Genomic DNA, 70,798 nt, shown 5'->3' on the forward strand with positions numbered 1-70,798 from the left:
AGCTGTCAAGTTGCATCAAAAATCCCCTTGGTCTGCTGGAAGCAGAGATTGGTTGCTAGACCTGAATTCTCAGGAGTTGTGGACTCAGGATGGAGTGAGGAAAAGTCAGTCCTCACCTCTGCCCATGCTTTCCCTGGAAGTTCGCCTACTCATGTTAAAATTAATTTTAGGAGGAAATGAAATAGTGAAGTAACAGTTCGCTCGAAAGAAATCTTTTTGTTTTGTTTTGGGGTCACACCTGGCTGGCTCAGAACTTACTCCTGGCTCTACATTCATAGATAACTCATAGTGGGTTTAGGGGACCAAATGGGGTGCTGGGGATGGGACCTGGTTCGGCCAATGTGCAAGATAAGTGCCCTACGGGTTGTACTATCTCTCTGGCCCATAATTTAAAGAAATTTACCTAGAGAAATGTGAGGGTATAAATATGTGCTCAAGAGAAAATACAACTTCTTCAGAGGGAAAAGCAGAGAGCAAAGATCTCAGGCTGAGATGAGGGTCAATCTTCAGAAGGGAGGATGAGCACTTAGTCATTTGGGGATGGGGTTACATCTGGATATTGTCCCTTAATTATCCCAGTCTGGGATTCCTTACACAAGTAGGAGTTAACTGAGCCTCTCATGCAGAAAAGTGGTGAACTTCTGATGGTTCATTCTCAAGTTCTTTTATTGCTGCCTTTGTCCATGCAGTCTTGGGCCTCTCCTCGCAGTGATCCAGCGTCCTCTGGACCTGCAATTTTGCATCACAAAGATTTTCTAGGCTCCTCAGATGGCTCCTGTATTTCAAAGTTTTTTGTGTCACCGGGCTGATTTGATTTCCAACAGTACATTCATACATACATACATACATACATACATTATATATATATATATATAACCAGAGCCCCCCTATCTCTCTGCCTACAACAATTTCTTTCTCTCTTTGCCTGGGGACTCCCAGGCTGACACTTTGACTAACCTCAACAATAGACTGATGTTGGAGGGGTCAGCTCTGGAGTTTATACCTGTCTTGGAGTGAGAAGAATGTAAGACTTGAAATCTGATGATCTGGCTTCCCAGGCCAAGTTTACTTGCTTTCCAGCTGTGTGATTGTGTCTCACTCTCTGAGACTTGTTCATTTTTTTTAAAAAGGGGGATATGGGGCTGGAGTGATAGCACAGCAGGTAGGGCATTTGCCTTGCACGTGGCGAACCCAGGTTCGATTCCCAGCATCGCATATGTCCCCTGAGCACCGCCAGGAGTAATTCCTGACTGCAGAGCCAGGAGTGACCCCTGTGCATTGCCAGGTGTGACCCAAAAAAGCAAAAAAAAAAAGGGGGGGATAATAATAGCATCTTAAAGGGCTATTGAGAGAAATGAACGAAGTAAATGAAAGTACTCAGTGCCAGGTTTCACGATGTTGGGTGTAGATGGGTGTAAGCATACTTTCTATTTTCCCTGGAAGAGACCAGTTGACATTTGTTGAACCAAAGTAATTAATAATAGTGTTCCCATTTATTCCTAAAAGTGTCCTGGGTTTGGCAAGTAAATTATACATGGCCATCTTAGTACAACGTGTGATACTAGAATTATCTCCTTAGTGCCTTGGGGTTACATAAGAGGTAAGAAGTGGGTCAGACTGTAGGAAGGGTATTGTTGACTATGGAAAAGAGTCTGAAAGTGTGTTTGGGATTACACCAAGTGAAGGGCCATAGGAAGAGATTAATAGGCTGAGGAGTCATCATTTCCAAGGAAGTGATGCTTAATAATTCTGAGAATGTTTAAACAATATCAGGAAGGCCTAAAGGCTCAATTCCAAGATGAATGAACGAACATGAGACCAACAGTGGAATTGAAGCAAGTTTATAGGGTCAGTGTGATAGTATTAGTGGGTATAGGGATAGTATAGTGCTTTTCTAGCATACAGCTGGCCCAGGTTAAGTCCCTGGAACCCCTTATGGTCCCTTGAGCCCCGTGCTGAGAGTGATCCCTGAGATTAGAACCAGGAGTAAGCCCTGAGCAATGCTGTATGTGGCCAAAAACAAGAAAAAACAAGTTTTGAGTAGGGTTTGACCTGAACCCATGGACTCACAAGAGACTAACTGAGGCCCTGGTACCAAATTTCAGGCCAGAAAGACAGAACTGAACCAGAACAAGGTTCTATTGCACTTTGGAGGTAGACAGGACTAAGATTAGAAGAAGGGGGGTTTCCAGGGATAGTGAGGTCATTCACTGAAGAAAATCCAGGAGACCTAAGAGATAGAAGGCAGCCAGTTGGGACTGACATGGCCCGGTTGGATTCACAATCTTGATCCAGAGGGAAAAGGTAAAGGTCACACTGTGGGGAGAGGACAGTGTCACTTCTAAGACCAGAGAAGGGAGCTGGGACACAGTCAATGGTCATTATAGTCATATGGCATCTGTTAAAAATAGCATTCAGAGCAAGAGAAAGGCAAAAGAAAAAACTGGAAATAGAGTCTCAAGAAAAGAAAGAGCAGATTTTGCAAGTCAACTTCCTTATGTATATGGCTTTCCTAGATAAAAAGTTCCCATAATGTCTCACTAACAAATAGAATATAAACTAAGCTCTTCAGCCTGACATTCAAGGTTGCTAGTGGCCTGACCCCCTCTATCTCTGGTGAACATTTCCTGCGTCACCTGCTCATGTTTCAGCCCTCTCTTCTTCAGAAAATAGTGCTCCCCCCCCTGACTCCACCGTAGTAGAGATTGGATCATGGCTCATTCCCTAAAGAACAAGCCAGTGAGTGAACATGTGACCAAACTGGCCAATCAAAATCCTTCTTCAGGATTTTGGAAATTTGCAACGAAGAAGGAGATTTAATCATCTCTCTGGTGAGGGATCTAGGAGATATGAGCTGGTGGCTTATATTAGATACATAGCCTTGTAAAGAAAAATAGTCTGAAAAAATGAAGTGGGAGTAAATGTGGTGGGGCTTGGTATTTTGTGGCTTGGAAATTCAATCTGGGAAGATAAAAAAAATTCTGGAGAAACATAAAGATAGTACAGGGATTAAGGTACTTACCTTGCATGTGAGTGACTCTGTTCTGATCCTCTGCACTCAAGCACTTTTCAGGAGTAGCCACAGAGCACTACCAAGTGAGACCTCAAGACTCAAAATAACAAACATCTAGAGATTGATGGTGGTAATGGTAACATAGCAATGTGAATGTCACTAAATTATGTACTTCAAAATGGTTAAGATGATTTTTTTTTTGTTTTTGGGTCACACCTAGTGATGTACAGGAGTTACTCCTGGCTCATGCACTCAGGAATTACTCCTGGTCCTGCTCAGGGGACCATATGGGATGCTGGGAATTGAACCCAGGTCGGCAAGGCAAACGCCCTACCTGCTGTGCTATCACTCCAGTCCCCAGGATGATTTCTGGTTTTTTGGGTTTTTTTTTTTTGCCAATTACTCCTCGCTCTGCACTCAGGGATCAAAACTAGCAGGGCTCTGGGGATTGTATTTGGTGCCAGAAATTGAACTCAAATTGCTGTGTGCAGGGCAAGCTCTGTATTGGTTATACCATCACTCCAGCCCCGGGTGCTCTCTTTTTTTAAATTTTTTTTCTTTTTGAGTCATACCTGGATTTGCACTTAGGAATTACTCCTGGCGGTGCTCAGGGGACCATATGGGATGCTGGGAATCGAACCAGGGTTGGCTGCTTGCAAGGCAAACACCCTACTCACTGTGCTATCACTCCAGCCCCAGGGTGCTCTCTTTTATTTATTTATTTATTTATTTATTTATTTATTTATTGCTTTTGGGGTCACACACAGCATGCACAGGGGTTACTCTGGCTCTGCACTCAGTAATTACTCCTGGAAGTACTCGGGGGACCATATGGGATGCTGGTAATTGAATCCAGGTCAGCGGCATGCAAAGCAAACTCCCTACCCGCTGTGCTATCGCTCCAGCCCCCACAGGGTGCTCTCTTTTAGTAAACTTACTTTGCTCTCACCTCAACCATCTCCCTTCCCTGACAAATTATTTTATCATCCCACTGCTTGGACGTGGTGAGGCTGGGTTTGAGCTTCTCCATCTTCAGTATATGTTACCACAATTAACTGAAAGGAAGCGGCCATGTCTGGATACTGTTGGTGGTTGGGTCCAGTGACTGTAGCAATTTTCTCAAAGGGTTACCTGAGCCCCCAATCATTCTTGCACCCTAGCCTCATTTGTGTTGGATAACTACTCATACCAATAGTGCCCTAACCAGGAACATTTCCATTTTCTCCTCTGGAGCATCCTTTCCAAATGCTCTATTCCTGTCGCGCCTTGCTGCCCACACTTCCTCACAACCAGGCTGTGTTTGTTCTCCTGCACCTTCTTCTATCTCTCTGTTGGGAATACCCTTTTCTTCTAATAACTTGCCAACTCTTCCCCATCCTGGGAGACCAGCTCCTCAGGCTATCTCTGACCTGCTTGCCGGGGCTGCCACTGACCACGAACCTGGCTTCTGACATGTCTTTAGCTCCTGTGAGCCCCGGTGACCTGCTCTCTGTCCAAAACCATCATTAGTCTATTTTCCATTTTCAAGACTCAAGAACCTGGCAAAGGGCCTAGAACAAAGTATAATAAATATTTACCGTAACTAAGAGCAAATCAATAAAGTGTGTTTAAAATAAACAAATTAATAAAATAAAAATGTTTATTGCATATGTGAGTAGACAAGACCCCTTTTCTCCCTGAGTCTACAAGGAGAGACACAAAGGAAAAAGGTGGGGGTGGGAGAATTACTTTAGTTTCTCGATTCCAAGATGATCGAATTTCTTCAGGAGAGAAGAAGAATGTGGCAGAAATGAGATCACTGCAAAGTCCAAGGGCATTTGTGATAGAGCTAGTTTTGCTTTATTTTGGTTTTGTGTTCGAGCCATAGGTGGCAGTGTTCGGAGCTTACTCATGGCTTTGTGCTCACTCCTGGCAGGACTCAGGGAACCATATGTGGTTGACCCAGGAAACCAGGTCAGCTGCAGGCAAGGCAAGCGCCCTACCTGCTATACTATCTCTCCAGCCCCTTAACTGTCATTTTAGGCAGCCAGCATCCAACCTCTTTCTGACTTGAGGAGAAACATATCTTCTGGGCAACCTAAGTATCGCCCAGGTCACCTCACTGTTCTTATTTCTCAACAGCATTTGTCACAATTGGCCACTCCCCCACCTTCACCCAGAAACATTCTATCTTGATATCTGTGACATCACCACTTCTGCTTGGTTTCTCTTCTGTCTCACACAGATTCTGCTTCTGTTTCCTTTGCTGATTCCTCTTCCACTATTTGACCTGAAAAGTTTCTCAGGGCTGATTCCTGAGGACCTTTCTTGTGGCTTTATTTTCTTCCCTCCTCCTGTCACATAAATTAACCCATTTAACCTATTGTAGGCCAACAATGTTTCCACTGGTAGGCCCTCTAACAGGTCATTTGGTTTCTTCCATCTTCCACTGGCGGGGCTTGGCATCATATGGGGTGCAGGTTTGCAGTGTGCAAGGCAGACAAGTGCCTCACCTGCTGTACTGTCTTTCTGGCCATTCTTTGTAAGAGTTTCTGTTTTCAGCTGGGCACATGGTGCCTAACCATTGAAGACTTTATTTCCCACTTTGTGATATGTGTGGCCAATGAGACAAGCAAACGTGATGGGCCTCCAGGACAAGGGGGTAGTGATGGGGACGATGGGATGCCAGGGACAGAATGAGGACTGGAGCCCTTTGCATCTCCTGCATCTCCAAGGCAATCTTCCTAGAAAGAAAGGAATACCTTGAGGTGGTCTTTTTATTTTTTGGTTTTGAGGCCACACCCAAAGCGATGGTCAGGGGTTACTTCTAGCTTTGCACAAAGGAATCACTCCTGGCAGTGCTCGGGGAACCATATGGGATGCCAGCCATTGAAGCCGGGTCGACCGCGTGCAAGGCAAACGCCCTACCCCCGCTGTGCTATCGCTCGGGCCCCGAAAGACCATATTCTTTAACCAACGCTGTTTGCTCAAGGAAGAAGAAATGCTGGAGGGTGCTGCAGTGGGAATTCCCTTCTGATGAGCCCTGGTCTGCTTTTCCCCTTGAAGCAAGTGATGCATCATTTGCTGTCAGTGGCAGTCGGCCAACTCTCTTACAAAGACAAGCCGAAAACGCTCCCTGGGAAAGGCTGGGGCGGGAGGTGATGGCACTGGGGGGTGCAGGCTCAGCCAAGCAGCAGCAGGCTGGGGGTCTGCCCAAGATGGCTGCGCTGGAGCCAGTGGCCCGGGAAGAGGCGTGGCCTCGTGCCGCTGGCCCGGCCCCTCCCCGCTGGCCCCGCCCCGCCCCCCCGCGGGGCCGCCGGGTTATGAGGTATCGGCGAGGCGCCTGCGCAGTGGGAGCGGCGCGCGGGGCGGAGGCTTTATAATCACTTTGTCGCTGGCGCTCGGCTTCTAGCTCGGGAGGGCGGCTGAGGCGGCGCGGCCGGGGCGCCGGCTGTGGGGGCGCGGAGGCGAGAGCTGTGGCGGCGCTGGGCGCCCCTCGGCCCTCGGCCTCGGCGGGCCATGGGCTCCGAAAAGGACTCCGAGTCGCCGCGCTCCACGTCCATCCACGCGGCCGCGCCCGAGCCCAAGTGCCGCAGCGGCGGCCGGCGCCGGCGCCTCACCTTCCACAGCGTCTTCTCCGCGTCGGCTCGCGGCCGCCGCGCCCGGGCCAAGCATCAGGCCGAGCCGCCGCCCCCGGCCGCGCCGCCGCCCCCCGCCCCGGCCGCGGCCGCGGCCCCGGCCCCGCCGCCCGACGCGCTGCCCGCCGAGGCGGGGGTCGAGGCCGAGGCCGAGGCCGCGGCGACGGCGGCGGCGGCGGCGGCGGGGCCGGCGGCGGCGGGGCCGGACGATGAGGCGGCGGCCGAGGGCGGCGGCGCGGGCTCGGACGAGGTGGAGTGCCCGCTGTGCCTGGTGCGGCTGCCGCCCGAGCGGGCCCCGCGCCTGCTCAGCTGCCCGCACCGCTCGTGCCGCGACTGCCTCCGCCACTACCTGCGCCTGGAGATCAGCGAGAGCCGCGTCCCCATCAGCTGCCCCGAGTGCAGCGAGCGCCTCAACCCGCACGACATCCGCCTGCTGCTGGCCGACCCGCCGCTCATGCACAAGTACGAGGAGTTCATGCTGCGCCGCTACCTGGCCTCGGACCCCGACTGCCGCTGGTGCCCGGCGCCCGACTGCGGGTGAGCGCGGGGGCGTGGCCGCGGGGACCCCGGATCCGCGGGGCCCGGGGCTTGTCGAGGGGGCGCCCACCCGCCCGCTCTCGCTCGCCGGTGCCCCGGGGGAGTGGCGGCGAGGCGAGCCGGGACGCGGAGAGGGGAAGGTCCCCTGTCCCGGGGGAGGGCGGGGGGAGGGAGCTGTCCATCAGGTCAGCAAGGCGCGAGCGAGGCTGTCTCCCGGCCGGGCGGTGCGCTCGGGCGCTGGACGCCCGGGGACGCGCCCTCCGGCAGGGCCACGCTTCCGAGGGGTGTGTCCACCGGCCGTGCTCGCAGCACTGCGGGAGAAGCAGGGGGCTGGAGGGGGGGCTTCCGCGGATGGGGATGGCGGAGAAGGGAGGGGCCCCCGGGAAAGGGACAGCACCCTGGCCTAGCTCTGGGGACCCTCTGCGCCTCGTGCCTTTGGGAGTCACCCGGAGGGTCCGGCATTGCCGCCCGGAGCGGGGCGCTTTCTTTGTCCAGGGAAGCGGTGGGGCCCGGAAGGGGGCAGCCCAGAGGGTGGTCGGGTGGAAAGAAAATGTATTTCCCAGGTCCTTTGATGTGGCGCTCCCGGAGTCTGTATATTCATTAAGGTCGCGGAGAAAATGGTCACAGGCGTGATCCCGGGATTGCCCAGACCCGAGCATCCTGTGCGCACAGCAACCCTGCGCGCTTTTAACAAAGCTGCCCGTATGTGACTTAGGACGTCCCGTGCAGGGGCGCGTATTGCAAGGGCTCCTCTCTGTGCTTGGGAATCGGACGTGTCATTACCTGCCCAGTGACCTTGGACAGATCATTTTTGTCTCGTGTGTCATGTTTTGGGGACAAAGACTCCCAGGAGTCCTTGCTGGAGACTTCTTGCAGTATGTTAATGTAATGCTAGTAAAAAGGTTAGTGATCCTTTGCTTCAAAGGAGTTAAGAAGGGTTTTTAATTGCAGCTTGTCCTGCAAGGCTCTTTCAACCTTTCCATGGCAGTGCCCTGGTCCCTATTCAAAGAGGCTGACTTGGACTGTCTGGGAGAGTAAGAGTTGGCTTAATGATTTTCTGTTCTTCCAGGCTTGTTAGAGATGGGTATGTTATGCAGCCTCACTGAGATGGGGTTCCTAAATTACTCTGAAGCATTACAGTCAGAGGTTCCTTAAGGTGGATCACTTTCACTTTCTTTCAATAGCAGAAAGACCCTTGTAGACTCTTGGCAGAGTTTCCTTCTGTCTAGTGACCTTACTGATCATAAAATATTGATTAACATGGTATTCAGAGTTTGCTTTATTAGGATGTTTTGTTCTGTTTTGTTTTGGGGTCACACCTGGCAGTCCTCAGGGCTTAACCCCGTCTCTGCCCTCAGGGACCACTCCTGGTGGTGTTGGGTGGGTGGGACCATATGGGATGTTGAGAATTGAACCCAGCTTGGCCATGTGCAAGGCAAGCACCCTACCTGCTGTACTATCTCTCTAGTCCTCAGAGTTTATTTTCAGAGCCAAAGGGATGTTTGCTTAAAAGAACACTGTGTGATTGGTTTGGGAATAGTATATGACCTCTTTTTTGAAATGTTTCCTTGAATTTTAATTAAGAAATGAGGCATCACTCATTATCTTTCTAGAAAAGTGCCCGTTTGATTCTTTTTATCTCTTTGAAATAAATTCAGTCTTTACTCAAATCAGTAAAAATGAACAAGAATTAGTTTGTGGTCTTAATGATAAGTAAATCATTACTGTTTTGGAAGTTATTAAACAATTAGGAACATTTAGTTAAGTCTTCAATTAGAATCATCCATAGCTTTTAAAATTACAAACCAGAGTGTTTTTCATTTTAATTAGCCAAAAGAATTATAGCTATTATATATATGTGCATATATATAATATTTTAATATATTATCCATGGGTTTGAAAAGTGGAAAGTCAGGAAAGAAAGCACATTGGCCTCTGAGTATCCGGTGTGTGCCAGATACTTTGATTCTTTGTTACTTTGATCCCTAAAACATTGTAACATTTTGATCTAGTTTTACTGAGGAGGAAAATGAAAAAAATAAAAAGGAGTTAAATTGAGTGCGGCTTGTTCAGGGTCATATTAGTAGTAGTAAGTGGTAGAATTAGGCTGTGTAGAATTGGTTTTAACTTCAACTAAGGTCAATATTCTTTCCACTCAATCTTTTTTTAAAAAGCTTAGACTTTGTCAGCATTATTAGGGACAATACAGTTTCATTCGTTTGATGATACTGTTTAGATCAGTTGTGGATGAAGGACTGAAATGAGAGTCAAGGATGCTAGAATCTCATTTGTTTTCTGATTCTTATTGTTAACAGGCTCTTACCAGGCCCTCTGTGGTGATTTCCTGATGACACAGTCTTTTCTGAAACAGGGCTAAGCCTTTCCTGACTTGAGAGTGTTTTTTTTTTTTTTTTCTATCTTAAACTGACCATGGTGGGTAAATGAAATAACTTAAAGATTTTGTCACTTCCAAAGCAGGTATTTGAGATACCCTGCAATGTGGTTGGGGGTTTTGTCACATGTTTTTAGTACCAGGAGAAATTAGCTTGTATTGTTTAAATCAGACTCTTGGTTTTGTCTGGATTTGATAAAAAGTTATATGTGAGAAGGATAAAAGAAGCCCAATACCCATGTACCTCTTCTTTTACCTGACCATCATTCCTGCCCATTGATCAAGTTCTTGTTAGCCAAATTTATTCAGTATTTCCTTTGTGGTCTCTGTATATGTATGTGTATTTGGAAGGATGAGGGGCACATGTTATCAATTTTACAATGTTCTTGATTATTGGTTTGATTCTTGTGTCCCTCTTGGAGAGCCTGGCAAGCTACTTAGAGTATCTCGCCCACACTGCAGAACCTGGCAAGCTACCCGTGGTGTATTCAATATGCCAAAAACAGTAACCACAAGTCTCACAATGGAGACGTTACTGGTGCCCACTCGAGCAAATCGATGAGCAATGGGATAATAGTGACAGTGACAGTTGATTATTAGTGTCATTGAAATTCTACTTAATTATAAGAAAATGTGTCAGGGGGTGGAGCAATAGTACAGCGGGTAGGGCATTTGCCTTGTACGCAGCTGGCCCGGGTTTGATTCCCAGCCTCCCATATGGTCCCCTGAGCACCACCAGGAGTAATCCTGAGTGCATGAGCCAGGAGTAACCCCTGCGCATCGCCGGGTGTGACCCCAAAAAGCAAAAAAAAAAAAAGTGTCAGAAGATTCTTTGTTTATAAAATATTTCTAGAACAACATTAAAGAATCTTAAATTTTTTTCTTACATCTAAATAGTTTTTTTTTTCTGGGATTGAACCCAGGTTGGGCGTGTGCAAGGCAAACGCCCTACCTGCTGTGCTCTCACTCTGGTTCCCTAAGTAGTATTTTAACTTATTTTATAAATAAGAAAACCATTTCCAATGGAGAGACATTTAATATTAATAAGTAAAAAATTGTGAAATATAATATTAAAAACATCTTTCAAATGAGATGAACTCAGAATAAATTAGCTGATATTTTTATAGGTCTTTTTTATTTTAAGACTACTATCTCATTTAAAAATGTTATTTTGGGGGCTGGAGCGATAGCACAACAGATAGGGTGTTTGCCTTGCATGTGGCTGACCCGGGTTTGATTACCAGCTTTCCATATGGTCCCCTGAGCACCACCAGGAGTAATTTCTGAGTGCAGAGCCAGGAGTGACCCCTGTGGGTCACACCCATGACCCCAAAAGTAAAAAGAAGTTATTTTGGTTGGAGGGGCACCCTTTGGTGCTCAGGGCTTACTCCTGGCTCTGTGCTGAGGGATCAGTCCTGGTAAGTACTCTGGGATTGTATGCGGTGTTGGTGATTTGATGTGAGCCGGCAGTTTAGATAGCACTAGAGCACAGTCATCCCGTTGTTCACTGATTTGCTCGAGCGGGCACCAGTAACGGCTCCATTGTGAGACTTGTTACTGTTTTTGACATATCAAATACGCCAAGGGTAGCTTGCCAGGCTCTGCCGTGCGGGCGGGATACTCCCAGTAGCTTGCCAGGCTGTCCAAGAGGGACGGAGGGGCAGTTTAGATAGGTGTTGATAAACTCAATTTATAAAAAACTAACCACAAACCAGTCCAGAGAAGTTTAGGCGTGAGACCAACATCTCATAGCTAATAATTGTACAATGATCTTAGAGTTTAATACTTAAGCACCAGGGTTTTTTTAGGAACTCCCAAATCACATAAATATGTCGCAATTCCACTCCAGTGCCTTCTTGCCAATTTTTAATTCTTTCAGAATCTAGCAGATGGAGGGAAATTCCTTGTATAAATCCACCATTTCTGTCTCTATTGCCTACATCTCCTGCAATCTTCTTCCAATTCACCGCTGCCCCCCACCTGACTCTAGCAAAATATCAACTGTTGGTCTTCCTGAACAACTGGACTAGACCATCTGGCAAACAGGAAGCTTCTGTTCCTCTCTAGCACATTTATTAAGGAATATCAAGCTCCCTGAGTAAGACAAATTTCTCAGTGAATGAGAATTTTTTCTCTTTGAAGCCTCTCTGGACCACTTCTTTTTTTTTTTTTGGACCACTTCTTAATTTAGCTTCCAACCCTTTTTTCCCACTGTTTTCCGTCTGTTTCCCTGCCGTTATTGCTATAATACTTCACCCTACTACATCACACTCATATTTGCCAGAATATTCATTCTAAAGTGGAATATATTTTATAATTCCCCTTTTTAAAATTTTTCTTACCTCAGGACCAGAGAGAGTACAGTTGACAGGGCACTTGCCTTGTATGTGGTCAACCAGGATTCGAACCCCAGCACCCAATATAGTCTCTTAGCACTGCCAGGAGTGATCCCTGAGTGCAGAGCCAGAAGTAATAAGCACTGAACACGACTGGTAATCGCCTAAAACCCAAAAACACATAAATCCAAAACCAAAACAAATCAAAAAACTGTTCAGTATGGTGACTTACAAGAATGTCAAGAACTGAGGCTGGAGAGATAGTACAGTGGGTAGGGCACTTGCCTTACATGTGGTCAACCTAGGTTCAATCCCCAGCATACCATATGGTCCTCTGAGCCTGCCAGGAGTGATTTCTGAGTGCAGAGCAAAGTAACCCCAAGCACTGCCAGGTATAGCCCAAAAACAAACTAAATAAATATTTTTTTTTTTTTTGCTTTTTGGGTCACACCCAGTGATGCTCAGGGGTTACTCCTGGTTCTGCATTCAGGAATTACTCCTGGCAGTGCTTGGGGGACCATATGGGATGCCGGGGATCGAACCCGGGTCGGCCGCGTGCAAGGCAAACGCCCTACCCGCTGTGCTATCGCTCCGGCCCCTAAATAATTATATTTTAAAAATAAAAAGAACTTTATGATCTAGGGGCTGGAGTGATAGCACAGCGGGTAGGGCATTTGCCTTGCACGCGGCCCGCCTGAGTTTGATTCCCAGCATCTCATATGGTCCCCCAAGCACCACCAGGAGTAACCCCTGAACTTCGCCGGGTGTGACCCAAAAAGCAAAAAAAAACCAAAAAAACAACAACAAAAAAAACCCTTTTATGATCTTTTTTTTTTTGCTTTTTTTTTGCTTTTTTTTGGGGGGTCACACACCTGGTGATGCACAGGGGTTACTCCTGGCTTTGCACTCAGGAATTACTCCAGGCGGTGCTCAGGGGACCATATAGGTTGCTGGGAATCGAACCCGGGTCGGCCACGTGCAAGGCAAATGCCCTACCCGCTGTGCTATTGCTCCAGCCCCTATGATCTATTTTTTATCAAGTGAGTCCCTTACAGTACCCAGTCATCTTTGGATCTTATTTTCTGTTTTTCATTTTTATTGGTATTTTCCAGATATCTTTCCCCAAATACATAAATAAATAAGCTTGGGAAATGTTGGGTTAGACAAAGTAAAGCAAGTTTACTTCTAAGCTTCTTAAACCCTTTAAAAATGTTAATATGGCCAAAGAGATAGTAGACACTTGCCTTGTACACAGCTGACTCTGGTTTGATCCCTGGCACCACATATGGTCCCATGAGCCCTACCAATAGTGATCCCTGAGCACGGTTAGGTTTGGCACAAAAACAAATAAGAATCCTGGATCCCATTTGTGGCATTGCATGGTCCCCCCAGCAATGCTGGGTGTGTTATCATCCCCCGTGTGATCCAAAGACTTGAAAAAAAATCAAACAAACCCCTCCTCCCCCCCAAAAAAATAACTTGTGGTCTGAGTGGATTGAGAACACTTCTGGACTAGGATATCTATGATCAAAGTTCCTACAACTCTTTAGTTTTCTCTTTTATTTTTGTTTTGGGTCACACCTGGTGATGCTCAAGGCTTATTCCTGTCTCTAGGGCCAGGGATCACTACTGGTGGGGCTTGAAGGATCTTATGGGGTACCAGAGATTGAATCTGGGTTGACTTTGTGCAAGGCAAGAACCCAACCCGCTATACTGTCTCTCCAGCCCCACTTTCTACAATATTTAGGAACAAAATCAGCTTAGTCCCACAAGAATGGAAAGAATATTGATAAATAGATAACACAAACAGCAATTTTGGAAGAGACACAGATAGGGTGGTCAAGTAGAGAAGAGAAAGATATTTTGAGAATTGTTCAGTGTTGAACCTTGGGTAAGTTCTGGGTATTATAAAAAGGACTTAGAACTTGGCCTGGAATAGGAGACATATGATTGATTGTCTACCATTATAGATGGTAGATTATTATAAATAAAAATGCAGTATAGTAAATACTACATGAATATTGCTTGTGATAGTAGTAAAGAATATGCAAGTGCTCCTCAGGGATTGATAGGTTTTACAGGATGGTATCAAGACATCATGAGGTGATATTTGATTTGAGCCTTGAAAATATAAGTGGGAATTTATACCAGGCAAATAAAGATGAGGATGAAGGAAAAAGGCATCTGAAACCAGAGTGTTATGAGCAAATGCATAAAAACAATCCTAAGTCTCTAGTCTGGTTTCTAATGTAGTACCCTCTGGGTGCACATTATGGGGAGTAGACTTGGGGAGTGACTAGAAAAGTTGAAAAGGGAGACTAGATTCAAGTTACTAGACCTCCTTTGGCATGCATACAAGTTTCACTTTGAAGGACATTTTTTCTTTTTCTTTTTTTGTTGAGGTGTTTTAGGCCAAATGTAACACGAAAGATAGTCTTCTTGAACGGAATATGTATTGGAATGGAATATAAGGAAACCAGATAGGAGTCTCTTGTAGTTGTCTGGCCAAGAAATGACTGCAAGAAACTGGATTTGACCTAGGAAGGAAAAGGGAGATAGTAGGGAATAGCTCATTATAGCAACTTGATTGATGTCTCCCACCCTTACACATGTTCAGTGCCTGTTTATAAGTGAAATTCCATGCATAAAGATAGGGGTTATACATGTTCCAAGAGTACTGCACCACATTTGATGGGATTCAAAATAGTAGGCAACCAACCTTAGAGGAAAATATTACATTATTTCGGTTCTGCTTTGGTGCAGGGATTGGGGTTTGGGACGGAAACGCCTGAAATGTGGTGGGAAGGTGTAATGGTCATGGGATTAGTGTTTGAATATTAAATGTAATCAAATATTGTGAACTATTTATAAAATAAAAATTTTTTTAAAAGACTTGATATCCAAAAGAAAGTAAAAAAAGTTAGGGTTCACAGATAAAGTATAGGAACACACTTCTAAACACTGTGTTCTGTTGCAGCATAAATTCATACTAATGAGATTTCCCTTACGGCCAAAGTTCTGGTCTAGCCTATTACACGTGGTATTTCTTTCTTTTTTTTTTTTTTTGAGTCACACCCGATGTTGCACAGGGGTCACTCCTGGCTCTGCACTCAGGAATTACTCCTGGTGGTGCTCGGGGGACCATATGGGATGCTGGGAATTGAACCCGGGTTGGCCACGTGCAAGGCAAACGCCCTACCCTCTGTGCTATTGCTCCAGTCCTACACATGGTATTTTTAAGGACAGGAAATTAACAAAATAAGTAAAAGTTGTATGAACTTTAGGAGAGATAAGGGTGCATATTTTTAACAACACTTAATTTCTTACATTTTCCATTTAATTTTCTAATTAGTAAACCTAAATGTCAGGTTATGCTAAGAACTCCTCCATTGTAGTACATGAGATATTCATAGGAGATTTGGTTCCAAGGATGAGGATTTTTCTCCGTTTGCTGAAAAACAATATTGCCTTACTCAGAATTTAGGAGTCCCTAAAATTTTGGGGGGTGGTGCCTCACCCAAATCCTGACTCTGCACCCAGAGACCATTCCTGATGGGGCTTGGGGGACCATCTGTTGTATTGGAAATCAAGTCCAGGTCGGCCACATATAAAGCAAGTATACTTCTGTATTCTCTCCAGCCCCACCTAAAATGTTTTATTGTTTATGGGTCATACCTTGAGGTGATGTGGGTTTACTACTGGCTCTGGGATTTACCCCTGGAGTGCCAAGGATCAAATCAGGGTAATGCATGCAATGCAAACCCCCTACCAGCTGTAGTATCTCTGTAGTCCCCTAAAATGGGTTCTACATAAAATTTCAAGGTTAGGTTACAGTACCTGCCTTGTATATTAATGGGTACGTAGTTTAAAAGATTGCTTTTAGGGCAGAGTAATTGCCCAGGAGAGCTAGAATCCCCCAAGAAAAGTAAAGACCCAAATAGAAGTGGATCTCTATCATTAATTTAATCATAGGTATTTTAAGCATGAGCTAGTATTCTAGAGCTTGGAGATTTAAAAAAAAAAATAGATGGGTCTGGGAGATGGCTCAAAGGGCTAGAGTGCATGCTTTTTATGCAGGGAGTCCCAGCTTGGATCCCTGGCACTGCAGGGTTCCCTGAACTGGAAGTAAGCCCTGAGCACTGCTGGGGTATGCCATGTCATCTCCTCTTCCCTCATCCCCCCTCACCCCAAGATACTTTTCTGAGCCCAGCCTGGTTGGGGAAAGCACATGTTCATAGATAATTACAGTATAATATATTAAGTTCATTAGGCTCATTTACTAAAGTAGGCAACTAGCTGCACGAGGAGGTTAATTGAACTTTATAGAGAAGATAACATTGGAACTTGTTTGCCAGACCCCCCCCCCCAAAAAAAAAAAAAACAACAAAAAACAGAAATAATGGTTTGGAGAGAGAATACAGGGGTTCAGATGTTCAGGTGCTTGCCTTGTGTGCTGTCAAACCAGTTTGATCCTTGGCAGCCCCAAGTGCATCCAGGAATGACCCCTAAGTGGAGCACTGTCCTCCTGTTGTTCATCGATTTGCTTGAGCAGGCACCGGTAACGTCTCCATTGTGAGACTTGTTGTTACTGTTTTTGGCATATTGAATACACCACGGGTAGCTTGCCAGGCTCTGCCGTGACCCCTCAGTGTAGAGCCAGGAATAAGTCTTGACACTGGGATGGTCCAACCCTTCCCCCGCAAATCAGAAAGGACATTTCAAGAGAGAAAGGAATAGAGTAATGCAGAGGCAAAGAAGTTGGACAAAATGCGCTTTTTTTTTTCTTTTTGGGTCACACCCGGCGATGCACAGGGGTTAATCCTGGCTCTGCACTCAGGAATTACTCCTGGCAATGCTCAGGAGACCATGTGGGATGCTGGGAATCGAACCTGGGTCAGCCATGTGCAAGGCAAACGCCCCCTACCTGCTGTGCTATTACTCCAGCCCCAAAATGTTCTATTTTTATACTATACCTTTTAGGGCATGATCTCAAGCATTTTAGATCATATTTAGTTAACATTTAAAGGTGGCAAATACCTATTATATCCATTTTGAGTGTTGAAACTGAGGCCTGGAGATATTAATTAGTTCAGTGTCATGCAGTATGAGTCAGGAGCAGGGACCCCAGACCAAGTGCCCCAGAACAGGAATGCCTACTCTAGTGCCCTGAGTAATTCTTTGTCATGATGGTAGATTGTTGTGGGATTATTTACAATTATTTGAGATTATTTCACTTCCTTAGAACCAAATTCCACACCCAAATGTGAGTCCTGTCAAATTTTCTATTTTTGTGGTGGGCTGGGGTGGTGATGGTGTAAGGGCACACCCAACAGTGCCCAGGTCTTACTCCTGGCAGGAAGGGGTGACCATATGGGGTACTGGATGTCAAACCCAGGTTATTGGCATGCAAGGCAAGTGCCTTGCCTTGCAGTACTGTCTTTCTGACGCCCTGAATGTTCTTTAATAATAATAGTGATAATAGTAAAGAACGGTTAATAAGTATGTACTCCTACTGTGTGAGATGGGATAGGTCATGAAATGTTTTGGGCTTCTGTACAGGCAGTCTATCTAATTTGTATCACTAGAAGTTGATTTAATACTTTCCTGAGATCATCTTGTACCTTTCCCATTTAACACAAAATAGCAAACAACTCATTTTCTACAGGAGAAATATTGTTTCTCTTTTGAAGTTATTTTGCAGCTAGGTGGGGTAATTTGCCCAGAACTCCTACAGGATATGAATCATTTGTATTCATACATTGACCTGTTCTCACTGCTCTTTCTGAGAAGGGTCTGAACACAGCCTGTATTTAATAAACTTGTTTTTGATCCATGTTTTCAGTGTCATTCTCAAGTTGTCTTGGAGAATGTATGATAAACCAGGGAACTGAGTTGCTATCAATTTGCTATTATGTGTACAGGTAAAGAAACAAACCATAGACTAAATTCAAGAAAATATTATTAGCTTTTTGCATAAATTGCTTCTTGTGTAAACTTTTTGCCAGTTAATATTGGTGAAAGTCTTAGAGAGCACATGCCTTACATATGTTCAATCCCTGCACCACATGGCCCCTGAGCATGCCAGGTTGGCCCTGCTAGCCCCTGAACACTTCCAGGTGTCCCCTCCGAAAAAGAGGAAAGAGGCCAGAGAGCAAGTACAGCAAGCAGGGTATTTGCCTTGTACGTGACCCACCCAGTTCTATCACCAGCATCACATATGGACCTCTGAACACTGCCAGGAGTAATCCCTGAGCATAGAGCTGGGAGTAAGCCCTAAGCACCTCTAGGAGTAAGCCATAAGCACTGCTTATAGGGAAAAAAAGAGATACTTGCTTTCATTTTTAGCTGTAGCTCTTAATTTGGTTTTGATTTTTGGACCACATCCTGGGTGTTGAGTGTTTACTCCTGATGTTATTCCTGGTGGTGCTTGAGGGACTGTAAGGGATGCCATGGATTTAACCCAGGGCAGCCACATGCAAGGCAAGTGGCTAACCTGCTGTACTCTCTCCCTAACCAGCTATAGTTCTTTTTAATTTATTTTTGTCTTTTTGGGTCACATTCAGTGAAGCTCAGGGGTTATTCCACACTCTACACTCAGAATTACTCCTGGTGGTGCTCAGGGGACATATGGGATGCAGGATCAAATCCAGGTTGGCCGCATGCTAGGCAAACAGCCTATCTGTACTATTGCTCCGGCGCCTGTAGTTCTTTATTTTATCTGTCTCTGATGTATGTAAATGTTAATGTTTCTCTCTAATATAGTCAACTATCAAAAGAAAATAGGTTTTTTTTTCTTTTTTTGGTCATACCTGGCGATACACAGGGGTCACTCTTGGCTCTGCACTCAGGAATTACCCCTGGTGGTGCTCAGGGGACCATATGGGATGCTGGGAATTGAACCTGGGTCGGCCACGTGCAAGGCAAATGCCCTACCCGCTGTGCTATCTCTCCAGTCCTCAAAAGAAAATAGTTTTACTATCTTTATATTGGGCTGGAGTGATAGCACAGCGGTAGAGTGTTCGCCTTTCACGCAGCTGATCCAGGTTCGATTCCTCCGCCCCTCTCGGAGAGCCTGGCAAGCTACCCGTGGCATATTGGATATGCCAAAAACAGTAATAATAAACCTCACATTGAGAGACGTTACTGGTGCCCGCTCGTACAAATAGATGAACAACAGGATGACAGTGACAGTGACAGTGATCTTTATATTAACTTGTTTTAGCAAAATGCTGCTAAGCAACCCCCCTTTTTTCCCTAAGGAAATTATTTATGATTTTAGAAGAACAGGAAGAAATTTAACTTTCTCACATAGAATGTACTGCAGTTTCAGCACACATATCCATGTATGCTCTGTGTGTGTTCTTTTTCTGCGTTTTATATAGTGGTGGGTATATAGAACTGTATTGCCCTCCTGGAATTGATAAATATGTCTGTTGGATCACTCTTACCTTTTTCATATCTCTTCATATTTCTTTATCCAGCTATGCCGTTATAGCGTATGGCTGTGCCAGCTGCCCAAAGCTGACCTGTGAGAGGGAAGGCTGCCAGACTGAGTTCTGCTACCACTGCAAGCAAATATGGCATCCAAACCAGACCTGCGATATGGCCCGTCAGCAGAGGGCACAGGCTTTGCGAGTGCGGACCAAGCACACGTCAGGTCTTAGTTACGGTCAAGAATCTGGACCAGGTATAAGTTGGCATTATCTTACCTGTCTTTTTATTTGATGTTTTCTAATGTGAACCCCAAACTGGGAGAGTTATTGTTCTTATACCAAATATTCCTTGAGGTCAAATAGTAGAAAATGCTTAGTGATTTTTGTTAATTCTTGGGCCACATCTGTTGGTGCTCAGGGCTTACTCATGGCTCTGCACTCAGGAATTACTCCTGGTGATGCTCAAGGAACCATATTAGTTATATTTATTAATATCATTGGTGATATCTGGCCCCAGCTTAGTAATATCTTTATAGCTTATTTGATATGTGGATTCTTTATAATAATTATGGATTATTCAACCCAGGTAAACTTAGAACATAACAATTGAATTCCTGAGGCCGGATCAATAGTACAGCAGAAAGTCATTTGCCTTATATGCAGCCAAGCAGGGTTTGATCCCTGGCATCCCATATAGTCCCCAAGCACTTAGGAATAACCCCTGAGCACTGCTGGGTATGGCCTCAAAACAAAATTAAAAAAAAAAAATGGAACTCTCTTGTTTATACCTTTTTTTGGTAGGGAGTGGGGAAGGGGGTGTATATTCCTAGAGTGTTCAGGGCTTAGTCCTGGCTCTGTTTTCTGGGATCACTTCTGGTGGAGCTTGGGGGACCATATGTGATGCTGGGGATTGGATCTGGATCAGCCATGTACAAGGTAAACTCCCTGCTTGCTGTTTTATCCCTTCAGTCCCAGTTTACATTGTTTTAGTAATTTATCTCAGATTGGAAGGAATTAGCTAGGCATTTTTTTCAAAACCTGCATTGTAGGTCTAGAGAGATAGTAAAGCAGGTGAGGCACTTGCTTTGCATGCAAACAACTCAGGTTTGATTCCCAGCATCCCAGATGGTCCCCTGAGCACTGCCAAGAGTGACTCCTGAGGGGCTGAAGGAATATAAGTCACTTGACTTGCACGCAGCCGACCTGGGTTAGTCCCCAGTGGGAATCCCCCGTATGGTCCCCTGAGCACCACCAGGAGTGATTCCTGACTGTAGAAGTCAGTAGTAACCCCTAGCACCAAAAAAAATGAATAAACAAAAAAACAGTGTTGCCTTTTATAAGTATACTTTATTTTATTGATGTTATTTGAAAAAGGCTATTAGGAAAGACTTTACTATTCAGTTTTTCCTGGTATAGTAAAATCTCTTATACTATTATTTATGTATTTTCTTTTGGGACTACACATGACTATGCTCAGGAATTACATTTGGCTCTGTACTCAGCAGTTACTTCTGGCTGTGCTTGGGGGACTTTTTGGGATGCCAGGGATCATGCCCAGGTTGGCCCTATGCAAGGCAAGTGCCTACCCATTGTATTCTCGCTCCAGCTCCTCTAATTGTTATTTTAATAGCATAGTTTTGAGCTTGCTGTGAATATTATCAGATGTATGCTTATAGCATACTCGATTGCTTTTAGATCTTGAGTGTGAAAGTATAGAAAGAGAGATAATACAGGGTAAAGTCACTTGTCTTATGTGTGGCCAACCTTGCCTTGCTCCCTGGTACCTCATAGGGCCCCTTGAGCACCACCAGGAATGAGCCCTGAGAATAGCCAGGTGTAGCCCAAGTCTCTCTTCCCCCTCAATCTGGTGGAAAAAAATAAGAAAGTATTATAGAAAGTGATTGTAGATTATATTAACAAATTGTAACAATACTATTTAGCCTGAAAAATTAGTGTTTTGAGCTAAAGTATTTCAAAACAAAGCCATTCTTGAGACTTCTAACTTTAGGACTTCTGCTGGCTGTTTGCTTATAAGGACTCGGGTTTTCTTACAGCTACTTTTCTCTCTAGGGAAATTTCCCTGCTCAGAGTGTGGTTTTTTGTTCTGTATATGATGCCAGTTTGGAGATTAGGCAGCTTAATATAAGACAGGATTCACGATCTGAAAAGGTCTAGAGAGCCAGCCTTCCAGAAAAATGGGTTGTCCTCAGTTGTTTTTCTCTGCCTCATTTCTTTTTTCTAGGAATAATAAAAATGAAACTTGGTTTAATTTGGGTTATTTTTCTATCCAACCTTTCTTTCCTTCTTAACAGATGACATCAAGCCATGCCCACGATGCAGTGCTTACATTATTAAGATGAATGATGGAAGCTGCAACCATATGACCTGTGCAGTGTGTGGCTGTGAATTCTGTTGGCTTTGTATGAAAGAGATCTCAGACTTGCATTACCTCAGGTGAGTTGAGAAATGGGTCCATTGCTTTTTATATTTATTTTTCTCTTACTGATTTAGGGGAAAGGATGTAAAATAAGACACAATTATCTTCTCATTTCTATATAAGGAAACATTTAATAGTTCCTCTGAAGCTCTTTCTGCTCATGTCTTTTTCCAGTTCAGCAGTCTCCAAGGACTGTTTCCATTACCTTCCAGAGAGAGTTGTTTTCCCAGCATGATTTTAAAGCTTTCTGCAGCCTGGCCCCAAATGTCCCTTTCTCCTTTTGCCATTTTGTTTCATGTGAATAGTTAGGTGATTTGAGCTTGCTGTTCCTGTGCCTCTTTCGGATTTTTTCCTCCACATTTGCTCATCATCTCTCCTTGCCTGCAAGGATCTTAGTAACTTCATCCCCACTAATTTGTAGCAGTCTCAGTTCTTCTCTACTCTTCAAGGGTCACCTTAATGTCATCCGTCAGAGACAGTAGAAAGGATAAGAGTGCACGTTCTCAGATTTCACCCCAACACACCCTGAAGGCTGCAGTGTTTCTGTGTGTGACCACCTTCCCTGGCTTTTCCTGCTTCATACTTTATTGACATTTCTTTTATGTTAAGATACACATCTCTAATTTTATTAAACTTGAATTTTTTTTTTTTTTGCCAGGGAAGGAGTTGTGGGGCACACCCAAGCTGTGTTCAGGGCTTACTCTTTTTTTTTGTTTGGGGGGCCATAATTGATAGTCCTTGGGGCTTACTCCTGACTCTGCACTCAGGGATCCCTCCTGGTGGTGCTCTAGAATACTGGGGATCACACTCCGGTTGGTCATGTGCAAGGCAAGCACCCTGTTACTGTACTATCACTCCAGCCCCCCAGGGTTCACTCTTTGCTGGCTTGGGGACATATGGGGTGCAAGGTTGGCTACTTATAAGACAAGCACCGTACCTGCTGTACCAATGCTGAAGCCAAAACTTGAATTTTCTTAAGGCTGGCATTACCATTTTATTATCCTGGCTTGTAAGAATTTCCAGAGAAGTCATTGAGTAATATTTAAATATTATCCTAAAAGAGTTAATAATATTTACAAATTTAGCAATTTGGGAAATATTAATATGGATGAAATGCTTTCTAATTAAGCATTGTTTTAATACACTGTACTGGTTATTGGGAAAATTATGAATAGGCATGAATCCCTCCTTCTAATTGCATATTTTATTTGGTAGAGAAGATGAAACAAAGGAACGAAGCAGAAATGGTTGGATAGACACAGAAGAACTGGCTATTAAAATAGTCAAAGCTGGGGCCAGAGAGATAGTACAGGGGTTAAAGCCCTTACCTGACCTTCATACCCAGTACCACATACAATCCCCTGAACACTGCTCAAAGTAAGCCCTTAGCACCCATGGGTGTGATTCAAACACAAAAATAAGCTGGTAACCTCTGAGTCCAAACTTGACGTAACTGTGACAAAAGAGGGGCCAGAGAGAAAGTACACCTGATAAAGCCCATGTCTTGCATGTGGCAGAATTTGGTTTGATCCTAGACATCCCATGTTTCTCTGTGTCTCCAGGAGTGATGATCCCTAAACACAGAGCAGTGTGTGGCCAAAAACCAAGAAAAGGAAAAAGAGAAGGAGGGAAGGACAGTAATGGAGAGCTATAGAGAAAAAAGAGTGTGACAATGTTTTTAAAATTCTTTCCCTGGAAGATAATTTGCTGAACCAGACTGTGGTTCTCTTCAGTGCACTTGCCTCCTCAAGTGTGCAGGGGAGTAGTATCAGTCAGGAGTCAGAGAAGCTGAACCAGAGTCAGGGTTATCCCAAAGAAGACAGGAAGGGAGGGGAAGAGGCTCCAAGTTTGTTTTGTTTTGTTTTTTTTGCTTTTTGGGTCACACCCGGCAATGCACAGGGGTCATTCCTGGCTTATGCACTCAGGAATTACCCCTGGTGGTGCTCAGGGGACCATATGGGATGCTGGGATTCGAACCCAGGTCGGCCGCGTGCAAGGCAAACGCCCTACCCTCTGTGCTATCACTCCAGCCCCTCTGAGTTCGTTTTAATCCAAAAAGCAGGTGGAGAACGTAGAGCTCTAAATAGCCTGGCTTTGTCCTTTGCCTCCCCATTGCATAATATAGTAATTTCCTATAACTTCTAGTAACTTAATCATTCCTATTGAAAAGAAGATTTTGTGTGTGTGTTTGTGTGTGTCTTGATTCTTCTTTTTTTTTTTGTTGAATCACCATGAGCTACAGTTACAAAGCTTTCATGTTTGAGTTTCAATGATGTTTGAAATTTACAGATACAAAGCTTTCATGTTTGAGTTTTAGTCATACAATGATCGAACACCCATCCCTCCATCAGCGCACATTTTCCACCACCAATGTCCCCAGTATCCCGTGCCCCATCCCAACCCTCCCCCTGCCTCTATGGCAGACAATTTTCCTCATACTCTTTCTTTACTTTTGAGCATTATGATTTGCAATATAGATACTGAGAGGCTATCACGTTTGGTCCTTTATCTACTTTCAGCATACATCTCCCATCCTAGACAACTCCTCCAACCATCATTGACCTAGTGATCCCTTCTCTATTCCACCTGCCTTCTCCCCCAGCCCATGAGGCAGGCTTCCAACTATGGGGCAATATTCCTGACCCTTGTGTCTATTGTCCTTGGGTGTCAGTCTCATATTATGTTATTTTATATTCCACAAATGAGTGCAGTCCTTCTATGTCTGTCCCTCTCTTTCTGACTCATTTCATTTAGCATGATACTCTCCATTACCATTCACTTATAAGCATTTCATGACTTCATGTTTTCTAACAGCTGCATAGTATTCTATTGTGTGGATGTACCAAAGTTTCTTTAACCGTCGTCTGTTCTCGGGCACTTGGGTTGTTTCCAGATTCTGGCTGTTGTGAACAGTGCTGCAGTGAACATACAGATGCAGATGTCATTTCTACTGTGCTTTTTTGCACCCTCGAGATATATTCCCAGAAGTGGTATTGCTGGGTCATATGGGAGCTCAATTTCTAGTTTTTTTTTTCTTTTTCGCTTTTTGGGTCACACCTGGCGATGCACAGGGGTTACTCCTGGCTCTGCACTCAGGAATCACCCCTGGCGGTGCTCAGGGGACCATATGGGATGCTGGGAATCGAACGTGGATCAGCCGCGTGCAAGGCAAACACCCTACCCGCTGTGCTATCGCTCCAGCCCCCAATTTCTAGTTTTTTAAGGAATGCCTTTATTGTTTTCCAAAGAGGCTGGACCAGTCGGCATTCCCACCAACAATGAAAGAGACTCCCTTTCTCCCCACAAGCACTGGTTGGTCTTGTTCTTTTTGATGTGTTCCAGTCTCTGTGGTGTGAGATGATATCTCATTGTTTTTTTTATTTGCATCTCCTTGATTAGTGATGTAGAACATTTTTTCATGTGCCTTTTGGCCAATTTCTTTTTTGAGGAAGCTTCTGTTCATTTCTTCTTCCCATTTTTTGATGGTATTGGAGGTTTTTTCCTTGTACTATTCTACTAATGTCTTGTATATCCTGAATGTTAACCCTTTCTCTGATGGGTATGGGATAAATATTTTATCCCATTACTTGGGCTCTCTCTGTATTTTGGTTACTGTTTCTTTTGAGGTGCAGAAGCTTCTTAGTTTAATATAGTTCCATTTGTTTATGTTTGTTTCCACTTGCTTGGTCAGTGGTGTTTCAGGGAAGAAGACTCTGATTGAGAAGTAGGCAGTGAAGGAGATAGACAAGAAAGAGAGGGAGAGAGACGTGATCCTGGCTCAGTTACCAACACTAACTGCAGTAATAACTGGGGATGCAATGACTGACAAGGTTACTCCTCCTGTGATGGCCAAATTCCTCTTATGTTTGGAGGTTTTCTTTACCTCATATCTGCTGTGATTCTAAGAATTAAAAAAGTTCAGATTAGCAGGTTTAGACATCAATCTCATTTCACTATGCTTCTCAAAACACGTGGTGACAAAAGAACATTTGTAGTATTAACATTAACTTCATTGTGTTTCCTCTGTAGCCCCTCTGGCTGCACATTCTGGGGCAAGAAGCCATGGAGCCGCAAGAAGAAAATTCTTTGGCAGTTGGGCACATTAATTGGTGCTCCAGTGGGGATTTCTCTCATTGCTGGCATCGCCATCCCTGCCATGGTCATTGGCATTCCTGTTTATGTTGGCAGAAAGGTAAGACATGCTAATTTCTGTGCATGTTCCATCCTTTGGTTTTTTGATAACAGTTTGAAGGAAATGGGGAGGAGATTTTATTTCAGAACTGACGACTGAAAAGCTGCTGACTTGGATAAAAATAGCCTTAATTTCTTAAATGGACCATCGTAAACCCCTAAGAGATCTGAAAGTTCTTATTAACATTCTGCACCTGGGTTTGTCTCCATGATTTAAAGGTGAAAGGCTTACTTCACTCCCCAGAGTTATTTTGTGTGTTCTTTCGTCTCATAGATTACATTTTCCAGGTCAGAGTTAGGTTAAAATTTGAAAATGATGCTTTGGAGTAAGATATGTTTTAACATAGATAACTTATAAAGAATAAGTCTCAATCCTTTTTTTCTTAGCAAAATGAGATTAATGTCTGAACCTGTTAATCTGAACATTTTTAATTCTTAGATTCATAGCAGATATGAGGGAAGGAAAACCTCCAAACATAAGAGGAATTTGGCCATCACAGGAGGAGTAACCTTGTCAGTCATTGCATCCCCAGTTATTGCTGCAGTTAGTGTTGGTAAGTGAGCCAGGATCGATCCTCTCTCCTTCTTTCCTGTCTATCTCCCTCACTGCTCACTAGTCTCCAAACTCTCTGGCTGTAGCAGTTGAGCCAGCTGGCCAGATGTTTTACCCTGCAGGCTCCTACAATTTAAGCCATATCCACCTTGGTAGTTAACTCTGTTAAGCATTATTATAATTATCAGCCATACTAAATTATCAAAATTAGGATCTTTCATTCTTAAATTAGTAACTAGAGTTTAGTCTGGTACAGAATAGAAGTCAGAATTTAAAACTTTAAGGTCTAGTTGGTTTTTTTTTTTTTTTTTTTTTTGCTTTTTGGGTCACACCCAGTGATGCTCAGGGGTTACTCCTGGCTCTGCACTCAGGAATTACTCATGGCGGTGCCTAGGGGACCATATGGGAAGCTGGGAATCGAACCCGGGTCAGCTGCGTGCAAGGCAAACGTCCTACCCACTGTGCTATCACTCCAGCCCCAAGGTCTAGTTTTTCACTTTCATCTTTTGTCTTCATTTGTCATGGAATCTACAAAATTAATTTTAATGCCTGAGCATTTTAGGAAGCTTGAGGTTTTGTTTCATAATAATAATAATAATAATAATAATAATAATAATAATAATAATACAACTGTTATTAAGGCACTCCCTGTGCCAGGAGCAGTTCTAGTGTTTTACAGATATATTAATTTATTTAATCCTCCCAGCAGCTTGATTTTTTTGTATGTGTGTGGGGGTGGAGGGGAGTTGGGAGAGTTTTGGACCATATCAGGTGGTGTTTGGGGTACCATGAAGTTCCAGGAATCAAACTGGGGTTAGCTACATGCAAGGCAAGTGCCTTAACCTCCTTACTATCTCCAGCCAGTCTACAATTTTAACAGAAAGGTACTCTCGTGGCCAAGGTGACTTTGCTGTAACAAGAATGAAGGCAGCCTTGCTTCAGAACCTGTGTTAACAACCGAGCCCTTCTGTCTCTCACAGCAGAAACAATTCATAATTAACACTCCAAAATGAATATTCTTCAGGTTTTGGATCTCAAACCCTAGATTTTACTTATTTAATGTTTGCTTTTTGATCCTTTTTGGATTTGGCACCTCAGCAGTGAATAGGAGGAAGAAAATGAAAGGTGTGCTGGGTAGTACAGGTATATTCCCTTTGATTACTGACAGCCTTGGGAAGATAAGTCCAAGGTTATATGGCTGTAAATTGGAACCAGGATCCTAATCAGGGACTTTGTGGTTATAAGTGCAGCCAGCATTCATTCTCTTACACCAGTCCTCTTTGGGATAACTAGCTGTCTTCTGTCATGCCTTTGCCCTTTATAAAGTGGTTTGTGCTCACACTATGAAGAATTAAGGGCACTTGTGGCTGGTGACCTGCTGACATGTTTTCTTCCCTTCCCACAGGTATTGGTGTCCCCATTATGCTGGCATATGTCTATGGGGTTGTGCCCATTTCTCTCTGTCGTGGTGGCGGTTGTGGAGTTAGCACAGCCAATGGGAAGGGAGTGAAAATTGAGTTTGATGAAGATGATGGTCCAATCACAGGTAAAAAAGGACTTTTCTTTCCCTTTGGATATATGGGACACAGAGATCAGTAAAATCCAGCACATTTTATAGAGATTGTCATTAGATTTCTCTGGATAATGAATTTTGTAAGGGGTGAAGTATTTTTAGTATTTCATTTTTTTGTTCTAGAGTTATTAGGTTAATTCCCCTGGTACTTGCCACTGTGTGGCAGGTACAAACTAGTAAGACTTCAAATAACTCCAAGTATGCTGGTAATAGTAGTGATTATAATAGTCTTATATCCGCACAGTGCTTTATAATTTTCAGAGGACTTTACACAGTTATTATCTCACTTGCTTTTTACAACAGTTCTCTGAAGAGGGAGGGCAGAAGTTATTATTAGTCCCAGCTAATGAGAGCTTCTCTAAGCTTTGGTCTCAATATCTGTTCAATGGCTTTAAGAGTTTCCATAGAGCTAGGTGACTAGAGCAGGTCTTTGACATCTACTTTGATGTCTTTTTCATTTCACCATATTAATGAACACAGAGACCTTCAATGATTTTCCAAACATTCTACATTACATAAGCTAAGCATAATGCTGTTTTGCCTTTTTTTTTTTTTTTTATGGTGCTGGGAGTCAAACTCAGTACCTCATACATGCCAGGCATGTACTGTACCACTCCAGCCACATCTCCAGCCCCCAAACTTATTTTATTTTTATTTATTTATTTATTTTTTGCTTTTTGGGTCACACCTGGCGATGCACAGGGGTTACTCCTGGCTCTGCACTCAGGAATTACCCCTGGCCGTGCTCAGGGGACCATATGGGATGCTGGGATTTGAACCCGGGTCGGCCTCGTGCAAGGCAAACGCCCTACCCACTGTGCTATCTCTCCAGCCCCCCCAAACTTATTTTAAAATCTTCCTTTTGATTAGATGGTATCTACAGTGTAATGGAAAGAATAATGTGCTCAGGCCCAGAGAGATAACTTAAAAGGCGACTGCATGCATTGCATGAGGGAAGTCTGGATCGCATCTCTGGCACTGTATGCTCTCTCAAGGACTGCCCAGAGAGACCCCTGAATACAGCTACAGAACTGGGAGTAGCCCTGAGTATTACCAAGTGTAATAAAAACAAAAGAACAGTGGATTCAAGGGTAGGAGCAATAATATAGCAGGTAGAGTGCTTGCCTTGCACCTTCTGACCCAGGTTTAATCCCCGGCACCCCATATGGCCCCCCCAAGCACGCCAGGAGTGATCCTTGAGTGCAGAGCCAGGAATTAGCCCTGAGCACTACCAGGTGTGGCCCCAAAACAAAAAACAGTAGTGAGTTCAGAGCTGTAGTTTATAATACCTTTGGAGACTAGCCAGGGGTTTGGTTGATAAATGATGACTCTAGACAAGTAATTTAGTTCTAAGCTTTTGTAGCCTCCTTTAAAAATGAGCATGCGGGGCTGGAGGGATAGAACAGTGGATATGGTGTTTGCCTTGCATGTGGCCAACCTGAGTTTGAATTCTGGCCCTTCATATGGTCCTCTGAGCCCACCAGGAATGATCCTTGAATGCAGAGCCAGTAAGCCCTGAGCACTGCCAGGTGTGGTCTAAAAACCAAATAATAATAATAATAATAAAATCATTGAATAAAATTAATTTGGAGATTTAGTTTGCGATTTAGGGTGTTTGACTTGCATGCATCCAATCCTGGTTCAATCTCTAACACCTCTTCTTTTTTTTTTTTTTTTTTTTTACTTTTTTTGTGGGTCACACCCGGCGATGCACAGGGGTTACTCCTGGCTCTGCACGCAGGAATTACCCCTGGCGGTGCTCAGGGGACCATATGGGGTGCTGGGAATCGAACCCGGGTCGGCCGCGTGCAAGGCAAATGCCCTCCCCACTGTGCTATCGCTCCAGCCCCTCTAACACCTCTTCTGACCCACCAGAAGTTAACCCTGAGCACAGTCAGGTGTGGCCTCAAAGCCAAATAAATAAAATTGGAGTTATTAATGCCTAGTTATTGGGAAGATCAAATGTAAGCACATTAAAACACTTGATGTTAGTAGCTGTACATAATAGCTGTTCATTATGTGAATAAGTATTTTTTTCTACATAATATCCTCCACTTTGAAGAGTCACTACAGGAAAATGCCAGACTGTTTTGATGCTGTGCTATCTTGAATTGAGATACTTGGTTCCATCCCCAGTGGCAGATGCCTGGCGAGCCCTCAAGAATCCCAGCATTGGGGAAAGCAGCATTGAAGGCCTGACAAGTGTGCTGAGCACCAGTGGAAGCCCTACAGATGGACTCAGTGTTATGCAGGGCCCATACAGTGAAACAGCCAGTTTTGCAGCCCTCTCAGGGGGCACACTGAGTGGTGGCATTCTTTCCAGTGGCAAGGGAAAATACAGCAGGTAAGCAAGTAGATAATTTCTGACAGATCCAGTTTAAATTGTATCACTGTATCACTGTCATCCTGTTGCTCATCGATTTGCTTGAGTGGGCACCAGTAATATCTCCAAGTGAGACTTGTTGTTACTGTTTCTGGCATATCAAATACGACACAGGTAGCTTGCCAGGCTCTGCCATGCGGGCAAGATACTTTCAGTAGTTTGCCGGGCTCTCTGAGAGAGACGGAAGAATCGAACCTGGGTCGGCTGCATGCAAGGCAAACGCCCTGCCTGCTGTGCTATCCATAGACTGCTGTTTAAATGATATGAAGCATACCTATAAAGTCATTATTTTGTGCTATGCATGTGTCAAACATAAATTATCTTATTTTTATTTAATTATTAATGCTCTTTCCCACCATTTATAGTTAGAGAACAGAATCAGAAAGGCTAAGTGACTTACCCAAAGTTTTGTGTTCTTCCTATTGTGCCATAGTAACCCCATATAAAATATGACCTTGGGGGCTAGAGAGATAGTACAGAGGATAAGGCAATTGCCTTGCATTGCACATGACTGACTGGGTTTGATGTGGTCCCCCGAGTCTACCAGCAGTGATCCCTGAGCTCAGAGCAAAGAGTAAGTCCTAGGCATGACTGGGTGTGACCTAAAAATACACAAAAAATAGCCTTGGCTTTAAATCCCACTCACACATAACAGCTTACTGCTTTCAGGAAAGGACACATACAAAGCCACATACATATTTCTTTGGCATGTCACTGGCTTTCTTATTTATTATTGCTCTGATTCTTAAATATTTTCCTGTTCTTATTCCACTTTACTGTCACTGTCACTGTCATCCCGTTGCTCATTGATGTGCTCAATCGAGCACCAGTAACGTCTCCATTGTGAGACTTCTTGTTACTGTTTTTGGCATATTGAATACACCACGGGGAGCTTGCCAGGCTTGGCCGTGCAGAGGGGATACTCTCAGTAGTTTGCTGGGCTCTCCGAGAGGGGCGAAGGAATTGAACCTGGTCAGCCGCATGCAAGGCAAATGCCCTACCCACTTGGCTATCGCTCCAGCCCATTCCACTTTACAGATAAGGAAAATCAGTTCTTTGAACTTGAGGATATGTAAAGATGTAAAGATTTTTTTTTTTATGTCCCTCCATTAACAGTACAGATCAAGCATCACTTCGTATACTGAGGTGTATATGCAGTGGATTTACTGGGCTGGCCTGTCTGCCTGCCTCCCTTCCTACCTTCCTTTATACATTCGGTCCTTTCTTCCTTCCCCTCCCCACCTCAGTGGTGCTCAAGGGTTACACCTGACTCTGCATTCAGGAATCACTCCTTGCAGGTTTGGGGGACCATATGGGATGTTGGGGACTGAACCAGTGTTGACCTCATGCAAGGCAAGCACCCTGCCTGCTGTCTCTTTGATCCCTGAGCTGTCTCTTTCTATTGTCAGTGTAAAGAATACCTCCTAATAAGCACCAGGAGACCAGGATATATGAAGTTTTTTTACTAAAAAAAAAAAAAAAAAAGTGCATGTTGTATCAGAAACAGTGGAATGCAGGAGAAAAACTGAGGTGGATAAAGGTGGAGCGAATCAAGATAGGTTGTAGGGGGAGATGTAAGATGGTTGCCTTTGGATAGCTGAAGGGCCTTGAACGGATTAGAAAAAAATCCAGAAAGGATTAGATTTCTGACTTCACCCAAGAGGTAGATTAAAATGAACTGACAGAAGCAACAAAGGAAAGATGACATTGGGTTGAATATAGGGGAAGATCTGTATAAAAATACAAAGAAGAGGGGCTAGAGCAATAGCACAGCGGGTGGGGTGTTTGCCTTGTACGTGGCCAACCCAGGTTCGATTCCGAGCATCCCATATGGTCCCCCAGCACCTCGAGGAGTAATTCCTGAGTGTATGAGCCAGGAGTAACCCCTGTGTATTACCGGGTGTCACAAAAAGAAAAAATAATACAAAGAAGAAATGGTTTACTTTATTGTTGTTGTGTGGTTTTTAGGGTACACTTGGCGGGGCTCAGGGCCTACTCCTGGCTGGACATTGTGGACCATATGGGGTGTCAGGGGTTGAATCCAGGTCAGCCACGTGCAAGGCAAGTGCCTTACCCGCTATATATCTCTCTAGCCCCAGCAATGGTGTACTTTAGTGTAAATACTAAACTTCCTTTCTCTGAAAGCATTTAAAGTGAGACCAGACTGTTTGAGGGATTTTTTTAAAAATAAAATTCCAGCGAATTCTAGCACAGTCATTGCACAGACTAGCATTTGGGAACTACCTAAGTCGACAGCCTTTATGAAAGACCTCTTCATGTCTGAGAGTGGTTCCGTGGAAAAGACAAAACTAGAACCCAGCTCGCTGACGTGATGCATTTTCTATTGCACTACCTCATTTTCCTGGGCTGCAGCATTCTTGAAGTCCTACGAGGCTGGAAAAGCAAAGCAACAGCACAGGTGGCAGGCTGGAGGGTGCGTGCCGGTGCAGCTGCAGGCTGCTGCTGACCTGCTGTGTCTCATGACGGGCTGTCTCTTGTTAGGGGATCCCGCCCCCACATACGGGAGAATTCACTGCTGTGCTTTCTTAAAACCAACACCCCTGGAAATAAGCAGACAGACGTAATTGGAGACTGACTTGCTGAAACTGCAGCTTAGCCAGTCCAGCTGTTCCAGTTCTGTGAAAGCCTTTTATAGGAAGTAAATGAGTCAGATGGGTTTGACTGTGAAACCCATTATGAGGAAATGCTTAAGAGTGCAACAAAATGGTCTTGGAGCCAAGAAAGGAAATAGTTAGACCGCCTCAGCCCTGAGACACCACTGGGAAAGTTTGCTGCTCTTTTAAGAAGTGATCTATATGTCCTGTAATCTCATAGCTTGGAGCAATCTAATCCCTAATATTTGAGTTCCTCCATGTGTAAGACATGGAGCATAAAGCTTGAATGGTGATATATGGTCTTTTTTTTTTCTTTAACTCACAGATGAGTAAGAGATGGGTAAATTGACATAATAAGTAGGTAATTGCTGTAGGAGCACTTAGCATGAAGTGACAGGTTTGCTGGGAGAGTTGGGGGAGATATTCCCATTGTTAAAAACAGAGTATGAGTTTGTCATATAGAGAAAGAAAACTTCTAAAGGGAGGAAATAGCATGTGCAAAAGCCATGGAGTAATAAAATATATATTGGTGTGTAAGGAAAAAAATTCTGGTGACTACAATTTAGTGAGTGATGCAGCTGGACAGAGAACTAGGAGACAGTTCAGAAGACCTGTTGGCAGGAGAGAGGCATGAGAGGGTGATTAGAGTGACCAGGTCTTTGTTCACATTGGCACTGATCTGGAAGTTCTTTAATTGCATCTAGGGCTGCTGGAGAGCCCAGTTGCGGTTATCCAGACAGGAGATGTTGGTGGCCTGAAGTTAAGCAGTAGTAGTGGGGGCAGAGAGGAGGGGACGATTTCAGTAGATATTTAAAAGACAAAATGTGTGGCCATTTTCCAAACAATTTGACAACTCAAGAGCACATAAACTTTTTTTTTTTCTTTTTGGGTCACACCCAGCGATGCTCAGGGGTACTCCTGGCTTTACACTCAGGAATTACTCCTGGCGGTGCTTGGGGGACCATATGAGATGCCGGGGATCAAACCCGGGTTGGCCCGCGTGTAAGGCAAACACCCTACCTGCTGTGCTATCGCTCCGGCCCCAAGCACAAAAACTTTTAAATCACAAGAGAAAAATAGAAGAGAGATGTGTGCCAAGGAAGCAGACTGTCTTAGAATACCCGGGTCTCATATTAACTTAAACGTCCCCTCTTTACACAGGTTAGAAGTCCAAGCCGATGTCCAAAAGGAAATTTTCCCCAAAGACACAGCCAGTCTTGGCGCAATTAGTGACAACGCAAGTACTCGTGCTATGGCCGGTTCCATTATCAGTTCCTACAACCCACAGGACAGGTATGTGAACAGTCAGATGTTCAGGGAAAGTTGCATTCTTTTGGCTGGGCAGACAGCCGTAAGAAACTTGCCTCATGGGAAGGCCTTATGTACCACCCAGTGGGTCTGTAGTGTGTCTTATCTGTGAATCATTGAGCAGGTTCTTTGTATAGGAGTAGCATCTCTTGAACACTCGATTCTTACTAGCTCTTGATTATTTTTAGAGGCCTTTTTTTTCTTTTCTTTGTGCTCCTTCTTTCCTCTCTCTCTCTTCTTAGCTATTGCAATATAATTTGTTCATATAGAGCCAAAGGGGCTAAATTAGTGTTTACCGAAGTTTATGGGTCCATGGTTTCTGCTCTTTTGTCCCCCTGTCCATGATGTGGCTCCCTCAACCTATTTTTCTTTAATTTGAGGAAGCTTATGTATCTGACATGGTGTGAGTATAACGTGGCCTTCTGGAGAGATTCTTCTTGCTTTATTGTGGCATAGTGTAAAGCTATGGATCTTCTATAATTTTCATATTTTGAGTGAGGTAGTATGAAGTGCTGGTTCTTAGCTGAATTTTGGAAGCTTTTTGTTGTTTCAAGACACTGGCAAAGATGTATGTGATTTGTTTTATTTTGTTATTCGGGAGCCACACCTGGCAGTGCTCAGGGCTTACTCCTGGCTCTGAACTCAGGGATTAGTCCTGGTAGGCTCAGAGGACCATATGGGGTGCCAGGGATCAAACCTGGACCAGCCGTTGTGCAAGGCAAATGTCCTACCTACTGTACTCCAAACCCAGGGTGTGTATTTTAAATCAATGAAAAGGATCAAATTATGGGGCCGAAGTGGTAGTACAGTGGTTAGGGCATTTGCCTTGAACATAGCCAGCTCGTGTTCAATGCCCAGCATTTCATATGGTTTCCGAGCACTGCTAGGAATCCTTCCTGTGTGCAGAGCCAGGAATAACCCCTGAGCATCACCAGGTACGTGGCCTAACCCCGTCCCATGAAAAAAAAGATCAAATTATTTATATTATTTGAGTATTAGGTGACTTTTGGGGGAGCGGTGGCACTAAAAGTGAGATCTACCCTATTGTTTACCTATGCTTTGGACTTCCTAATCCTGAACCCAGAAACTGCTTTTACCAACAGGTATAGTATGGCCTCTGCATGACTCAGGATTGGATTTTTGTCTCCACAGAGAATGTAATAATATGGAAATCCAAGTGGACATTGAAGCCAAACCAAGCCACTATCAGCTGGTGAGTGGGAGCAGCACAGAGGACTCACTCCATGTTCATGCTCAGATGGCGGAGAATGAAGAAGAAGGTAGTGGTGGCAGTGGCAGTGGCAGTAGTGAAGAAGACCCCTCCTGCAAACACCAAAGCTGTGAACAGAAAGACTGCCTGGCCAGCAAACCTTGGGACATCAGCCTGGCCCAGCCCGAGAGCATCCGCAGTGACCTGGAGAGCTCTGACACGCAGTCCGACGACGTGCCAGACCTCACCTCAGACGAGTGTGGCTCCCCTCGCCCCCACACCACAGCCTGCCCCTCGACCCCCAGAGCTCAAGGTGCACCAAGCCCAAGTGCCCATATGAACCTCTCTGTGCCAGCTGAGGGGAAGACTCTTTCGAAGCTAGAAGGTGGAGAAGCCAGAGTATGAAGTGGAATGAATGCTCCTGTTCTGAGAAGCACACTTGTAACTGCATCTTTTGGAATCTTTTTCTTTTTTTGGGGGGGGGGCGGGGGGAAACGCAGGGATTTATGTATTTTATTTCAAAGATTCTCTGGTCACAGGTTTTCCCCAGGGAAATTCTGAGAAATTTGCGATTTCTTACTGGATAAAACATGGAAGTTTTCCCCTTTGTCCCACGCCCCTCACCCTTCCCCTTTTTCTAGTTTTAATTTATTGGTTAAACTGACGGTGGCAATCTGTGAGGTGTGTCAAAGAGTGTACAGATGTATGTGTGTATATTGTATGTATGCTAACGTTACTGAAGGACACATTTTAATAAAGATTTCTGTCATAATTCAACTCATCTTATTGTCCTTAGCTTGGGTAGTTTATATTGCCAAATGTTTGATGGAAAATAGACCTCTACATCTTTAATAGTCTCTAGATCTGAGTTTCTCCCTTCCCAGGGAGGAAGGGTTGGAGTCAGATTGCAGTGGAGCCATCTATAAACCAGCCACTCCTAGCCTGACAGGAAGCAAAGCTAGACTTGTTTTGAACTGAAGAGTCAGACTGAAGAAGTAGCTGAGTCAGCCAGATAAGCTGTAGAGGAAAATGAACCTTGTTTGCCCTCTAGAGGCAGCTGTGTAGTTTTAGACTTTCTGTTTCACTAAATATTCACTATTAGATACGTACTTCCAAGGAGGGAGTAAAGAGAGGTTTGACAGTCCCAGATGCTCTTCATAGAGAGCTCAGTGACTGTCTCAGGATTATAAGCCAGGAAACAGAGTTGCTCTTAAGGAAAAAATGAACTGGTTTTTCATAATTACCAAGCAACATCCGAGGCATTCATTATGCTCTCACATCACTGTATCACTGTCATCCCATTGTACACCGATTTACTCAAGCAGGCACCAGTAACGTCTCCATTCATCCCAGCCCTGAGATTTTAGCAGCCTCTCCTTACTCATTTTTCTCAGCGATTGGAGGCTCTTTTCAGGGTCAGGGGAATGAGACCTGTTATTTTTTTTAAAATAAATTTATTTATTTTTAATTAATGAATCACCATGAGGGTACAGTTACGGATTTATACACATCTGTGCTTATGCTTCCCCCATACAAAGTTCGGGAACCCATCCCTTCACCAGTGCCCATATTCCACCACCAGTAAACTCAGCATCCCTCCCATCCTCCCCAATCCCATCTCCCCCCCACCCCACCCTGTCACTGTGGCAGGGCATTCCCTTCTGTTCTCTCCCTCTAATTAGCTATTGTGGTTTGCAATAAAGGTGTTGAGTGGCCACTGTGCTCAGTCTCTAGCCCTCATTCAGCCCGCAACTCCCTTCTCCCACATGGCCTTCGACTACATTATAGTTGGTGATCCCTTCTCTGAGTTGCCCTTTCCCCAGAATGTGAGGCCAGCCTCCTAGCCATGGAGTCAACCTCCTGGTAGTTGTTTCTACAATTCTTGGGTGTTAGTCTCCCACTCTGTTATTCTATATGTCATAGATGAGTGCAATCTTTCTATGTCTGTCTCTCTCTGACTCATTTCACTTAGCATGAAACTTTTCATGCCGATCCACTTAAATAAAAAATTTGTGACCTCCTTTTTTCTAACAGCTGCATAGTATTCCATTGTATAGATGTACCAAAGTTTCCTCAACCAGTCATCCGTTCTAGGGCATTCGGGTTTTTTCCAGATTCTGGCTATTGTAAACAGTGCTGCGATGAACATACATGTGCAGATGCCATTTCGATTATACTTTTTTGCCTCTCTGGGATATATTCCCAGCAGTGGTATTGCTGGGTCAAATGGGAGCTCAATTTCTAATTTTTTGAGAATCGTCCATATTGTTTTCCAGAAGGGCTGAACCAGTGGGCATTCCCACCAGCAGTGTAGAAGGGTCCCTTTCTCGCCACATCCTCTCCAACAGCGGTTGCTTTTGTTCTTTTGGATGTGCGCTAGTCTCTGTGGTGTGAGGTGGTATCTTGTGGTTGTTTTGATCTGCATCTCTCTGATGATTAGTGATGTAGAACACTTTTTCATGTGCCTTTTGGCCATTCGTATTTCTTCTTTGGTAAAGTTTCTGTTCATTTCTTCGCCCCATTTTTTGATGGGGTTGGATGTTTTCTTCTTGTAGAGTTCAACCAGTGCTTTATATACCATTGATATCAACCCCTTATCTGATGGGTATTGTGTAAATATCCTTTCCCATTCTGTAGATAGTCTTTGGGTTCTGGTCACTGTATCTTTTGCGGTGCAAAAGCTTTTTAGTTTAATGTAGTCCCATTTGTTGATCTCTGTTTTTACTAGATTGCTTAGTTCTGTGTCACCTTTGAAGATACCTTTATCTTCAATATCGTGGAGGGTTTTGCCGACCTTGTCTTCAATGTACCTTATGGTTTGTGGTCTAATGTTGAGGTCTTTAATCCATTTTGATCTGACTTTTGTGCATGGTGTCAGGTCAAGGTCTACGCCCATTTTTTTGCATGTGGTTGTCCAGTTGTGCCAGCACCATTTGTTAAAGAAGCTTTCCTTGCTCCACTTCACATCTCTTGCTCCCTTATCAAAGATTAGATAACATCCTTTCATGATGAAAACCCTCGTCAAAATGGGGTTTGGAGGAACTTTCCTCAAGATAGTCGAAGCCATCTATCACAAGCCTACGGCAAGCATTATCCTCAACGGGGAAAAACTAAGGGCATTTCCTCTGAGATCAGGCACAAGACAAGGATGCCCACTCTCACCACTCCTCTTCAATATAGTACTGGAAGTACTTGCGATAGCTATTAGACAAGAAAAAGAGATTAAGGGCATCCAGATAGGAAAGGAAGAAATCAAACTCTCACTATTTGCAGACGATATGATACTATATCTAGAGAAGCCTAAAACCTCTACTAAGAAACTCTTAGAAACAATAGACTTATACAGTAAAGTTGCAGGCTACAAAATCAATACCCAAAAATCCATGGCCTTCATATATGCAAACAATGAGGCAGAGAAAAGGGACATAAAAAAAGCAATCCCATTCACAATCGTGCCCCAGAAAATCAAGTACCTCGGAATCAGCTTAACCAAGGAAGTAAAAGACCTCTACAAAGAAAACTACAAAACGCTACTCCATGAAATCAAAGAGGACATGAGGAAATGGAAACATATACCCTGCTCGTGGATAGGGAGAATCAATGTTGTCAAAATGGCAATACTCCCCAAAGCATTATACAGATTCAACGCGATCCCTATAAGTATACCCATGACATTCTTCAAAGAAATGGATCAAGCAATCCTAAAATTCATATGGAACAACAGACGTCCAAGGATAGCTAAAACAATTCTTGGGAAAAAGACGATGGGAGGTATCACCCTCCCCAACCTCAATCTTTACTACAAAGCAGTAACAATTAAAACAGCATGGTACTGGAACAAAGGCAGAGCCGTAGACCAATGGAACAGGGTGGAATACCCTTACAGACCTGTTATTGTTACTGTATTTGGAAAATTGAATATGCCACGGGGAGCTTGCCAGGCTCTTTTATGCGGGCAGGATACTCTCGGTAGTTTGCCAAACTCTCCGAGAGGCATACACACACACACACACACACACACACACACACGCACACACACACACACACACACATATATAGACACACACACATTTTCTTTTATGATGATGTGCCTCACGGCCACTTTGCAGGTGCGCGGTCCAGGAATAGGTTCACTCGTGAGGAATATAGCATATTCTCCCTATATTACTGTATACAGCTGTTAAATATAAAAGTATCCAGAGTGGGGGCTGGAGCAATAGCACAGCAGGTAGGGCGTTTGCCTTGCACTCGGCCAATCCGGGTTCAATTCCCAACATCCCATATGGTCCCCTGAGCACCGCCAGGAGTAATTCCTGAGTGCATGAGCCAGGAGTGACCCCTGTGCATCGCCGGGTGTGACCCAACCCCCCCCAAAAAATATATATATATCCAAAGTGGGGGGTAGGGAGTGAGAAATAATGCTATCTTAAAAACTCAGGGGCTGGGGGCTGGAGAGATAGCACAGCGGGTAGGGCGTTTGCCTTGCACGCGGCCGACCCGGGTTCAAATCCCAGCATCCCATATGCCCATATGGTCCCCTGAGCATGGCCAGGGGTAATTCATGAGTGCAGAGCCAGGAGTAACCCCTGTGCATTGCCAGGTGTGACCCAAAAAAAGCAAAAAAAAAAAAAAAAAAAAAAAAACTCAGGGGCTGGTAAGACAGTTACAGGGGTTAAGGTGCTTGCCAGCCTAATTTTTACAAAATTAATCAGAATCAAGATATCTGTTAAATTTTGTCAACAACCGTAACTCTCAAAAATCTAAACCTTTAATTGTGACATTAAAATTCTCCTGTTGAGTCCTGCCTGAGCATAGCCATGTGTGGCCCAAGAAAGAAGAAAAAAATCGAGAATTTAAAAGAAAAATTACTGGAAGTGTCGTTATTTAGAAACACAAAATGAGATTGGAGAGAGTACAGTGGCTGGGGAGCCTGACTTGCACGCGGAAGACCCCCACTCAATCCCTGGACCCCATATGTGTGTGTTTGCTCCTTTGAGACCTATTTTGACTTTCTAATGGATCTTTAATAATTTTCTTTTTTAATTTATATTTTATTTATTTAATTTATTTATTCACATACTCTATTCCAGAAAACTTTCCCAGTTTTGCTAATATAGTTTAAGAAGAACTAAAGATTATGATTAAAATGTGTAATTTTAGGCAAGAGACTTGCCTTCAAAACTTCACATATAGTTTTATTTCATAAATTCATTAAGATTGAGCTAAGTTCTGCTTGGAATTTTGGTTCTATCTATAGTAATGGTCTTAGAAATTAAAGCCCCATGCATAGTATAGCAGAAAAACTAAAAAATTCATGAGGCCTATTTTAAGATACCAAATCTAGTTACTTTGTGTAAATCCATTACCCTTTGATGTCCCCAACTTGAAGTTAAAATTTGAGGAACTTCTAGTGCCAAACTCTTCTATCACGTTAGCATAGGCCCAGAGGAAGAATTGAAAACATCCTTTCCTGGGGCTGGAGCGATAGCACAGCGGGTAGGGCGTTTGCCCTCCACGCGGCCGACCCGGGTTCGATTCCCAGCATCCTATATGGTCCCCTGAGCAATGCCAGGGGGGATTCCTGAGTGCAGAGCCAGGAGTAACCCTTGTGCATCACCAGGTGTGACCCAAAAAAAAAAAAATAGGAAAAAAAAAAAAGAAAACATCCTTTCCTGAGAACCAGATTGCTTTCTGTTTCCTTTCACAGGTGCACCTGCTCTTTGTCATCCTAGCCTGTGCTTTGCCACATGAGGAAGATGTGTCTAGACAACAGTCAACTTAGAAAATTCTTATCTTTTGGGCACTGAGGCCAGACTTAGCCTATTTCTCTGCGTGCACCTGCGTCAGGAAATACTGTTAGTAGACTTTGAGTCTGTATTTCAGAGGGTGTCCTTGTGTGAACTGGGAAAACTGTTGGAAATCTCTGAAATGCAAATTGTAAAGCTGAGATTTGCAGTTCTAAAGGCTTATTGGAGAGCAACTAACTTCGATAAAATCAAAATCTGTTGAAGGGGCAAATCTGTATTCTTATCTAGATTCCCCTTATTACTGTAGTGAGATTTGGGTGCTTACTTTGTGTTGTTTTTTTTTTTTTTTTTTGCTTTTTGGATCACACCTGGCGATGCACAGGGGTTACTCCTGGCTCTGCACTCAGGAATTACCCCTGGCAGTGCTCAGGGGACCATATGGGATGCTGGGAATCGAACTCGGGTCGATCGCGTGCAAGGCAAATGCCCTACCCGCTGTGCTATTGCTCCAGCCCCTGGGTTCTTACTTTGAATTAGGTTTTTTGGTCTAGCAAAAATGGAAATAATATTAATTATAGTGTTGTGAAGATTGAGATGGAGTACTGAAAATGCTTTGGGTAGATGCCCATGTTTGTTTGGTTTTTTCTCCTGTATTCATAAGAGGACTGAAGCGATAGCACATGGGTAGGGCGTTTGCCTTGCATGTGGCCGACAAGTTCAATTCCTCTGTCCCTCTCGGAGAGCCCGGCAAGCTACCGAGAGTATTCCTTCCCCACCCCCATGGCAGAGCCTGGCAAGCTACCCGTGGCGTGCCGTATTCAATATGCCAAAAGCAATAATAACAAGTCTCACAATGAAGACGTTACTGGTGCCTGCTGGAGCAAATCGATGAACAGCAGGACAACAGTGCTACAGTATTCATAAGAAATTAGTTAGGGGAGGTTTGAGGTGTCGTTAAGAAAAGCTCAGATGCTCTGAACTAGGGACTGTGAAAGACAAAGGGTATGTGAATCCTTTGCAAGTTCTTAGACATTAGCAGATGGAAAGGCTCATCACCACCACCTAGAGGAGAATATGAGCAATGCATTGGGATATCTGGTTTTCCTTTTAGAATATATTTAATTTCTTCTGTATAGCATTCATTCATTCTGAGATACATGGGCTGCAGCAATAAGGAAAACACAAACTGCCTGTCTCTCACACATACACTGCAGTACTAAGTGAAAAGACTAGGTACATAATCTGAGGTCTGAGTGCACCGAAGAAAACAAAGGGGAAATGAGGCGTGGTAGATAATGCTACTCTACTTTAAATGGGTAGTTAGGTGCCTACTGGGGAGACAGTGCAAAGTGCTGGGGTGCAGGCACTGCCACACTCCGAGTGTGGCTCAAAGCCAAACAAAAAGAGGTCTGTGATAAAGATACATTTCATTAGAGCCCGGAGGATTGAAGAAGGACCATGTGGCTATCTAGGGGAAGAACACAACCAGACATTCGGGAAAAAAATGAACAATGGCTCTTCGGTGGGACTTAATCTTCTGAAACACACACCATGGAGACCTATAAGGCTAGAACAAAGTACGAGTGAGGGGACTAGATGGAGTTGAGGTGATTGAGAACAATATTGTGTATGTTAGCAGAACAACTCTGAAGACAAATTTTAGATTTCCTTGGAGGTGAGAAAGGTAATCTTTCAAATTCAGACATGTGGTGCCTGAGATGAACTTTCAAAGGAACTAAAGCTGCAAGTGGGCAGGTCCAGCGACCAGTCTTACTTGGATAGGAAAATGGTAAGAAACTTAACGGATATGGTCTGCTTTCTACCCTCTAGTGTACTTGTACTCTAGAATCTGGAAAGCTGGAAACTTATGTAGCTGACACTTCTGTGAGACCAGGGTTCTGAGTGTAATGTAACTTTCCCACTGTGTACAGATGAGCAAGATGCAGAGGAGTAAGTAATTCAAGGGTTATCTTAGCTTATTCACTGGTCCTTCAACGATGTAGAGACCTTAGGTTTCTCATAAATGGTATTCCAATATTCTTGGCTTTAAGGGTGCTAAGGGTTTCTGGATTATAAAGAACTGTTTATGATGCATGTTTACATAGAAATGGCAGTTTTGTGTTAGACCAATTCTGAGAGTTCTAGGCCCAGCCTAGAACCTATTTGCCCAGATTTTTATACTCTTGTAAGAAGCTAATTTATCGGCCGGAACAATAGTACAAGTGGGTAGGATGCTTGCTTTACTTGCGGCCAACCCAGGTTAAATCCCCTGCACCCCATGTTGTCCCCTGAGCAGTGCCAGGAGTGATCACTGAGCATGGCTGGTGTGACCCAAAAACAAACCCAACCAACTTCATAACCTTACCCAGGTCTCTTACGTGAAAATTAGAGCATTGTTTGGGAAAGAATGAAACCCTTAAATGAGGTAGGACATTTGAAATTTTGGAATAATCTTAGCAGTCTGGACCGTAGAAACTATGTAACTTCTCTCTCAGCAGGTATATACATCCTTCTTTCTCTTAATTGATGGGTCCATTTTGGTATAGTTATCTTGAAAGAAAACACCAGTATTTTTTTTTTTTTTGCTTTTTGGGTCACACCCGGCAATGCACAGGGGTTACTCCTGGCTCTGCACTCAGGAATTACTCCTGGCGGTGCTCAGGGGACCATATGGGATGCTGGGACTCGAACCCGGGTTGGCTGTGTGCAAGGCAAATGCCCTACCCACTGTGCTATCACTCCAGCCCCAACACCAGTATTCTTACATCCACCCACTACCCCCCTTTGCCACCAGATCTGTAATAGAGTCAGATTGGAGACTTTACCTGCTAGAAGGTAAGAATTGTTATGATCTATTTGGACCATATTCTATGCATATTAGACCAGGAAGAAAATATTTTTTTTCAAATCTAGGAGTACTTCTATTTATTCAGTCACAGATTAAGCTGATTGAAGTGGGCATGAACTCCATATTACTTACTTCAAAAAAAATTTTTAGGGGGCTGGAGCGATAGCACAGCGGGTAGGGCATTTGCCTTGCAATGTAGCCGACCCGGGTTCGATTCCCAGCATCCCATATGGTCCCCTGAGCACCGCCAGGAGTGATTCCTGAGTGGAGAGCCAGGAGTAACCCTGTGCATCGCCAGGTGTGACCCAAAAAAAAAAAAAACCAAAAAAAATTTTTTTAATTGACTACCCATGAAATAGACCATTTCAAAGCTGTTCATTATTGGATTTCAGTCACACAATCCAGCACCCATCCCTGCACCAGTGTATATTTCCCACCACCAGTGTCCCCTGTTTTCCTCCCACCATCCCCCAACAACCCCCCCAGCCTCCCTCTATGGGAAGTGCTTGAAAATAACTATTTGAATTTGACTTGAAATTAATATGGTGTTCTGGAAATTCTGAATTTAAGTATCTTTGGCATTTAACTAGCTTAAGTAACTTTAACATCAAACAGTGGCTCTTAGCTAGTTGGTTGAATGAAACCTGAACTCAACAATGACCTACATTCATAGACATTGAATATAGAACGGTTGACGTAGATTGATCATATGCCTGACTACTCATCTCCTAATTTTGCCTTCCAGAAATGCTAGGCGGATATTCTTCCACCAAGGGATTGAAGAGTATATAAAAGGAAACGCCTGAACTTGTAAAGTGCTATAGTGTACATATGCCTCTATACATTGGGAATGAAGCTAAAAGTTGCTGCCATCAAGATGAAATTTCTGATATTAGTAGGCTGATGGGATCATGGAGTGGCAAGGCCCATGGGTAGCACCAGGCAATAGGACTGGAGTGATGAAATATATGGGTTACTATTAAGTTCATAATTGGTTTGTATCACAATACAGAGGTTCAGGTCTGGGAAAGGCCTGTTTGACTCACCCAAATGAAGCTATAGACACAAGATCCTGAGACATTAAGTTCCTGGAATAAGTGCTGGGTACCCTGAAGGAAACACCAGTAATATCCCATAACTGAATTGTAAATATCCTTTTTTTAATTTTATGTACTTTTTATTGAATCCCTGTGAGAATGCAGTTACTAAGTTGTTCAAGTTGAGTTTCAGTCACAGTGTTTCAATACCCATCCCTTCTCTAGTGTACATTTCCCACCACCCTTGTCCTGTTTCTCCTCCCCACACCTGCCTGTCTCTGGCAGACACTTCTCTTTTTTTTCCCTGACTTATTTTTCTTTTAGGCAGTGTGGTTTGCAGTACTGTTCCCTGAAGGGTATCATGCATATCACTTTGCCTCCTTTCAGCACCCAGTTCTTGTGCAGTGATCATTTCCAACTATCATTGTCATAGTGGTCCTTTCTCTGTCCTAACTAACGCCCACCCCCAGCCCACCCCACCCCACCAACCCGGTTGTGGCAAGCTTCTTATCATGAACCAGTCCTGGCCCCATTTCTATTGTCTTTACATTTTCTACTATGTATTTTTTATGTCCTGAAGATAAGTGTGATCAGTGTCTCTCCCTCTCCCTCTCCTGTGACTTATTTCCCTCATGTTACTTTCCATGTCCACATATAAGCAAATTTCATGGCTTCATCTTTCCTAAGGGTTGCATGGTATTCCATTATGTAAATGTACCATAGTTGTGTTTTTTTTTATCCACTCATCTATTTTTCGAGCACTTGGGTTGTTTAAATTGTAAATATTTTTGGCAGTGCTTGGGGGACTATCTGAGGTGCTGGGGCTTGAACCCAGATAGTGGGTTCAACAGGCCAGTCCTGCATGCAAGACAAACACCCTATCCTCTTGCTATCTTTCCAGTCCTTGAATTGTAAATATTCTTGTTTGTGGGGGCTGGAGCGATAGCACAGCGGGTAGGGCGTTTGCCTTGCACGTGGCCGACCCGGGTTCGATTCCCAGCATCCTATATGGTCCCCTGAGCACCGCCAGGGATAATTCCTGAGTGCAGAGCCAGGAGTAACCCCTGTGCAGAGCAAGGTGTGACCCAAAAAGCAAAAAAAAAAAAAAATTCTTGTTTGTGTATGGTTTGGAGGCCACACCCAGAGATGCTTAGGAGTTGCTCCTGTCTCTCCAGTCAGAAATCATTCCTGGGGCTGGAGCAATAGCACAGCGGGTAGGACATTTGCCTTGCACGCGGCTGACCTGGGTTCGATTCCCAGAATCCCATATGGTCCCCCAAGCATCGCCAGGAGTTAATTCCTGAGTGCAGAGCCAGGAGTAACCCCTGTGCATCGCCAGGTGTGACCCAAAAAGCCAAAAAAAAAAGAAAGAAAGAAAGAAAGAAAGAAAGAAAGAAAGAGAGAGAGAGAGAGAGAGAGAGAAAGAAAGAAAGAAAGAAAGAAAGAAAGAAAGAAAGAAAGAAAGAAAGAAAGAAAGAAAGAAAGAAAGAAAGAAAGAAAGAAAGAAAGAAAGAAAGAAAGAAAGAAAGAAAGAAAGAAAGAAATCATTCCTAATAGTGCTAGGGGACCTTATAGGATGTTGGGGATCAAACCCGAGTCAGCCCTGTGCAAGGCAAGCGGCAAGCACCCCACCCCGTGTACTATCACTCCAGCCTCCTGAATTGTAAATATTCTTACTATTCCCAAAGCAATCTTAGTGCATTTATCTATGTGCCAGTGTTTAGGAACTATTTGAGAGAAAAAAAATGGCCTTAAGCCTAAGAGACCTCAAAAGCCTTTGTAGTCTACTAATTAAAGAGAGGTTTGTGGGATGTTACGGGATAAATTGTGTCTCAAAACTCATACATTGGAGTCCTAATCCCAATATCTCAGAATGTGATCTAAATTAAAAGGTGCGATTAAATGAAGACAAAGACATACTGAAGTGGGGTTGGCCCTTAATCCAATATGACAGATGCTATATGAAGGGAAGGCATGGGGGAAGGGCAGAGCCATAATTCAGTGGGGAAGGTGCTTGCTTTCAAGCAGCTCACCCAGGCTTGCTCCCTGGCAACCATACATGGTCTCCGTCCCCATCAGGAGTGAACCCTAAGCCCAGATCCAGGCGTAAGCCCCAAACACAGATGGGTATGGCTCCCTACCCCACAAATAAAAGGAAACAAAAAAATTAAAATGGAGAAGCCAGGGAGATAGCTGAAAGGACTAAGAAAATGCTTTGCATCCAGGCACCCCAGGTTCAATTTATGGCATCTCATGTTTTCCTCACCACTCAGCTGGGAGCACCCCATAAGTACCCCTGGGTGTGGCACAAATGAACTCGGGTCAGACAGTTGATTTAGGAGGGAGGGCACTAACCTTCCATTTGGCTGCTTTGGTTCAATCCTGGTTTTATTCCCAGCACCACACATGGTCCCCTAAGTACCACCAGAAGTCACTACTGAAATCTGAGCTAGAACTAGTTACCTCACTAACCAGGACAGCCCTACCCAAAGGTCTTTAGTCTCTCCCAGGTTAAAGGTTAAAGCCTTTTTTTTTTTTTTTTTTGAGAGGTAGAGGTCGGGGGAGAGGGGGCGATGCACACCTGATGACGCTCAGGTTACTCTTGGTTCTACACTCAGGAATCACTCCTGGCAGGTTCAGAGAACCGTATGGATTGAACCCGGGTGAGCCTTATGCAAGGCGAGTGTCTCACCTGCTTTATCTCTCCAGCCTAAGGCTCTGCATTCAAGGATTACTTCTGGCGGTGCTTAGGGGACCATATGGGGTGTTAGAGATAAAACCCATGTTGGCCACATGCAAGGCAAACACTCTACCTGCTGTACTATTGCTTCAGCCCCTCTATGATCATGATTCTGAGTAGCTTGTGGTCTCGCTAGAAATTTATCTTTCTTGGGGCTGGAGTGATAGCACAGCGGGTAGGGCGTTTGCCTTGCACGCGGCCGACCTGGGTTCAAATCCCAGCATCCCATATGGTCCCCTGCACACCGCCAGGGGTGATTCCTGAGTGCATGAGCCAGGAGTAACCCCTGTGCATTGCTGGGTGTGACCCAAAAAGCAAAAAAAAAAAAAAAAAGAAAGAAATTTATCTTTCTTTGGCTCCTGTTTCGCCTTCCTCTGTCCTCTAAAATAAATACCCCAATTTAGTCTTCTACTAAGCCCTTCTTTTTTTTTTCCCTTTTGGGTCACACCCATTGATGCACAGGGGTTACTCCTGGCTCTGCACTCATGAATCACTCCTGGCAGTGTTCAGGGGACCATATGGGATGCTGGGAATCGAACCTGGGTCGGCTGCGTGCAAGGCAAACACCCTACCCACTGTGCTATCGCTCCAGCCCCTGAACCCTTCTTTATGTTCTGGGTTCCATTGTAGATAAAGCCTGCATATACTTTAGATGCAGGTGCTCTGGGTTCAATTCCCAGAATTAAAGGGTCTCCAGAGCATAAAACTGAAGGTAACTCCACACACTGCCAGGTAAAACCTGAGACCAAATTTTAATCAGAAGCATCACAATGATAAGAACAAAGACATTCCTACCACAACTATTCTAAATTGCATTATATGTTCACTTTCCACCCTATCTCCTTGCTGTGATGACTGGGTACTGTATACCTGGCTGAGTGCTCATATATTTCACTCACAGTGCTCAAACATGCTTGATGCACTAGAACCACACACTTGGCAGTAGTCCTGCCCTGATTACTTTCCACCTGAGGGAGGAACAGTGCATGGGTCCAACCAGGATCAGCATGAGGTCTCAGCTGAGAGGTTAAGAGGGTGGAACTAAGAATGCCTAGATAGAAATTCAAGCTCTACCATTTGAGTAGCTTATGACTTAGAGCCAATTACTGAAGCTCACTATTTCCATTTCTTTATGCAGGATGGTAAGGATGAAATAAATGAACTCTTATCACAGTGTTTGGCCTGCAGAAAGAAAGAGCTGTCATATCGACTAACATCATTCTCTCCCGTGTTCTCTTCCTCAGAATGCATGAGATTACAAAATATCTACTTATCATGGTCTTTGCTCAGAAGCCTCAATCCCCAGAGGAGAAATACTTCCACTGGAATGTACAACAAGGAGTCCATTGAACAGAAGCTTTGGGGCTGTTCTGGCTCCTTATCTATCTGTGGAAACAATAGCATAGAAGGAAGGCGATTGTGTTGCATGCAGTATTTGATCTTGATTCTCAAGGGAAGAGGTTTGCTGCTGCTCATGAAGACAGGAAGGTATTTCTGGATTCCATGGGACCCTCTGGGGCTACCTCCCATACTGCTATGTTCAGGGATTAAAATACTAGAAGAGGGCCTGGAGGTGTCATTCAGTGAGTAGGGCACTTGCTTTTATAGCAGCTGACTCAGGTTTGGTTCCCCAGTGCTCCCTGTGATCCCCTGAGCCCTCCAGGAGTGATCCTTGAGCACACAACCAGGAGTAAGTTGTGAGCTTTTCTGATTGTGACCCCTCCACCACCAGAAAGAAAAGCCCAAGATCTAAAATAATCGATCCTTCAGGACTGGGTCCCTTTAGGACTAAAGAATAGGAGGGGACTGGAGAGATAGTACAGCAGGTAGGGTGCTGGTCTCGCATGCAGTCCAACTGAGTTCCATCCCTGGCTCCCCATGTGGTCCCACTAGGAGCGATCTTTTCTGAGTTGCACTGGGAGTGATCCCTGAGTACAGAATCACAAGTAAGTCCTGAGCATCGCCAGGTGTGACCCAAAAGCTGAAGGAAGAAAGGGAGGGTGGGAGGGAAGAAAAGAAGGAAGGAAGGAAGGAAGGAAGGAAGGAAGGAAGGAAGGAAGAGAAAGAAAGAAAGAAAGAAAGAAAGAAAGAAAGAAAGAAAGAAAGAAAGAAAGAAAGAAAGAAAGAAAGAAAGAAAGAAAGAAAGAAAGAAAGAAAGAAAGAAAGAAAGAAAGAAAGAAAGAAAGAAAGAAAGAAAGAAAGGGTCTGGTGCTAAATGGCACTTAGAATGAATGGTGGAGAAAGAAATCTGTGACTCTATCCTGTTATAAAATGTTAAGAAATGAGAATTATTTTAGCATTTCCCTTGTCCTATTTTTTTTTTTTTTTTGGTTTTTGGGTCACACCCGGCGATGCACAGGGATTACTCCTGGCTCTTCACTCAGGAATTACCCCTGGCGGTGCTCAGGGGACCATATGGGATGCTGGGATTAGAACCCGGGTCGGCCACGTGCAAGGCAAACGCCCTACCCACTGTGCTATCGCTCCAGCCCTCCCTTGTCTTATTGTGTATATATTTATGGATATCAATCCATTTCTTCCCTACCTCATATTTCCATAGCATTGAAAGGTGTGTTATGTTGCTAACTTGATCACTTTGTTCTATGGGTACAAGTCAGAGATGTATACATGACTAATGGGATTTAGGATCTCTCCTTTATAGGGAGGGGGCTTAGATCCCTCAAAGGTCAAAAGATAAAGGGCTGGAGCAATAGTACAGAGGGTAAGGTGTTAGCTTTGCACAGAGCTGCTGACTGGGTTTAATCCCCAGCATCCCATGTAGTTCCCTGAACCTACCAGGAGTGATTCCTGAGTGCAGAGCCAGGAGTAACCCCTGAGCACTGCTGGATGTGCCCCCCCCCGAAAAAAAAACGTCAGAATGAATTGCTGTACTGATGTACATATGATGAATGATGGCCGGCATCATCCTACTCTCCAGCCCCTCCTACCAAGGCAGCAGCATTAAACATTATGTTTTCCAGAGTCCTGGTTCTGCAATAAATTAGGGACTATCTAGTTCATCCATCTATATAAGTGAGGAAAGCTGTGAGATTGAAGGGGCAAGGGGTTCACCTTGCATGTGACCAACACCCGTTTGACCCAGGCACCACATATGGGCCCCCAAGCACCACTGGGGGTAACCTTCGAACACACAGGTGGGAGTAGTCCACTGTTGAGTGTGGCCCTAACAACTCCGCCCACCACCCAATAAAAAATAGTTGGGAGGAAAATGTGCAGCAGAAGCTATCTCCTGGGTTCAAGTTTGTGGCCGCATGGCTTACTCTTTGGCAGCTTTGCAATCAGTTTGTTTATTCCGCAAAGCTGAATGGTAGTGAAGGCTTGTACTGGCACGTCATTCTTTGTTATGGCTGAATAATAGTCCACTATATATGGTGTGGATATTGCACATATATACCACTCTTTGCTTTATGCATAAATTGATAAGCATTTAGATTGTTCTTACATTTTAGTTATTCTGAGTTGTACATTGTATAATGGTGAGCAAATATCTACTTTTTTCAGTCATACCTCGTGCTCAGGAGCCATTCCTGTTTCTGTTCTCAGGGTTCTCTCTCAGCAGTGCTTAGGGGACCATGTGGTACCAGGTATCAATTCTGAGGCTCCTTAAGGATGTTCTCAGCCTGTTGAACGCTCTCCAACCCCAAATAGCTACATCTTTATCCCATCAGCTCAGATACATTGTTTTGATGGAAATATATATGAGGAAACTCAGTCTCCTGCTGACATATAATTAGGAAAAGGAGAGAAATACTTTAAAAGTCCTTTCAGATAACTTATTATTCCTCCAAAGTCTGACAAATGATCATATTACAAAATTTTTGTAATTTTATAATATTATTCAAAGTGAAATCTAAGGGGCGAGAGAGATAGTACACTGGGTTGGGCAATTACCTTGCACAAGATTGACCCGAGTTTGATTCCTGGAATCCCTTTGGTCTCCAAGCACCACCAGGAGTGATTCCGACGTGCAGAGCCAGGGTAAGCCCTGAGCATCACCAAGCATGGCCCTCCAAAAAAAAAAAAAACCCACAGAATTTATGGGGCCAGAGCAATAATATTGCAAGTAGGAAATCTGCCTTGCACGAGACATACCCAGGTTCAGTCCCTGGCATCCCATATGGTCCCTCGATCCCTCCAGGAGTAATTTCTGAGTACAGAGCTAGGAATAGACCCTGAGCATGGTGGGTGTGACCAAAAAATGCACCCCCCCAAAAAAAAAGTGGAATCTGAAATTGCAGCAATAAAATTGTCATTAAATAAAATTACACAGCACTATCTTACACTTTGAATATATTCTTTATAGATGTATGATTTTTGTAAGACATACATTGCCACTTGAAAAACATTGGCTCAGACCAGAAATATAGTAGAGGGAGTAAGACACAGGCTTTATATGTAGCCACAATGGCTGCAATCTCTGTTCGTTCAAATCTTTTTTTTGTGTGTGTGTGCTTTTTGGGTCACACCTGGTGTTGCACACAGGGGTTACTCTTGGCTCTGCACTCAGGAATTACCCCTGGTGGTGCTCAGGGGACCATACGGGATGCTGGGAATTGAACCCGGGTTGGCCACATGCAAGGCAAACACCCTACCCACTGTGCTATCGCTCCAGCCCCTTTTCAAATCTTTGCACCACATATGGTCCCCTGAACACCACCAGGGGTCATTACTGAGCACAGAGGCAGGAACAGCCCCTAAACACTGCCGGGTGTGGCCCAAAACCCAAAATGCAAAAGAAAACATTGGCTCGATAAATTATGTAGTTCTTCCAAACATTGACTCATTTTATTGCACAGTATAAAAAACACCGACCATCCATAAGGTCACCATCCCTCTTATCAGAAAGTCTTTAGATACTGGAAACTACTAAGCTCATCGTGGTGAATATAAATTTTCCAAAAGCTGAATTTTCATTCAAAAGCTTAAATTTTTTTCATCTGCAGCAAGTATTGTCAATTTTTCCCTAGAATTGACAGGCTCACTTTTTACAACTTCAGAGAAGATGATGGCAGAAAACTCCTATTTGCATAACCAGAATGTGTCTTTGAATTCTTTCAAGAGGAAATGGCATGATGGAAAAAAAAAAAAAGCCCACCAGTTCACTTGCAACTCAAACAATTGCGCTGGTGTGTCTCCTTGAGACAACCGTGGTACTTAGACACACGGAATTCTCCCCATTCTGTCAAAATATTTCAAAGAAGTACACTCAAGGGTAGAGATTTAATAAAGTTAATAATTTTTACTGATTCATCGAGTCAGTCGTCAGCGACAATGGTGTATTTATTTCTTTGCTGTGCAGCATGTGGAAATACAGACATTTGGCCTGGAGACAGCTTTGTTTTGTGTTCAGGGACTGGCTATTTTAACCACTGTCACTTCTCTCTATACCCTCAAAAAGAGAAAATAACATCATAGTATTGTTAGGAATTAATTTCTATTTCACAAAAGGGGTTTAGAAACCTTCATAAGGTCACAGACTGTATCTTGAGAACCCCTGATTTAAAGCTTTATTCATTAGTTAACAAACATGTATCAAGTGGCCAGAATATCCCTGACGCTGTTTTAGGGCTGAAGTGAGCTGAATATGTGATCCGTACCGGCGCCGCTGGCATGCAGCCACATTCTTGTCATTAGAAGCAGAAAATCCAGGACCGGAGAGAAATTACAGGGATTAAGGCTCTTGCCTTTCCAGTGGCCAACCTGGGGATTTGATTCAGGCTGCACTGTAACTGCATTCATATGTACAGCACATGGTCCCCTAAGCTCCACCAAGAGGGACCCCTGAGCACAGAACTAGGAGAAAGCTCTGAGCACTTCGATGTATGGTCTCCCCTTCCCCTGACAAAAAAAAACCTAGTGCCTTGTGGGGCCAGAGAGGTAGTATAGTGGGTAGGGCTCTTATCTTGTTTGCAGGTTCTACAACCAGCATCCAGTATGGTCCCCTGAGCCTGCCAGGAGAGATTTCTGAGTGTAGAGCCAGGAATAACACCTGAGCACCTCCAGGTGGGGTCCCAAAACAAAACAACAACAGAAAGGTGCCTTGAAGAAAATAAAATAGAATAATTTAATAGAGGGGCTGGAGACATAGTACAGAGTAGGGTGCCTGTTTTGCTGACCTGGGTTTGATTCCCAGTACCCCATATGGTCCCTTGAACCCCACCAGGAGTGATCTCTGAGTGCAAAGCCAGCAGCAAGCCCTGAGCACTACTGTGCATGGTCCCAAAACCAACAAGTAATAATAATAATAACAATAATAATAATAATAATAATAATAATAATTTAACAGAATAGCTTGGGTAATTAACCTTCATACTTCAGTATGGTATCAACTCATCCCCTGTGCCTATTTAATTATAAAACTTTAATTATGTAAATTAAATAATTCAGTTCTCACTCATATTAGTCACATTTCAAGTGACCAATAACTTCACTTAATCCAAATTGGACAGTATAGATACAGAACACTTCTCCACGGGTACAGAAAATTCTGTTGGACAATCACTCTGTGATCAAGAAAACTTCAGGGCCAGAGAAATAGTACAGTGGGTAAGGAGCTTGCCTGAGTTTGATCCCCAGCAGCCCATGTGGTCCCATGAGCCCGAAGGAAGTGATTCCTGAAGGTAGAGCCAGGGGTAACCCTTGAGCATCACTGAGTATGATCTCCCCCAAACAGAAAGAAAGAAAACTTCACCAAAAATCTGAGGGTGAGAGCATTGACTTCAAGAGGGGTAGAACAGAAAGAGAAAAGGTGAAAACTGCATTGCAGGGACTACAGTGTTGGTACAACGGGTAGGGCATTTGCCTTGCATGCAGCAAACCCTGGTCCAATTCCCAGCACCCCATAGGGTACTGAGCCCACCAGGAATGATTCCTGAACACAGAGCCAGGAATAAGCCCTGAACACAGCCAGATGTGCTGCCCCTCCCCCTGCAGAGAAAGAAAACTACTTTAGGAGGTCAAGAGAAAAAGAAGAGCTGGGTGGCCACGTGTAGCTCATGGTAGGAGAGGGACAGGCCCATATCAGACAGGCGAGGGGGGCCCAGCCACGTGGGACCCTGTAGTGTCTCTGAGGCCTTTCAGAGGCCTTTGGAAGGAAGTACCACCATACCTGACTTAAATTCGTTTGGTTGGTTGATTTTAGGCCATACTCAGTGGTGGTCACGGGCTACTCTCAGTTTAGTGTTCAGGGGTCATTCCCAGCAGTGCTCAAGGGACGATGTGGTACCAGGCATTGAACCCAGGGTTTCTGTCTACAAAGCATATGCTCTAGCCTTTTGAACTATTCCCTTGGCCCCATGACTCACATTTTGGAATCATCATTCTGGTTGTTGTGTGAAAAATAGTTCATGGTAGGGTGAGGAGGCCAGTTAGAAGGAAGTGACAGGGACTGGAGCAATAGCACAATGGGTAGGGCATTTGCCTTGCACGCGGCCGACCTGGGTTCGATTCCCAGCATCCCATATGGTCCCCTGAGCACCGCCAGGAGTAACTCCTGAGTGCAGAGCCAGAAGGTAACCCCTGTGCATTGCCGGGTGTGACCCAAAAAGAAAAAAAATAATAAAAATAAAATAAGCCCTCTAAAAGATGCATTTTAGAGGTTGAACAGACCTCACAGATAGATTGACTGTGGAGAGCGGTGAGAAGAGAGGAATCAGGGATCGCTTTTATACTTTGGGATTGAGCCACTTAGTGTATCTCAGTCAATGAGGTGCCATTTGCTGAAAATAGGAGGACGGGAGAAATAAATTGAGGCGAGTAGAGCTGAGAGCTCTTCTTGGGCGTATTATCTTTAGATGACCATTAAAGCACTCAGTAAAGGTGTCAAGTAAGCTGCTGGCGATGCGAGTTTGGAATCTGGTGACATCAGAGCTGCCAAACTGTTTTCCCAAGAGGTTCTTCCACTTTTCAAATACACTAGCAGTCCGGAGGGTTTCAATTTTCCCCACAGTTATTGTCCCTCTCTTTGACTGTCATCATTCTAATGGGTCTGAAGTGACATATTACTGTAATTTGTACTTGCAGTGCCTAAGTGACTAACGATATTGAGCATCGTCATCTATCTTTAGAGAAATGTCTGTTTAAATGTCTTGCCTATTTTTGCTATTGAATTGAATAATAATCATTCTTTTCTTGTTGTTTTAGTTTTGTTTTGGGGCCATATTTTGCTGTGCTCTGAATTTACTCCTGGCTCTATACTCAGGGATCACTCCTGGCGGTGCTCTGGGACCATATGAGGATGCCAGGGATTGAACCCGAATTGACCCAGGGCTTACTCCTGGTTCTGCACTCAGGAATCACTACTGGTAGGGCTCAAGGGACCATATGGGATGCTAGGGTTCAAACCTTTGTACCAAACTGGCCATGTACAAGTCAAGTGTCTTACCTATTGTACTATCATTCTGGTCCCACCAATTTTTAATTTGGATGGAATCAGTTTTATCTCTCTTTTCTTTGCTCACCTGTGCTTTGGTGTCAGATCTAAGAAACCATTGTTTAACCCAGCATCACAAAGACATGGCACATTCATGCGTGGTAAGTGTCCTAATTCCCACACTATGTCCCCAGCCCTACTGAAAACAACAACAAAAAACTGGAGGGGCCACACACCCAACGATGCTCAGAGGTTACTCCTGGCTCTGTGCTCAGGAATAACTCCTGGTGGTGCTTGGGGGACAATATGGGGTGTCAAGGATCGAACCTGGGTTAGCTGCATGCAAGGCCAATGTCCTATTTTCTACTACCACTCTGGCCCCTATTTTGGACAATTTTTTTAGCTCCCTCCATTCCCTTCACTATCACTATTGATACTGTTGTTCTTGCTATGGTGATGATTGGGAGTTTACACACATGCCCGGCCATGGTCTTGCACATGCACTGGGAACTGTGTAGCTGGTGGTGGTACCTGCACACACGGGTCTTCTAGCCGCACTGCTTGCTGGGGTCGCACCTCTGTCACACAGCTGACTGCGGCTTGGTGCTGGGGATCAAGCTGACTTGCCAGACTCACACAGCAGAGCCGCTGGCATCACTGCACACGTTGGACACCAGGAACTTGGACTTGTGACCTTATGCTGGCAAGGCAGGTGCTCGGAACCACTGTGCTATTCCTCTAGGCTGCCTCTCGTTCCTTCTATGAGCTTTATAGTTTCAGCTTTTGTATCTAGGTATTTGATCCAGTCATTTGATGCAGTCATCCCTGTGACATTTGTCAAAAATATTCTTTGGGGGCTGCTGGCAAGATAGTGCAGTAGGCAGGGTGTTTGCCTTGCATGCAACTGACCCTGGTTCTATGCTCAGAACCCTATATGGTCCCCTGAGCCCCACCAGGAGTGAGTCCCTGAGCACAGAGTCAGGAGTAAGCTCTGAGCACAGCTGGGTGTAGCCCCCAAACAAAACAAAACACATAAGAAATATGTTTTTGGGGAAAGGGCATAATGAATTGGCTCATGCTGAGCGTGAGGTGACCAGAACACCCCGGTGGAGGGAGACGTTCATTGACTGTCTGCCTCCGATGCTCAGTCATTTGTGAATAATCCCATAAAGGGGAACTGTGAGATGGTACCAAGCAATTATAATGGAAGCAACAAAGGAAGCAGTAGGGCACAAAAGAATCCCAAGTTTGGGAGCCTGAGAGAGAGAGCACAGGCGGAAAAGCCACGCTGGGCCCAATCCCTGGCATCACATCTGCTCCCACGCACACCAGGACCAATCCCTGAGTATCACCAGACAGAGCTGGGAGTAAGCCGTGAGCAACACCAAAACCAAAAACAAAACAAATGTCAAATTTGGGGCTGGGTGAGCCACACCCAGGTGCTCAGGGGTTACTCCCAGCTGGGTGCTCAGGGGTCACTCTCAGCAGTTCAGGGGACCATGTGGTGCTGGGGTGAATCTGGGGCCTCCTGCCTGCAAAGCCTGTGCTCCAGTCTTTTGCGCCATCTCCCTGGCCCCTGACATACCAGCACTTCAGGATGAGCTGGTGGCTGAAGGTCCACAGTGGAGACTGAGGAGCACCGAGAAGGATGAGGGAGAGCAGGAGGGAGTGAGCAGGCAGCGGCTCACAGAGCAGCTGATCACAGAAGGGCCGCAGCTCCTTCACAGGCAGCAGAGTTAGAGTTCCCTGGGGTCCCAGAGGAGGGCTCTCCAGCTCTCCCTGCAGGGGCTAGCCTCATTGCCCGGGAGCTGGGAGAGGGGAAGCAGCGATCATTTCCTCCAGGGGCCGGGAGAGAAAGCGAGGGCACTAGACCCGGCTGTAGAGCACAGGGAGGCGAGGGATGCAACAGAGTGAGGATGAGAGGACCTGGGGGCCCTGCAGAGCGGGAGGAACAACTGGAAGAAGCCGGGAGTGTGTGGGTTTCAGGTCAGCTTTCCCCTCGGAGTTCCGGCTCTGCAGTCCCCCATCCCTGCCTCTTCACAGGCCCCAGCCGGCTTTGCATCATCCCTGCACAGCCTGGCTGCCCTCAGGAGGCTCAGCCTGGAGGCGCAGGCATGGAGGTGCGGTGTGAGGGCCCAGGAGGGCACGGCCAGACGGCAGGGAGCAGGGTGGGCCTTGTCCTCCGGAAAGTCCGCAGGAGGCTGCGGCCAGAGGCAGGAGGTTGGGGTTTGTTGGGACGCTGCCCTTGGAGGGCGGCTGGCACTGGAAGGAAGACCACTGAGAAGGCCGGGGCGGGGGGGGGGGGGGGGCTCTAGGACAATGTTGGAGTGGACGAGTGTCCTCTCACTGACATCTGGAAACCCGTGCTCCTGAGGAGGGGGTGACAGACGAGGATGATGACAGGGCGACCACACAGAACCAGTGGGCAGGTGTCTGGATTTGAAAAGGAGAAAGTGATTGTCTCATGATGGAGCAAAAATGTCAAAATGTTGGGGGGAGGAGGGCAGGGGGCCAACTTATGAATAATTTCTTTTTTGTATTGATTTTGGGTCACAGCTGGCCATGCTCCTGGCTCTGCACTCAGGGATCACTCTGGACAGTGCTCGGGGACTATATGGGATGGTGGGGATCAAACCCTGGTTGAGAGCTTGCGAGATCAGTGTCCCATCCACTCTCGTTATCCCCGTTTGACAGATGGGGAAGCTGAGTCTCGGGGAATGGCACTGAGCTGGGGGAGGACCAGGACGAGATCTCCAGCTTCTTCCCAGAACCCCAGCCGGGACGGAGGGTGGGGCCTGGGCCAGGGACAGCAGGTGGCTCATGCTGCTGGACTTTGGTCATTTGGCAACAAGGATGAGGGTGGCGCTCCTGGGTGGCTAGGGAAACAGGAGGGACTGTGGGAGTGTCACCTGGAGCGGGCCACTCCCGACCACTCTGGCTTCCCTGGCCCACCACTCCCAGGCCAGGAGCCATCTTGCCATTTCAAGAGACAGGGGTTCAAGCCTTAACTCTGCCACTACTCCAAGCTGTCTGTGTGGTCTTTGAAAAACCCTCTTCCCTTTCTGGGCCGCAAAATGGGGCGATGACCGTTACCATCTCAGTGTGGTCCCAAGGACAAGGAGTCTTTATTTTTATGCATCAGAAAGCAGAGACATCACAAAAGTCAGTCACCACTTTAATTTCCAAAGCCCTGGAGGGGTTCAGGATGAAGGGGGACAGTTGATTGAGTAGTCATATGTATGCACATGTGAGATCTGTCCTCAACTTTCCAGGGACCACATGCAGGCTCCATGGTGACCTGGAATATGGCCTTAGTCATCAGAAAGGTGTTGTTGGGAGTGGGGGGGGGGGCATTTCCTTCTTTTAAATTTAAAGGTCATTTAATTCAATAATCTTTTAATTTATTTGTCGAATCACTGTGAGAATCACAGTTATAAAGTTGTTCATGATTGAGTTTCAGTCATGCAAAGTTCTAAGGATGCTCCTTCATCAGTGTACATTTCCAGTTTCCCTCAGACCACCTCCCCCCCACCCCTAGGCTGCCCCCTGAGGCATTTATTTCCTTTTATTTTTTTTTTTTTTTTTTTTTTTTTTTTTTTTTAAATTTTTTTTTTTTTTAATTTTATTGAATCACCATGTGGAGGGTTACATAGTTCTCAGGATTATGTCGGTTATACAGTTCTCAAACACCCTTCACTTCACCAGTGCCCATCTTCCATCACCAACCCCCCCAGTATACCTGCCGCCCCCTCCCACCTCCCCAGTCCCAACCCTTGCACATGATATGTTTCACTTCGTTTACGCCTTATTTCGATTACATTCCATGTTTCAACATACAACTCACTACCGTTGTTGGGGTTTCCCCCAAAAAAGAAAAGCAGTCCTATTGCCAAGGAGGCATTTGATAGTTCTCCATTGCTAAGAATATAGAGATATTAAGTCCTGCTGTTTGTTACATAGTTTTTCTTTTTCCCCCTTGCCCCGCGCCACCGAGTTCACGCCTGTTTTAGTAATCGCCACGCTGCCTGACAAGGGAAAAAAAAAACCGAAAAGGATGGTTATTTCCCGTCATCAGCAGGCGTGGGGCTCTGGCTTAGTTGATAGACTTGTAGAGTATCTGCAAGCAGTCTCTGGAACCGACGGTCTTGCGCTGGTGTCGGCTCCGGCTCGAGATTCCACCAGCGACCCGCTGTTCCTTGTACATAATTTTTCCCCTTATATCCCATTCCCACGCCACCAGGTCTGTTTGCTTAATGGACATCACACTGTAGTTGATGACACACCGCGTTTCTTCCCGAGAAAGAAGAAAATTTCTTCTCAGCCGGCATGGGGATATAGCTTAGTTCAGTCTAGTGAGATGGCTACCACTTTGATTGCCTTCAATATTTCAGCAACAGACTTACTATTAGGATCTCCCACAAAAGTCCGCCCCATTAGAAAGGAACCATTACATATTGCTCATACTAAGATGACATTAAGTCGCGCGGCCGCGGCAGCGGCCGCGCGGTTTTGGGTTTCTGTATAAAGTCCAGGGAAAGTACAACCAGAAATAACATCACTATAAACTTTTACCCTTTTATGGTGCTCATAAGATGGAGAAACCTAGAGAGAGGCTCGGCGTCTCCGTTTTGCGCTCAGGAAAACCGCGGCCCCTGCGCTGTGTTCAGGAGGGAGGAGTTGAGAGAGAGACAGGTTAAAAGAATTGGGGGATGCCCGGGTCCCACAGCTTCAGCACGCCGTGGGGTCTCTGGTCCCATGCCGGAATTAGTTCAGTGGGCTGCTTGGGGTCCGAGGGCGCTCCCTCGGGCCCCTCCATCATGCTCCTTCCACAGCCGGGTCCAAAAGGAAGCACACGTGGGGGAGGTGGGTTTAAGTATCTAACTGCGGTGGGCGGGGGTCGCCGCCCCCGCCCCCTGGGGACTCCCGCAAGCGCGCTCACGTCCTGTTTTGGCTGAATCGGCGACTCCGTTTTGCGCTCAGGAAAACCGCGGCCCCTGCGCTGTGTTCAGGAGGGAGGAGTTGAGAGAGAGACAGGTTAAAAGAATTGGGGGATGCCCGGGTCCCACAGCTTCAGCACGCCGTGGGGTCTCTGGTCCCATGCCGGAATTAGTTCAGTGGGCTGCTTGGGGTCCGAGGGCGCTCCCTCGGGCCCCTCCATCATGCTCCTTCCACAGCCGGGTCCAAAAGGAAGCACACGTGGGGGAGGTGGGTTTAAGTATCTAACTGCGGTGGGCGGGGGTCGCCGCCCCCGCCCCCTGGGGACTCCCGCAAGCGCGCTCACGTCCTGTTTTGGCTGAATCGGCGACTCCGTTTTGCGCTCAGGAAAACCGCGGCTCCTGCGCTGTGTTCAGGAGGGAGGAGTTGAGAGAGAGACAGGTTAAAAGAATTGGGGGATGCCCGGGTCCCACAGCTTCAGCACGCCGTGGGGTCTCTGGTCCCATGCCGGAATTAGTTCAGTGGGCTGCTTGGGGTCCGAGGGCGCTCCCTCGGGCCCCTCCATCATGCTCCTTCCACAGCCGGGTCCAAAAGGCGCATTTATTTCCTTTTAAATAAAAACCAAAAAATGAATAAATGGTCCTTAGAAGACTGACTTGCAGCCAATCACTTTTTCTCGGAGGGCGTGTGCCTCCCTACTGCAGACCAACAGTGCATGTCCATCTCTGCTCTCCCTGCTGCCCAAGAAAGGCCTAGAAATGAGGGGCCGGAGAGATAGTACGAGGATAGGGAGTTTGCTTTGCATGCAGCCAACCTGGGTTCAATCCCCTGCATCCCATATGGTCCCCTGAACACCTCCAGGAGTGATTTTTTTAGTGCAGAGCCAGGAGGAACCCCTGAGCACCACTGGGTGTGACCTCCTGCTCCACCCTGCAAGAAAAGACCAAGGAATGAGATTGCTTGGTCACAAATACATCTGTTTTGATAAAAGTATTTCAAATACGGGGCCTGAATGATAGCACAATGGGTAGGGAGTTTGCCGGGCATGTGGCCAACCCAGGTTCAATCCCCGGCATCCCATATGGTCCCCCAGCATCGCCAGGAGTAATTCCTGAGTGCAGAGCCAGGAGTAACCCCTGAGCAGTGCCGGGTGTGACCTAAAAAGCAAAAAAAAAAAAAATATTTCAAATAAGTAGAAGTATTGTTAAGTGCTTCAAAATAATCGTCAAATGCCTGTCAATGGTTTATTTAGAGGCTGAAGAGAAAGTATGGGAGTTAAGGCAGAGCCAGGAGTGAGCCCTGAACACCAATGGGTATGCACCCCATTCCCCACCAATGGGTATGTCTCCCACCTGGTTTTCTCCCCTTCCTCATTCCTGCACGCTTTGTCCCACTCAGAGAGTGGAACCCGACATCCACACAGGGGCAGCCACACTAGCTTGACCGCCGGCCTGCAGGTGCCCCCAGAGCCCCCAGTCTTGCTCGGAAGGGATCCCTCATTTGATATCAAGGTGCTGATGCTTTTATTCCTGAGGCTGTGCCACATTATAGCACATGCTCCTTAGGTGTGAGGCATTACGTCCGATCCCTATTACCGCTTCATTTAAAGACAAATCAGAGGCAGAGATGACTGTGCTGCCGGGTTGTAAAAAACTAAAGCTCGCGGAGGGGCGAGTGCACTCTCGGGCTCTCCGGGCGGCTGTCTCACCACCCGCGTTTGGTGCTCTGGAACCGCAGTGTGTGGACTCGATCGGGACGGCCGGTGGTCAAGGACAGGCGAAGGAAGAACGAGGACCAAGCTGGTTGCTGATTAGTTACCGTTTATTCAATCTTCCATCTTTCTCATCTCCCGCACTCCCAGCTCTGGCCTCTCTCTGGATCTACTGCTCAACTGCTTCTTCCTTCTGGCTTCTCTCTCTCCTCCTACTTGTCTCTCCCACCTTGCCCTCTAGGCTACCACCAGCCCGGTAGCCAAATCAACATAAGAAAGCCCTTCCTGAGGGCAGGGCACTCCAAAGCCCTTCCTCACTCTTAAGGTTTTTTTCTTTTCCTTAGTCCAGGAACTTATTAACATCTTAACACTAGTTATTTTTGTATGGACATAGCAAGGGATACATTGAGGCTTGCAAGGCAGCTCTCCTGGCAACATCTTGCCACAGGCTCAGACCACAGCACTCAGGCCAGATTAATCATTCCTCACCCTAGCAGGGTCCAAATCTAGTATCACTGTTTGGATCATGACAGCATTTGTCCATGATCAAGCTCTTAACTTATAGTTAAGCATTAGGCACTTTGGCCAGGCCCATCTTGATGCCAGGGTAGCACACAACTCACCGCTTGCCCTGGGTCCTTCTTGTACCACGTCGGGACCGTGCTTTGGGGGTGCTAGGAAGTAAGGGCAGCTGAGGCTTAGGTCAAGAGAACAGATGCCCTGGAGGAAAATATCATGTAGAGTCAAATGACTCCCAGGTTACAAAAGCATAACATTTGTTAAGTCTTCCTGTGTCCATACAAAAAGGACTTGCTCTGAATAAACTATGCAAAGGACTCAAGGAGAAGAGAAAAACATTATTTACAAGTCAACAGAACACTAAGAAAGAAGCTACAAATAAACAAAGAGGAATAGGAGCACTGTAATGGGAGTAACCAAATAAACCTAAACTACGTGAGGCTATGTTATCCTACACCGGGTGGCCTCACAAGCAGCAGAGGCCCCAGCACCGGAGGGCGGAGAGGCAAGCCCTCAGAAACACGCAGAAGCCATCAACTCCGCCACCCCTCTGAAGATTCCTGACTGTGGGAGTCTAGACTGAGAACAGATGCCAGTTCTGAGGGCAGAGTCTGGGATGCAGCCACAGGCGGCCTTGGAGAATATGGGCAAAGCGATCTGGGTGGGTGGGAATCTGGAGATCTAGACAGGAGTCTGGGGGTCTGGGTGGGAATCAAGAGATCTGAGTGGGGTTCTGGAGATTTGGGTGGTTTAATACGGTGACTTGGTAGGAGTCTGGAGGTCTTGCTGAGAATCTGTAGGTCCTGGTGGGAGTCTGGAGATCAGGATGGGAGTCTGGAGATCAGGATGGGACTCCGAAGACTGGCTGGGCGTCTGGGTACCCCTTACCTCACCACTTCTGCCTGGGCGAGTCCACGCTCCTTCAGAGAATGACACAGGGAGGGGCAGGTTCATCCGGGAAGATTAAAGATTAACTGCCACAAGAGGATCAATAAGGCACCTACCATGTGTTCCTGCCCGTGGCACTCTGCGAAGATGTTCTGGAGGGTTTCAAAGCATTTTAATCATTTCTGTACTTAATTTTATGCTTGCACAACCTTTGCAGATAGGAATCCCTGATTTTCAATGAGGCAACAGAGATTCCAAGGCCGAATTAAAGGTCCGGCTTCGGCTTCGGCGCGCACGCCCAGGGCAGCGAGGGCAGCGCTATGCCCGCGGACGCACGTGAGGTCAAGGGCAGATCCTGGCCGCCCGACTGGACGCCGCACTTCCCCGCCCGCTTAGTCCCTGGGTTTTCCCGACTAGGCGCGCACAGGCCCCGGGGCACCGAGGACCACAGGCCCCTCACTCCCCGTCCCGTGGGCCGCCGCCGCTCTCCTCGGAGTCCACTGGCGGAGGGGGCCGCCGGGCGGGGGCGCCCACCTGGGCAGGGGTGTCCGGGGGGCGGCCCGGCGGGGGCGCCCACGGGGAGCGCGGCGCGGTGGGCGGGCCGGGGCGGGCTGCGCTGACTCAGTGGCGGCGCCGGGCAGGGCCGAGCAGCCGGTCAGACCGGTCGGGATGCAAACGAGGCTGCAGGGGGCCGGGCCTCGGGCGGGGGCGCGGGAAGGAGGCGCGGGCCCCGCGAGCCGGGGCTCCGGCGGGGAGAGGGGCGGCGACGAGCATGGGAGCGCGGCCCCCCGGCCGCCCGCAGCCCTTGGAGCCCCGCCCGGCGCGGAGAGGCCGCGCGGGAGCCGAGATGTGTCTGCGCCTGGGTGAGCCGTGGCGGAGGGGCGGGTCGCGGGAGCGCCGGGGCCCCGTCCTGGCCTCAGTTTCCCCACCGGCGAAAGGGAGGGAGGCGGGCTGCTGGCATCTCCTCCAGGTGGCGTCGCCCCTCGATTTCCCGCGCCTCCTCCCCGTTGTCCGGGAAAAGACCGAGAGGACAGCGCCCCTCCTCTGGCCCCAGCGGGGAGCGGGGAAGAGTACTGGTCCTTACCCTCCCACCCCTCCCACTGACCGCAGGATCGATTGGTCCCCTCCGCCCCGCGGCTTCAGACAGACTGAAGACCTGGGGCCCCTCCGTTTCCCCACCTGTAGCAGGGACAGGATCACCCCCTCGTCGCCTGCCCCAGGACCCGGTCGGCTCCTAGGAGTAAAGGAGTACCGCGGTAGGGCAGGGCGCGTGCACGCGGCAGACCTAGGTTCCATCCCCGCCACCCAATGTGGTCCGCCCCCCAGCCCGCCAGGAGTGAGCCCGGAGCGCTGCCGCGTGTGACCGACCCCAAACAAAACAAAGCCAGAAAAGAGTAAAAGAGCTTCTGCAGCATCAGCCACTGTTGCTAAGTGCTCAGAAACCCTAACCGTGATGCAGGGAAGCCAGGAACCCCCAGACCAGGGGGCTCCAAGCACAGCTCCACGCTGGCATCAGACCACTTCTTGGGATGCTACTGTTGTCTGTGGGCCCAGCCCCAAGCCAGGTGGTGCCTGGTGCCAAGAAAGTGGGTGGGTAGATAGCAAGTGGGTCGGACCTGAACAAGGCTGCCATGCCCTTTCCTGTTGGCGATCAATGGGCCCTGGTGCCCATATATCCTCCCTCTGTCCCATAGAGACCAGCCAGGCCCGAGCCTCCCCAACTACCACATGGGGAGTCTGGGGTCCCCCATGGGGGCCTGTGAAAGAGTGGCTCCACACCTCTCTGGACATTTGAGACTCCCTTTTGGCTCAGGGGCCATAAGAACGTCCCATCTGAGGAGCAGGGCTCAGCCTTGGACGTTGGGGGGTCCTGGGTTCCATCCTGGCCGCCATGCAGGAAGTAGGGTCCACACGTCCCTGCCCTGATGGGGACACCATCTTGGGAGGGACTCCGGCTGGGTCCCACAAGGAGCCACTAAAGGAAAAGGGGGGCTGTTTAGTTGGGATAGGGGCTGACCAGCTGCAGTGTGCGTGTGTGCGTGCGTGCATGCGTGCATGTGTGTGTGTGTGTGTGTGTGTGTGTGTGTGTGTGTGTGTGTGTGTGTCCTTGGGAAGTGGGCAGGAATTCCCGGGGAATCCCAGAGAGTGGATCTAAAACATCTGAGCTGGCTCAGTAGTTCTCTGTCCTGGGGACATGTAGATAGTGGTCAGGGGCTAGTCAGTGGCCAGGGGCTAGTTAGCCACTGGACTCCAGCTGCCTCCCTGTCCCTGCCCAGACCCCCTGCTGCCCGGAGCTTACTCTCTAAAGTCTGCCCACCGTCCCAGCCATCTCCCTGTGGCCCGTCCACCTAATCCGAAGACGAGAGACACGCCTCCCGTTTCAGATGGCAAGCAAGGCTCAAGTCTAAAGTCACCCAACTTGGGACAGTCCTGGACACATAAGTTGAAGGTCTCTGGGGACTAGACTGTGTGTGCCCAGCTGACTCCTGAGCAGGCGGTGATCCCTGGCCCCTGAGGGCTCCTTCAGGTCTGGATAGTGATGGCCAAGCTCAGCACGGCACCTCGGGGCCCTGCACAGGCTGGGCGCTCAGTCTGGACAGTTTCATGGAAGGTCATAGGTCATGTGCTGGGGAGGGGGGTTCAAGTCCCGGCCCCAACCAGCAACACTCAGAACCACTCCCCGTTAAGTCCCTCCATGTTTTTCGAACCCCAGAAGCCCAAGGGCTTTCAAAAAGGGTGAGCCCCTCTCTTGAATGAGAACCCTGAGCCTTGGGTCAGACAAGGCACAGGGAGCCCCGTACCCACCTCACGCCCCCCCACCTCACGCCCCCCCACCTCAATTGTCCCCCATGCCCCTGGCGCACGTCTCCACAGGTGGCCCGAATGTGAGTGACCCCGGGAAGGTGCTGATGAAGCGGGGGCTGGTGCTGGTGGTGTTCGGCCACCTGAGCTTCATTGCCGCCGCCCTCCTCCACGGCACGGTCCTGCGCTACGTGGTCACCCCGCACGACGCCGTGGCACTGCAGTACTGCGTGGTCAACATCCTCTCCGTCACATCGGCCATCGTGGTAGGCCCCAGCGGGAGGGCCCCAAGGGCCCCGGGAAAGGTCCTTCCTTCCCAAACCCTCCTGTGTCTCTGCACAGCTGCATAAGCCGCACTTCCTCACCTCTTCTTCCTCCTCTCTAAACCAGGCGGGTGAACCTCACAGGGTCCTGGGGGGACCACAAGAAGCATCCACGGGGCTGGAGCACAAGCTTTGCGTGCAGGAGACAGGGGGGGGGGGGTCGATCCCCAGCACGATCCCCGGTGCCACCCAGTCCCAGGAGCACTGCTGGGGAGCAACCTCCCACCCCCCTCCCTGCCACCCCCAGCCCAACACTGCCCCAGAATTAGCACCATGGAGGTGGCCAAAAATCAAAAGAAAGAAAAAAGTCTTCTACAGAGCATACTTCGCCCGGAGCCTGGCGCAGTCAGCGCTCCCTCGTGGGAGCTGGGATTCTGCTCCAAGAGGGCAGCAGTCCAGGCAGCTCCGGTCAGAAGGTCAGCACGGGAAGGTCCCGCCAGGTGGGCAGAGGTGCTGGGTGTTTGTGGGGGAGGAGCTCGTAGCTGGTCTGCAGTTACCGTCACCCAGGTAGGAGGCACTGGGCGGGGGGTGCCGGCAGGTAGGAGAGGAGGCTGGGACGGTGTTCCAAGAACAGAACAGCAGCTGCAAAGGTGGGAGGCGAGAACAGCTGAGCTCGGTTCTGCAGCCCAGAACTCAGCAGGGCCACGGCCGGGGGCCCAGGCAGAGCCTTACTGGGGTGGGGGGGGGTGCCGCGTCTTGACGGGTGTCAGCACCTGTCTGATGAAGACGAGATCGAGGATCTTCTCAAGCTTGCAAGCCACCAGCCGAGGGGGCTTCAGCCCTTGGGAGAACATTTGCTCGGCAGAAGCTGTTTCTCTCCTTGGCTAAGGGAGTCGCGACGCCCGTTCCCTCCCCTGCAGACTGCGGCAGACAGCCCACCGCCTGGGGGGCTGGTGCGAAGGCCAACACCGGCCGGGGCTGTGGCGCTGGTCAGGCGACCCGGCGCTGCCCAGGCTCAGGCCTCACACCTCTTGCTGGGGTGGCCCTCTGGCCCTTTGTGTCCTCCCAGCTGGGAGAGGTGGACCGGGGAGGCAGCAAGTGCAGAGTTAGGGACCCCTCAGGCTTGGCCCACACGTCAGAGCAAATCCTCGCTGCTTCCAGTGACGTGGGCCGTGGGCCATTATTAGTAACATTTTTCAGAGTGGGAAACCAAGACTCAGGGATTCACCCAACTCCTGCTGCTCCCAAGAAGCCCAGCCAGCTTGGCAACTATTTGTGTCTGACAGGGAAGCCAGGATGCTCGGTGAGCTCATCCTGCGAGGGAAGCAAGCCCAGAGAGAGGCAGACACTTGCTTGTGACTGCACAGCAAGTCAGAGGCATTGCTGGTCTCGAACTTGGGACTCCCCTGGAGTCACCTCCCACTGACCCAGCCCAGGTCGGGTGCACTCAGGGAGCTGGGAGCTGAGCAGTGGGTGGTCCACCTTGGGGCTGTGGCTGGAGGGCAGGGAGGGAGATGCGATGCCGGACAGGTAGAGAAGCAGGAAGGGGCTCCTGACAGTATGTGTGTGTGTTGTGGGGGTGGGGTGGGAAGGGGCTCACATCAGGAGTAGCTGGGACCACGCCACCAAGAGCCTGAGATCATCTCCAAGACTCCTGGGCTGTCTGAACTCTCCCCCATAAAGGGTCCTGAGCTGTTTGAATAATGTGGGCTTTGCTTCCTTCCCAGCTGAGCGAGTTTCTTCCAAACTCTTTGCCACTCCAGGGAATGTGTGCGTGCAGTGGCCGAGCAGGCACCCCCTCCTCGGCCGTGCCACCCTGGGGGTCACAGGTGGTAGGTGAGGTGCTCAGCTGCAGGCAGAGAGTCACAGGGTGGGGGGCTGTAGGCTGGGAGGGGGTGAATGCTAGAAACATTTCCCTCGGCTGGGCCCCAGGAAGTGGGGGCCTCCAAGGCTCCAGCCAGGTGCGGGCTGGGCAGGCGGCCACCCACCTCTTCCCCAGCACCCGAACTCCTCCAGGACCGAGTCCAGCCTGACGGAGCTTCCCCCACAGGTCATCACCTCAGGCATCGTCACGATCGTCTTGTCACGCTATCTCCCCAGTGTCCCTCTGGTATGTGGCACCTCCCGGAGTGGTCTGGAGGGGACAGTGGTCACCCCAAAGGGTTTGGTCAGTGTGGAGTGGGGAGGCTGACCCTCAGAGGGTCTGGGCTGCCCCCAAAGCCCACTGACCCGTGCCCTCTTCCACCCAGCGCTGGACAGTGTTCGGCTCGAGTGTGGCCTGCGCCCTTCTGGCTCTCACCTGTGCCCTTGGCCTTTTGGCCTCCATCGCCGTGACCTTTGCCACCCAGGGCCAAGCTTTGCTGGCGGCCTGCACTTTCGGAAGCCCTGGGCTCCTGGCCCTGGCCCCCAACTGTCCCTTCGACCCCACACGCATTTATGTGAGTGCTGGGATAGGGGTGGTGGGGAGGGGGGCACCTGGGGACCCCGTTGGGGTGGGGGTGGGAAGGGTGCCCGGATGCCAGGCCAGCGCCTCCGCCCACTGTGCCCCCAGAGCTCCAGCCTGTGCCTCTGGGGCATCTCGCTCGTGTTCTGCGTGGCCGAGAGCGTGTTCGCCGTGCGCTGCGCCCAGTTCACCCACCACCTGCTGGGCCTGAGGCCCTGGTGGGGGAAAAGCCACCAACGCTCGGTAAGGCCTGGCCCTTCCCCCCCAAGTCCCTGATCTCCCAGGGAGTCAGTCTGATGCCCCCCCACCTTGATAAGAGGGTAGTTGCTCTCTCGTCCAGAGCCAAAGGCTGGTGTGGGGGGAAGGGGGGGAGGGGGTGGGGACAAGTTCCTATGTCTCAGCGGGCACCTGCCTCTCCCACGGCCCAGTCTGGCTTCAGGAAGGGGCAGGAGGGATCTGGGCTCAAACTGCAAAGTGGGGGTGCTCCAGGGGATGAGCCGGTCCGGGGAGGTGCCTGCGAGCTCCCCACAGCCCTGTGGTACCTGCAGTTCCAGGAGAGCCCGGAGCCCGTGGAGGGCCGTGACTTGCTGAGCTGCACCAGCTCGGAGCCGCTGACACTCTGACTCCCACCCATCTGCACTGTGACCAGCTCAGGACGGGGACCGCCTCACTGAGCTCCCGATGGGAGCTTCCACCCCGGCCCCCAGCCGCCCAGCCCTCTGCACTGAAACAGACTTTATTGTGAAGGTATTAAAAAGAACAGATGCTCCGTGTGGATGCATGCAGCGGGGAACGGGCTCGGCGGGGGCCTGCGGGGGGCTCGGGGCCGGCTGCCCTTCTCTCCGTGGGCCTGTGAGCGTGGCTGGGGCAGGGAC

General features: G+C 46.9%; 3 protein-coding genes across 4 annotated transcripts in view; 2 read left to right on the top strand and 1 right to left on the bottom strand.

Moving 5' to 3' along the window:
• The first annotated feature begins 6,356 nt into the window (after window positions 1–6,356).
• Window positions 6,357–36,375, top strand: RNF19B (ring finger protein 19B). Of its 2 annotated transcripts, XM_055140637.1 has the most exons (9): window positions 6,357–7,167; window positions 19,377–19,582; window positions 21,641–21,782; window positions 25,795–25,957; window positions 26,396–26,510; window positions 27,915–28,055; window positions 30,219–30,426; window positions 34,242–34,373; window positions 35,541–36,375. In XM_055140637.1, exons 1-9 carry the CDS (start codon window positions 6,512–6,514, stop codon window positions 36,001–36,003), a joined length of 2,226 nt encoding a protein of 741 aa, XP_054996612.1. In that variant the 5' UTR covers window positions 6,357–6,511; the 3' UTR covers window positions 36,004–36,375. The 2 variants fall into 2 exon arrangements, with proteins under 2 accessions (XP_054996612.1, XP_054996613.1); XM_055140638.1 differs by lacking the exon at window positions 34,242–34,373.
• A 28,680-nt stretch (window positions 36,376–65,055) lies between these two features.
• Window positions 65,056–70,798, top strand: part of TMEM54 (transmembrane protein 54) — a 5,900-nt gene continuing 157 nt past the window's right edge. Inside the window, exons 1-6 of the mRNA XM_004603580.2 lie at window positions 65,056–65,278; window positions 67,290–67,483; window positions 69,531–69,590; window positions 69,730–69,918; window positions 70,032–70,166; window positions 70,472–70,798. The exon at window positions 70,472–70,798 is cut by the window's right edge and continues 157 nt beyond it. Coding sequence (XP_004603637.2) covers window positions 65,188–65,278; window positions 67,290–67,483; window positions 69,531–69,590; window positions 69,730–69,918; window positions 70,032–70,166; window positions 70,472–70,546 — 744 coding nt within the window. The 5' untranslated portion in view covers window positions 65,056–65,187 and the 3' untranslated portion in view covers window positions 70,547–70,798. The remainder of the gene's footprint in view (window positions 65,279–67,289; window positions 67,484–69,530; window positions 69,591–69,729; window positions 69,919–70,031; window positions 70,167–70,471) is intronic.
• HPCA (hippocalcin) overlaps window positions 70,644–70,798 on the bottom strand; it is an 8,442-nt gene continuing 8,287 nt past the window's right edge. The window contains exon 4 of the mRNA XM_004603579.2: window positions 70,644–70,798. This exon is cut by the window's right edge and continues 654 nt beyond it. The gene's annotated coding sequence lies outside the window, so the exon portion shown is untranslated.

The sequence above is a fragment of the Sorex araneus genome, chromosome 5 (genome assembly GCF_027595985.1).
Source record: "Sorex araneus isolate mSorAra2 chromosome 5, mSorAra2.pri, whole genome shotgun sequence".
Taxonomy (NCBI): domain Eukaryota; kingdom Metazoa; phylum Chordata; class Mammalia; order Eulipotyphla; family Soricidae; genus Sorex; species Sorex araneus.

Coding starts and splice junctions, on each gene's coding strand:
- RNF19B (XM_055140637.1), top strand. CDS start 6,512: ATGGGCTCCGAAAAGGACTCCGAGTCGCCGCGCTCCACGTCCATCCAC. Junction 21,783..25,794: donor TCAGACTTGCATTACCTCAG/GTGAGTTGAGAA, acceptor TTTCCTCTGTAG/CCCCTCTGGCTGCACATTCT. Junction 26,511..27,914: donor TATTGCTGCAGTTAGTGTTG/GTAAGTGAGCCA, acceptor CCCTTCCCACAG/GTATTGGTGTCCCCATTATG.